Source organism: Silene latifolia, chromosome 5, assembly GCF_048544455.1.
Source record: "Silene latifolia isolate original U9 population chromosome 5, ASM4854445v1, whole genome shotgun sequence".
Lineage (NCBI taxonomy): Eukaryota > Viridiplantae > Streptophyta > Magnoliopsida > Caryophyllales > Caryophyllaceae > Silene > Silene latifolia.
The window spans coordinates 42,312,439-42,384,241 of NC_133530.1; the positions used below are offsets into that span (position 1 = coordinate 42,312,439).

The following is a 71,803-nucleotide window of genomic DNA, read 5'->3' on the forward strand; positions in this document are numbered from 1 at the left end:
CCTAAAGTAATCTTTAGGAAACTTCACCATGATAATCATCTGATGTGGGACAACTCAACTATTTATATGTAGTATATTCACCACACCTACATTATTTTTCAATGTGTGACAAATAACATACTTAGAAAAACATCATCATATATATATATATATATATATATATATATATATATATATATATATATAGAGGCCGGATCCGGTGAGGCACCTCATTATGGCGAGGCGGCCGGTCTCACCAAATTACTACCTTGGACTGATTTGCATTATACATGGATGGGCTGATTTTGTAATGTTGGACTGAAAAAACAAGGATGAAAATTAGGGGTCAACAAGAAACTTTTCATTTGGTCCAAAAGACTTTCTCTCTCTAATCTAAAAAAAAGCTCAAATACCTTATTCTCTCTAATCTAAACAAAAGGCCCAAATTCTTTCCTTCCAAAACTACTGAGTTTGTGCGCTTATACAAAATCACTCAATTTGGGCGTCGATTTCAAAGAGGCGATATCATCAAATTTGTGAGACGATTTCATCAAAATAATCAAATTCTGACAATCAAAGAGGCGAATTCATCAAATTAATCGATTTCTTAGAAGATTTCGAGGTAATTTCCAGGTAATTTCATATTATTTGATGAAAAATTGATTTTCTTAACTTCGTTCATTAATTGATGATATAATGATCAAATTTGAACAAAATCGAACTGTTTTGTAAATTTATAAGGATCAAAACTGAAGTATTTCGTTAGTTTAGGGTTTGAATTCGATCAAAACTGAGCAATTGAGCAATTTCGTCATTCGCGGTGTAAAATTTGTTGATTTTGTTTAATTACATCCAAAAAATGATCTAATGATATCTACTAATGATAGTTTGGATGAAGATATGCAATGTCCTGTTTTTATGCAAGATTAGTAGGTATTATATTACCACGTTTTTCATAGCTAGAGTACCAAATCGACCATTTGGCCTATCTTCAACAATCAATGATATTAATCCAAACTATCATATTCTCAAAGACGGTAAGTTGTATCAGTTGAAGTGTTGTACTTGCAGGCTACAATAAGCAAGTACAACAATGTAAGGAGTTTCTTATGAAAAGTTGCTGCAACAGTGATGAAAATTTTATACATAAACAAGAATGAACTAATGAAGTAATGTGGATTAGGGAGAAACATTTAATAGATCACCTATTTTGTTCTTTGCCTTATTTTGTGAATCTCAGTCCTTGTGTTGTGAATCCTAGAGCTTGTTTTGTGAACTTGTAAGATAATTTTCTAGAACTTGGTCACCATAAGTGTTAGGAATCACCTATTTTGCTCTTTACCTTATTTTTGTGAATCTCAGTCCTTGTGTTGTGAATCCTAGAGCTTGTTTTGTGAACCTGTAAGATCATTTTCTAAAACTTGGTCACCATAAGTGTTAGGAATCACCTATTTTGCTATTTGCCTTATTTTGTGAATCTCAGTTTTTGTTTTGTGAATCTCAGACATTGTTCAGTGAATCGTAAGGCTTGTTTTGTGAAACTTGCTCATCATAAGTGGTTAAAGTCGCCTATTTTGCCCTTTTCCTTATTTGGTGAATCTCAGACCTCGTTTTGTGAATCTCAGACCTTATTCTGTTAATCTCAAACCTTATTATGTGAATGTCACTTAGAGCTTAATTTGTGAACTTAGAAGCTAATATTCTTAAATTTTGTTATAAGTGATAAGAGATAACCTGTTTTGCTCTTCTCCTGATTTTGTGAATCTCGGTCCTTATGTTGTGAATCTTATAGCTTGTTTTGTGAACCTGTAAGATAATTTTCTAAAACTTGGTCATTATAGGTGTTAGGAATCACCTATTTTGTTCTTTGCCTTATTTTGTGAATCTCAGTCCTTATTTTGTGAATCTCATACCTTATTTAGTGAATCTTAAGGCTTGTTTTGTGAAACTTGATCATCATAAGTGGTTAAAATCACCTATTTTGCTCTTTTCTTTATTAGGTGAATCTCAGACTTTGTTTTGTGAATCTCAGACCTTGTTAAGTGAATCTTAGAGCTTGTTTTGTGAAACTTGGTCATCATAAGTGGTTAAAATCACGTTTTTGCTCTTTTCCTTATTTGGTGAATCTCAGACCTTATTTTGTGAATCTCATATCTTATTCAGTGAATCTTAAGGCTTGTTTTGTGAAACTTGATCATCATAATTGGTTAAAATAACCTATTTTGCTCTTTTCTTTATTAGGTGAATCTCAGACTTTGTTTTGTGAATCTCAGACCTTATTCAGTGAATCTTAGAGGTTGTTTTGTGAAACTTGGTCATCATAAGTGGTTAAAATCACGTTTTTTGCTATTTTCCTTATTTGGTGAATCTCAGACCTTATTTTGTGAATCTCATACTTTATTTAGTGAATCTTAGGGCTTGTTTTGTGAAACTTGGTCATCATAAGTGGTTAAAATCACCTTTTTTGCTCTTTTCTTTATTCGGTGAATCTCAGACTTTGTTTTGTGAATCTCAGATCTTGTTCAGTGAATCTTAGAGCTTGTTTTGTGAAACTTGGTCTTAAAATCACCTTTTTTGCTCTTTTCCTTATTTGGTGAATCTCAGACCTTATTTTGTGAATCTCATACCTTATTCAGATTTTAAATGCATATAATGTGCCTTATACGGTCATCGACGGAACTAGTTTGTCTTCAGATCAATAGAATTGGTTTTTCGCGCTTTATAATCCGTAACTATAACTATGTTATCATAATAGGATATTGTGTTATAATACCTGGCTTTTGTGTCACAGAATATTATTTGGCTCTATGGAATAACGTAACAAGTTAATAGAATAACACGGTTACTCTATGTGATAACATGACAAGTTCTTTGAATAACACTACATGCTCTTTGGAATAACATGAGAAACATATGACTCGAATACTCGGGTGAAGTGGTGACTTATAAACTTATATTGTGGCCATTACATCAACTGTAGTGTGTTGGTGGAATATTCAGTTTCTACTAAACTAGCTCATTAGCTCAATTGGTAGAGCATTTGTGCAATTGCACAAAGGATGTAGGTTCAATTCCTACATGAGCTTCTATTATCAATATATGTAACATAAGTGTTACTTTATCAAATAAACAGTGTTATTATATATACGAAACAATGTTACATTATCAAATAACTAGTGTTATTCTTAGCTAGCATCACTTTGTTCGATAATTATTGTTACCACATAGAACAACTAATGTTACTACAAAGTGTAACTAGTGCTTTATATATGTTCGTCTATGTGGGGCTCGAACCCACACCATGTGCAATAACACGTTGCTCTACCTTTTGAGCTAATAGACGACAATGGCCAAATCCGATATGAAAGTAGACAAATAACAACTTATACTCGTAGATAAGAATTTTTCAACCCAAACTAGCACTAACAAGGCTCAGTGAGTCAGTGCATGTGTAGCCCTTTTCAGGTATAGTAGAAAACCTCTACTACATTCGGGTTAGTCCAATGTTAAATTACATATGTAAATGCCTTAAAATTCCATGTTAACATCCCAAGACACCCCTATCTCCATTTATTAAGATTCCACAGTTAAGCTGAAAAGTATTGACAATATGCTATGTATCCATGAACATACCATTTAAAACATGACCATTTTACAGCAGCTTCAAAATCAGACCAGACTTGCAGGCATGATAGCTCCTAACTACGAATGAGTTGGGGTGCCCCACAGGTACCAAATGAAAGCTGCAAGTATTTGAGTTAGCTTTCACCTCCAACAAGAATCACCCCAAAATCTTGCCTGGTTTGGGAGATATGTCCAACAAATATCGTCTTGCATTCATGTCATTCAAAATATCAGATACTTGTCGTACTTCCTCTAATTTAATGCACCTTCCTAGAATAGTCATCAATAGCCTACCAATATATCGTTGATCTTAGCAATTTACATAGTACGATCCAAATGATATACAATGCCAAAAAAAGGTTGAGAATTGGGCCTGCAACAAACAAATTCTACAATAATGTAAGACACAAATCATGAAACATGCTACATTTCATATGGAGTACTATTTTAATGTGAGACTAGTTATCACCTATTTTGCTCTTTTCTTTATTAGGTGAATCTCGGACTTTGTTTTGTGAATCTCGAGACCTTGTTCGGTGAATCTTAGAGCTTGAATTTCATCAAATACTTCGAAATGGACAAAGCTAAGAATTTCATCAGGTATAACATAGTACAGAGTAATAATATCAATAGAATAGCACAATTTTAACATTACCGTAATATAACTCAAGAATGCAGAAGATTAAGTCTAAAAATTCAGCTAAAAATGCAATCAAACGCTATGAAATTCATTAGGCACATAATAAGATTGCGATCCTACAACATAATATTCAACTGATTACAAAGTTGAACGAAAAATTGAAATCAATAACTGAAACACATATACAAAAACATTTAGAGAAAAATATTCAGAAATCCGAACATAAATACAAATTCAAAACCGACAACAAAAGTATACTAACTATCATAAATAATTCACGAATTTCGACACAATTGACGAACTATAAACCAGATCAAGTTAGGGTTTCGACATTTAGCCATTTAGGAATCAATTGAAACTAATAGTTTTACACATAAATCGAAAAAAATTAATGTACAAAGGCACATAAAGGTAAATAAGAAAGAATTTAAACAAATAAAAGACTCACCAAAGATCATAGAACAAGCTTGAAGAAGATAGAAAGACGTATGATTGTAAATTTGTAATTGAGAGGAAAAAAGAGGAGAGAGAAAGTGAAATGGACAAATGAATGGATCTCACCGAGTGAAGAAGCGCGTGTTTTCTTATTGGAAAAATAAGGGGGGACACGTGGCATCATCCTGGGAGTCTATAATTATTAGATCTGACGGTTTAGAAGGTGTCCAACCGCCTCACCCTAAGAAGTGTGCCTCACATGATTCAATCTCTCTCTCTCTCTCTCTCTCTCTATATATATATATATATATATATATATATATATATATATATATATATATATATAAGTATAGAAAAATCTTACGAATATAGTATAGTATATTTTCTCATTAGTAATCGGGTTGGATGTTGAGCTAGGTGCGAAAAAGATAGTGTACTTCTTACAATGTTATTTGTCCAACATTGAATAATAATGTAGGTGTTGTTAATATATAATGCATAAATAGTCAAATTGTCCCACATTGGAAAATTAACAAAAAGTTGGGTGAACCTTTGATTATAAATAGGAGTCATTTTTAGAACTTATATATCAACCCAAAATCTTTTGAGTCTCTTAATAAGTATATGATCACTAAACAAATTCAATGTTAAGTATCAACAAAATGTAGTCTACCATATTCATCACACGTATTATCTTTTATTTTTCTTTAAAAGAGATATTTTAATTATATTGATTAGACATATAAACATTGAATTTGTTTAGTGATCATTACTATTTGAAAGGTGGGTATGTGGTTCAAATAAAATATATATTGATTTGTTGAATGTGGCACGAGTTAGCGCTTTAATTTCACACCTATCATTATAATAATCAGAACACCTTATTGATAATGTTTTATCACTTTGTTTTAATACTCCCTCTCATCCAAACCAAAGGTAACACTTGCCTTATTCGGACCATCCAAACCAAACTACCCATTCCTTTTTTGGTAAAAAGCATTAGTAAAGATCCTTCATACACCTTTATTATTTACATAAAATGCCATCAAGTTTGTGGCCCTCTTTTAATTAAGCTACTAGTGGGCCTACTTTAATTTCAATACTACCCTTACCTTTTCCCTATTTTCTTAAAACTTGTGCTCCCTCTCATGTTACCTTTGGTTTGGATGGGAGGGAGTATAATCAAAGTCATTAACCCGTACGAAGTACGGGTTTTCAAACTAGTTCCTTAGGAAATCTCACTTCTCATGACTTTGGCAACCAAACAAGTGCTAATATTGTAATTCATGGGATTTTGAAAATTTCATGAATTTAAAGGGGTAACCAAATATTTATTGCGAAGATTCAACATACATAAAGAAGATTTAATTAAATTTCAACTTTTGGCAACATTTCGTTGAATCTCCAAGCTGAAAGAATTCAACTTTTGGCAACATCTCATCGACCTTCCTTTTGTTTGAACAAGGAGTTTCATAGTCTGAAATACAAGATTTCTATACAATTCTTGACCCAATTTTCATTACAAGTCATTCAAAACCGTGATCCATTGGCAGTGCTTGCACTGCTATTTGCAAATGTAGTGATATAAATTTACAAACTTGCTTATTCTTCATTGAAATGCTAAACTTAGTATTTTTTTACGCAAATTCTTGTTTTAAACGGCCATATGTGATCATTTTATGGTTAAATGTAACCACAATTTAGAGTAATTTGTTTTTCAATAATAGTCATATTTGACTGTAAAATGATTACAAAATCTCGTCCTCAATTGTTGTTCTGATGAGTCATGACCTTTTTGTTTAAACATAAATTCAAGAGAGAATCTGACGCAGGAGCCTTGCATGATTAGGTCCCGAAACAGTTAAAATATTTTAGAGTAAACGCAAGCCATATCCAGTTATCTATCCTTTTAAGTCTATTATTATTTTAGTACAAAGATTTCACGTCTTCCTCTCACTCAAACCTTGCTTCCATTTTTCTTGTTGGATTCACGGTAAAGCTACGCAATTAGAAAATGGCTTTGTAGCTTTATTACCACTTCTAAACATTTTAGGTAAAACAACCAATTTACGTCGGTTGATGACTGAATAATTTCTTATATATTATTCCTTAGAATTGTCACGTACAAGGGGAGTACACGAATTGGCCCCTTGATTTTCACATGTAATAAGGCCCAAGTATACTTTACATGTTCATCTAGTTTAAGGAAGTATATGGGGAGACTTTTGAGAATCGTTGGAAGTAGTTCTTATGATATTATTGATGATGATTGTTGTTAGTAACACCTAAAAAAAACTGGTTGATTTAGTATACATGGTTTGTGGGATTTCACGTATGCTCGGATGTTTATCTATTGTACACCAAAAATTGTGACTGCGGGTTCCCTCGTTATCCAAAAAATAAATTCAATCCAACCCAATCTATCTACTCTAGTATTCCACTCTAATATTTTAACGTAATTTATTTTCGCAGCACATTTTTTAATTAATAGTGCTTTATGCAATTTACTTTCCAAACTTTTCATTTGTGTACCCCTAACTAAGAACACATCCAACCTAATTCTCTAATATTTTAACGTAATCGAATCTCATTTACCTTGCTAGTTAGGTCGAAGCCTCTTAAATGGAATCGTACCGATATTGCAAACAATCACAAGTCACAACCTATTCAAAACATGCAGAGCTAATGTGGACAGTGTAATACATCACTATTGTATTTGTTTCTAATCGTATACGGAGTAAACGGACAATTTCAAATATACAAGTTACTACAACCACTGAGTCCAAAATTTTTTAGACATTTGTATATTCTCACAAACCTCGTTATAAATGCTCAGAGATCGAAAATAAGAGTTAGTTTAAGTAATAAGAGCTTTTTTACTCCAACCATAAAATTAGGGGATCGATTCCCACCCGTAACATAAGTAGGCTCATTTAACCAAAATAACGAAACAAAAAAATATATGTCCAGAGATTGGATACTACTTTAACCTAAAATTAGTTAAGTGTGTGTTTGGCCAAGTTTGTAAAAGTGTTTTTGGACTCGAAAATAATTTTTGGCCAAACACATAGTTTTCTAAAAGTTAAACAAAATTTTTAAAAGATAAAAATCCATATTTTTGCCCATAGAAATAGAAGCAAATATTTATTGTTCTTGCTTTTGAAAAACACTTTTAAAAAATTAAGTTTGAAAAACAAAAACTCATTTTTGAGAATCGAGGTCAAACATGCTCTAAATTCCAAATGACTTATGAAAACAGGGCTAATTTTCTGGGTTATAAAAAAATATTCTACGTAATAAATGTGCCTAAAAATACGTAAGAAACTTGACCTAGTTTAACAAACACAAAAAATACTTCTGTGATTAGATTATGTGATTTAATCTTCATAATAATAATGGAGTTGTTATTATAGGCTTGAATGAATAGAATGATACTCTATCTAAAACACTGTAAAGAGGTGGGACATGTGTTGACAAACACTTCACGAAAGGAGCATGCTACCCCTACACTCCTTGTGTACTCCCTTCTATTTTAAATAAGTGTCCATTTGAATATTGGCACGAAAATTAAGGAATATAGTTAAAATAATGAAAATTATTTTATAGGGGTAAGAATATAAGAGTTAAATAATGAAAAGTATTGAATATGATGGGTTATAGGTAGTTGTGTTGGTAAATAAAGAAAATAGCTAGGGGTAGGAAAGTAAAAAACCATGTTCAAATATGGTAAATGGGACAGTTATGTGAATAGACGTAAATGATAAATAGAACAGTTATTTAGAATAGGAGGGAGTATATACCATCCAGTTTAATCTAGATTCGAATTAGATAGGACCATTAAAACGACAAAACTTCCCGTCACGAGTTTTAACGCTACCCCATTTTCAGGAGTCCGGATTCAAGCATGACTTATCTAATTAAGTTAAAACAACCCCTTGTCAATTCTATTAGAAGTGTGAACCAGAAAAAATTGAATGTATGAGAAGTCTCACCAAATAATTGATGTGATTGACAAGCAGCGATTATTTTAGCAATCAAACGATATACTCAACGTCACAAACATTGGTTAGAAGATTAGTGTCTTATCCAATTACATAATCTAATGCCCAACACAAAATCTCATTGAAGACGGTGATATCCGTCACAAGCTTGTGACGGATACCGTTTTTTTTCACAAAATACCCATGAAAGGTGAGTGGGGAAACACATGGAGGGTGCTCCCACCTTGTCCCCTCTCCCTTTTTGTGAGAGGTCTTCAACTTGTGACGGAATTAGCCCATTACAAGCAAGACGCTTTAAATGCCCAACACAAAGGGGTACGTATACTTAATTGATATTGGTATCATTGATTACTCTGATTATTACTAGATTAGCATCATTATGATTAGTCACTCGACTTTAAATTAGTTTTCTAGACTTTGAATCAATGTTAGAATTAAAGTTTTATTGTTACGGTACAAATTAGTATTGTCATCGAATGACATGCATTGTCATAATCTACATTATTACTCTTAAGAAGAAAGCATTTTTGAGCCACCAATCCAATTATCCAAAGTACAAAACGAACATCATCCTAAACAAAAATTTGTAATTATTATTAGGATTAGAGAATTGGAAAGATTATATGAATGTTATTACGTAAAATGAATTGTGTTTGTACAAGGCTATTACTCGAGTTTATATACTCAACTATACAATATGAATACGGGAAATAAAAGATCATACAACAGCTAGAAAATCGTCTTAAGGAAGGCAAAGAATAGTTACCATATTTACAATCTATGGAGCCGTTGGAGCCTATGTTTGAGGCTCGTATCCCCCCCCCCCCCCTCCTCTCAAGTTGACTCGTGTAAGTTTGAAACGCCCAACTTGGATGGTAAGTTGTCGAAAGGTATGCGGCCAAGAGCTTTGGTGAAAATATCGGCTAGCTGAACTTTAGTGTGGACGTAGCTCGATTTAATAATGCCTTTCACGATCTCGTCCCGAATAAAGTGACAATTCACCTCAATATGTTTAGTGCGTTCGTGAAAAACGGGATTGCGTGCTATGTGTAGAGCCGATTGACTATCGCATGAGAGCTCGATAGGGTGGTTGTGTGAAATGTCGAGTGATTGAAGGAGGCTTTTTAGCCATTTGAGTTCACATACCCTATATGCCATGGCCCGATATTCGGCCTCAACGAATGATTTAGAGACCGTTGATTGCGTCTTTGTTTTCCACGAAATAGGAGAGCCACCGAGAAAGACGATGTATGTTGAGAGAGACCGTCTACTCGTTGCACAACCCGCCCAATCTGAGTCACAATATGCATGTAAGGTCAGGTTGGTGCTAGATGGAAGGAGGAGACCTTGTCCCGGTTTGTTTTTCAAATAGTGTACCACGTGAAGGGCAGCTTGCCAATGGTCTATGCGAGGGGCATGCATGAACTGGGCGAGGATATGGACGGAATATACCAGTTAAGGACGAGTTATGGTAAAGTAGACAAGACGGCCAACGAGACGTCTATATGGCTGTGGGTCGTTTATTGGAGGGATTCGGATTCTGTGAGCTGGTGGTTGGGATCCATGTGTACGGACGCGGGCTTCGAACTAAGGAGGCCAGCTTTTGTGAGGATGTCTAAAGCATATTTGCGTTGTGAAACAAAAATCCCGCTTGAATTACGAGAAATTTTCAAACCGAGAAAGTATTTGAGGGGACTTAAGTCTTTCATGTGAAAACAGTTGCTTAGATATTCTTTGAACCTCGTGATCTTACTTGAGTTGTTGCCACAAATAACCAAGTCATCGACATAGACAAGGACGTGTATTTCGGTACCTGTCTTAGTGATGGAGAATAGCGAATGGTCGTAGAGGCATTGTGTGAAGCTATATTTGACAAGAGCGGGAGCAAGTTTAATTGACATACCAACATCGGGGAGCTTGTCGAAGACCGTAGAGAGACTTTTGGAGATGACAAACCTTGCCATCGTTGGAAGGATTGAACCAAGGTGGTGGTTTCATATAAACTTCTTTTTGGAGATCGCCATGAAGAAAGGCGTTGTGGACATCCATTTAGTGGATATCCCACTTCTTTGAGGCGGCAATAGTGAGAAGAGTACGGACGGTAACCATCTTAATTGTACAAGCAAAAGTTTCTGTGAAGTCAACCCCCTCAATTTGACGATTACCCATGACAACAAGACGACCTTTGTAACGTTCGATGGACCCATCGACAAGATATTTGATTTTGTAAACCCATTTACATCCAATGGCCTTCTTGTGAGGCGAAAGAGTCTTGAGTGTCCAAGTGTTATTTCGCTCGAGAGCATCAATTTCACTTTTCATCGCAACTCGCCATTGTGGTACCTGCATTGCTTCGTGAAACGTATTCGACTCATGATTTTTGCTCACGACTGAAGGAAATGTAGATTCATATACATGTTAACATACTCTTATATGTCTAAATAATTTGTCATAAAATTAAATACGGATTTTATGCATGCAAACAATATGATATAAGAGAAGAGAAATCATGTCCTTACATTGATTATTTCGGATTAATGGGCACAAGAGAGATCACCTTTCTCTCTTGTTCTTGAGCTTTTCCTTATGGAAGAACAAAGATCTAAGTATAAGATCTCTCCCCAAGCTTTATACCCAAGGCTTAACACTTAATCTAATTAATATTATAAGTACTAGTATAATATTAATCTTAGTAGAAAATTGAACCAAAACTTTATAAATCTCATAAAAGTTTCGGTTTTAGTAGAGAGGAAGAGGAGGATTTTTCTTCTCTCTAGAACTATTATTTTTGGATGAGTAAAAAGTGAATGAACAATACAATTACATTATTGTATATGAGGTAAAAATTAAGAGAAAAACCAAATGTTTTTCTCTTCTTAAAAACCGGACAAGGGTAGTGGGAGGAGAGCCAATGCATGGAAAAATTGTTCTTTACAATAAACCATAGGGTTGCATGGCTAGTTACTAGGGTAATCATCATGCCCTCCACTAATTATAATCAACATATAATTAGCTTAAAACTCCTCTAATTTTCGGCCCACTTGAGTTAATATGGATTCCATATTATTTTTGTCAATTGTCAATATGTCACATGTCACATGTCACATAAATTTGTTATGTATTTTTAACATATTAAAAATCAACGTATCATCAAAAATACGTCACATACAAAAATCGACTTAGTAATTTCATAATTACTTGTGCCAAAAATTTTACCATTTATAAATCACAACTGATTGTATTTATAACAATTCATTCAATTTAATTGTTACATTAAACAATTATTTCATCCGAGTAATGATACAATTCAATTACTCAGATCGTATCTTATTTAATCACATTTCAATTTGATACGTAAATTTTACTTCCAAAATCGTCCATCAATTTTCAAGTAATTTAATCAACTCGTAACGTTATACGATTAATTAAATAATCAATTAAGTGTATTGCCCTATAGGTATGACCTAGGGGGTCAACTGATCACCACCGTCACACGACAGTAATGTCAAACTCTAGTCAGCCAATCATTACCGATATATGTTGACCAGTTGACAATAAAATTACTTCCCAATTGTATTCTTTAAAATGAGATTTAATAATGATATTTAAATCACATGATCGCACTATTGTTGAGGACACATTTCCCAACAATCTCCCACTTGTCCTCGACAAGTGTGCGTTCACCAATTCTCTTGTCCTATTACTATCTCCCACTCAATGCAAGGTCTCTTTCAGTCGTACTTGCAAGTGATCATATCGAGAGTGGTTTCCTCGATCCGAGAATAACCGATTGACCGGACTTATCTATCATAGATACTTTCCGAGCGTGGCCACGCATTTCCGCCATTACTCATCGAGTGGCCCCGAGATATTGTTTTAACCCGACAAGGGGTGGACAATTCCTATCGCACTCATTCCCTTCGACTAGCCACAGCCATCATAACCCAAAATATGCCCATTTGACCCCATTTACGAAGGTCGTAGTAACACAAATCAAAGTTAATCCGAAATCGAGCCATCTTAGGTGAATAGTCTTTAGTCAAAAGAATCGACTCATTTGAATACTATAGCAGCTCTCGCCACGACCAGGCTATATAAATTTGCAGAACTCTATAAGCGGTCATAAGGCCCGACAAGGTGTTCCTAACATCTGCCTATGTGATCGACTAGTCATCTCACATGACCGTATGGCACTTGAACTTGCCATCAATCGCATCACACTCTAGTCACTTCGAGACGTCACCTCATACAAGTGACTATGGGCGAATACAATGCTAATCCGTGTTCACTTTAACGGGGTTCAATTGTCTCCACAACCCGTTTGGATGTAACAAAGTATAATAAAAGAGTTTTAAAATAAAACTCGAACGACAAATGCGATTATCACACATGAATAGTCAATGCTCGATTACTATTTCATGTTCTATAATCTAATTTGATCTTGTACGTAGTTGTTCATTTCAATTCAATTGAAATTACATGACTCATCATGTTTAGCCTTTGAGAAGGCTTTGGTTAGTAGGTTTTATCAATTTCTTGTACCTTACTCAACCTCACTACATACTCGTTTTCCTTTGTAACGTATACATTTGCATTACAAAACTTTCTGAGTACGTGTCGAGATCCAATCAAGACATAGGCCCTCTAGCCTAAGAATAGCTCCCACTGTTTTCACAGTGTGCGGGACTCATCTTTCTTGCACATCTCATGATCGCAAGTGTACTCAATTTCCGTTATAAATATCTCTCATTGTTCTTTATTGCCTAGAACGATTCTAGAAAATCTACTTCTTAATTAACATTGCCACAATGGTATCTTAACCATCCTAGTGTGTTTTGATTATGGTTTTGTCGGAAACCATGCGCAATCTCAATTGTCAATTGTCACTTGTGTAACACCCTTACACAATATTGCATCATAAACACTTTGCTTTACTTCCTTAATGCTTCTGCATGCACTTAAGGGTAATCTTTATGGCTTACTTGGCAAGGATTACTTAAATTCGATTTTGAAAACAATTCATCATACTCAAAGCATATGAAGTGTTATACATCATTTTTCATTTAATTGATCCGGCAGCGGAAGCAAATGGAATCAATCAAATATGTTCAAATTAATTGAACTAGTCATGAATCTTATCAACATAAGACTTCTTATTGACGCTAATATCATGTGGATTTATCTTCATAAATCCGGATATTCAAGATGTATTATAATACTCCAAAAAGTCTTAAATCATTCTCAATGATCAATATGTCATCCACATATCGGACTAATTAAAACTTCCGTAACTCCCACTAAACTCCATGTATAAACACAACTTCTCGACTTATCGAGAAATGTTTTATCACATGATCAAAATGTTGATTCTAACTCATTGATGTTCTACTTAAGACCCTCTCTTAAGTTTCACATTATCTTAGGATTGCAAGAATCTACTAAACTCATGATATGTATTGAATACATTCCTTCTATCGAAGAAGTGAGTTTTAGATTCACTCGCTATGTATTTCATAACCTCATAATGAAACACAATCCCTAAGAAGATCCAAATAGACTTAAGCATTTCAATTAGTGCAAAACCCTTTGCAACCAATCTTGCTTTGAAATATCTCTTTATTAGTGCAAAACCCTTTGTCACTAATCAAGCCTTTTCGTTTCGGATTTTCATGGCTCTAAGCCTTGTATTGAGTTGTGACTTAAACACTCTTATGTAAGTCATATGTTCATTACTTTCTAGAAGTAATCAACTTGAATCAACCAATTTCTTTTGTAAGTTATAAGCTCTTTACTTTCTCAAAAGTAGCATGAATTCATCATTTTTAACAAGTGACGAATTTAACCTCCTAGGTTTTGAAGAAACAATGTCTTAATCAAAACGTCTCATGTAGCCAAGAAAGACCAGTTTCTTGCGACATAACATTCTCTGTGGCATTCTTTGTGGCTCTTGAATAATTTCTCCCACTCTGTCTTCTAAAAATAAACTTGTATTTTAGAAAGACAGCTTCACGAGCCGCAAACCCGTCGTACTCGTGATAATTTGAGAGGGAAAAATGAGCATTTGTTTCTTGAGAAAACTTACAAACATGGTACCCTTACCATTTCATATCACATATGATTCGATTTAGCGGAAAAATAATCTAGACAAAATGATAAAATCCCCAAAAGGATCAAGTAACTCAAAGTAACTTGATCGAAGTCCAAACCTTATCAAATAGCGTTTGAATTCTTATCCAATCATACATTATCCCATAATGCGTGTTAAGAGAGATTAATTTGTGATACTATATCACAATTCATTTGGCTTATATCAAAGTCTTCACTTTGATAATCCCATCACGACTAAATCGTGATTACTTGAACTCTTTGAATTTCTTCAAAGATTTCTCTATTTACCTTATTAAGTGAACATATTAGTGTCAACTTAAATCGTTGGTAAAAGATAATGATCAACCTATTTTGGATCGTTGATTTACAACCTCGATCTCCTTTTCAACCAAAAGGCACGAGACATCTTGCTTTGAATACAAGATACGCATAAACCATTAACAATCTAATGGCTTCAAGAGTACTCGATAACTCTTTGCGTTCATCATTCCAGAATTTAAGGTTTAATCTTGGGTTACCAATTTGAGTCTTACATCATCTACATGATATATCATTCTAGTTTGGTTTAGAATATATTCACCTTGATAATGGGCCAGCCATACATCAAATCGTGGTGTATAGGGTCACAAAAGTGAAACCTCTTTTGTATCTTAACAAGTTTATATTCTTATTTAGAGTTAATGCACTTAATAGTCATAATTAAGTACAACTTTAAATCCAAAAACTAGATTGAGTACACAATTACTCTATCTCTCGACTTCATTGTTGCTAGTCGTCATATTCTAATCATCCTATGTATCAAACATAATGATGAAAACCACCACCGGTTTCTAATATTGACGAAGTAATACTAGCAAAAATTTATGTTTAATCAAATAAACATTTAAAGAAGAAGGTCCCATTAGATGTCCCACAACTAACTTGTTGATTCTTCAATAATTTGGGGTAGTTTCCTTTCTCGTGTCCAACATTTGAGACAATGGAAACTTTATCGGTCGGGATTGATAGGTTTAGTATCGTCATTCTCAACAACTTTACTTTTAACATTACCTTGTATCAATTCCATTATAATCTTTACTTCTTGAACCTCGTCCTCATCTTAACAGGTTAAGAGAATGCTCCCACTCATTTCAATGAGTCTTTGCTTTGAGAAGCAAAATTGAATTCATGAAGAACACTCTTCATTTGTTCGTTTTAGTCTTAAAAACTTTCATTGAGGTGGTTGCGATATTTTGGTCAATTACGAATTCTTGACAAAACTAATTACCAAAATAATTTATCGCTTCAAGGTACTTAATTCAATTAAGTATATGAATAACAATCCATTGTAAGTAGAAGTGTTAGTCAAGAATCAAAAACCTGTTTGATAATGAATAACTTTAATCTATACTCTTTACAAGAGATCCTTAGCAATGGTTCATACGAGGTCTTTAGAAGAAAATTCAAATTTTGTCTTTAGTTACGATGTTTTAATGGAGATTTGAATCAAAAACGAAATGATATCGTATATGAATTGTGGTAAAGAAATAGAACAATATAAAAACGGAATAGTGGAAAACTTAACATTTATCGTTTTATTAATACTTGTAAACAAGTATAGCATTTACATAGTGACCTCTACCCAACTATGATAAATGATTCCAAGATCCAAATTCATATTAACTTGGGCACGGGGTAGCCGATGAAACCCTTATCAATATAACTCGGTGGATTAACTCTTTAATCGATTCTACTTTTAGAACTCTCGGTCGATAAATTTACTCTAATATTTATCTATAGCCCAAAACACATCAACAAGGGCACGGGGTAGCCGATGAAACCCTTATCAATTACTTTTGTTGAGTTCAATCCAAATTTCGAATAAATGTGTCCATTATCCAAACCCACATTAACTTAGGCACGGGGTAGCCGATGAAACCCTCATCAACATGAATTCGGTGGATTAACATTTATCACCCACTTCCCCTACGTAACAAGGTTTGTACCCCGGGGTAGCCGAGTGCACTCCCTCGCGAAATAGGTTTTCATGGTTTCTACTATTTGGTAAGGCTATGTCTCAATTAGTTGTTTTAGCGAGAGGTCATGTCAATTTATTATCTATCACGTTTTAAGTGAACTAAAGCGGTGAACTACGATAATTCGAATTGACACGGTCGATAAACTTGATAAAATAACAATGCATGTTTAGTTATGGCGATTTAGCGATGCATGTGACATAAAATAAAATGCAAGCATAAAGATAAATAAATCCTAGTATGGCCTTCCTAAAATAGAAAAACTATTAATCTATTACATATTCGGAAACCAACTCCATTGGTCCCTTGAACTTCGGTTGTGACACGCATCTCGAGGTAACACCGTCTTTATGTATCGCCATTCTTGAAGTAATCCGTCTTTTGGAACTCCTAATGAATAAAATTACATAATAAATTACATAATTTCCTATTATACATTTGTAACTAAAATAAAAAAATCTATTAAATTACAAAACGGTGATACGAGATCACAATAAAAATTACAACCGAATCGATATTCCCATACATTTCGGGAAATACCAATTAAAATCTAAGGCCATACTAAGTAAAATTACATAATTCAAAATTACATAAATTAAAATTATGACAATCATAAAGAAAAATGCAGCATTATAATATGTATGAACATGCTCAATTTTTATGCTAAATCGCCTTTTAATTAGCCAATATCGTATATTACTCTTGTTTTTACTGATTTGTGATTTCAACATTTTATAATCACAAAAATACATAAACTCATATTTATGCATAAGTTAATTACCCTAACCTCTTAGGACTCAAAATATAGTCTTCACTAATAATTTGACCATAATTAACCTTTATTTACAAAATTGTTCATAAATGGACCAAAATTACAAAAATAAGCCATTAAACTTCAAATAAATCCAAAATTTCAAATAAATTCAAAATTTGAAATTTAAATTCATGAACATTCTGGAAAAATCCATGACACTCATAATGTTCAAAATCTTAGGTTAAAAATTTCGAAAAATTTCCGGAAAAACAATGTTGCGGTTTATCGATATTTAATAAAATAATCATAAAAACATGGAAAAATTATTTTCATTAACTTTTCAATTTTAGATCTGAAAAATACAATAAAATGCAACATTAGACGTTTTTCCTAAGTCATAGATTATGTTTTATTAATTTTCCACTAATAATGTCACTATTTATGCTATTTTTCTTCAAAAATTCATAAATCATGCTAAAAGACTTCTTTATAGCCAATTATTTTACACACATCTTGTAAAATTGCATGTGACAACATATAAATTTTCTATGACCAGATTCAAAATTTAACTCATATTAACCTATTTTTCTCTTAAATCCATATTTAATAATGAAAAATTCATTTTTCGAGCATAACAAGTGCAAAAAATTATGAAAAATTACAGGTTATCTCAAAATAATATATGTGATAACATATCCAAAGATCAACTTAAAATTCGAAGTATAGCTAATTTTTAGACCAAAAATGACATTTTTTACTCATAAAATCACATTTAAATGCCATTATTGTAAATTATGAACAATAAAAATCCGAAAAATTAACCAAAATATCCTAAAACACTTTAGGACCAGAAATATTAACATGCATGTAATAATTTCGTGATATATCATAATAACACAAATTTTACAAGTTTTATTTTGTTATTCATATAACTCGGAAAAACTTTTAACCAATTTGCATGCAAACAACCGTGGCTCTGATACCGATTGAAGGAAATGTAGATTCATATACATGTTAACATACTCTTATATGTCTAAATAATTTGTCATAAAATTAAATACGGATTTTATGCATGCAAACAATATGATATAAGAGAAGAGAAATCATGTCCTTACATTGATTATTTCGGATTAATGGGCACAAGAGAGATCACCTTTCTCTCTTGTTCTTGAGCTTTTCCTTATGGAAGAACAAAGATCTAAGTATAAGATCTCTCCCCAAGCTTTATACCCAAGGCTTAACACTTAATCTAATTAATATTATAAGTACTAGTATAATATTAATCTTAGTAGAAAATTGAACCAAAACTTTATAAATCTCATAAAAGTTTCGGTTTTAGTAGAGAGGAAGAGGAGGATTTTTCTTCTCTCTAGAACTATTATTTTTGGATGAGTAAAAAGTGAATGAACAATACAATTACATTATTGTATATGAGGTAAAAATTAAGAGAAAAACCAAATGTTTTTCTCTTCTTAAAAACCGGACAAGGGTAGTGGGAGGAGAGCCAATGCATGGAAAAATTGTTCTTTACAATAAACCATAGGGTTGCATGGCTAGTTACTAGGGTAATCATCATGCCCTCCACTAATTATAATCAACATATAATTAGCTTAAAACTCCTCTAATTTTCGGCCCACTTGAGTTAATATGGATTCCATATTATTTTTGTCAATTGTCAATATGTCACATGTCACATGTCACATAAATTTGTTATGTATTTTTAACATATTAAAAATCAACGTATCATCAAAAATACGTCACATACAAAAATCGACTTAGTAATTTCATAATTACTTGTGCCAAAAATTTTACCATTTATAAATCACAACTGATTGTATTTATAACAATTCATTCAATTTAATTGTTACATTAAACAATTATTTCATCCGAGTAATGATACAATTTAATTACTCAGACCGTATCTTATTTAATCACATTTCAATATGATACGTAAATTTTACTTCCAAAATCGTCCGTCAATTTTCAAGTAATTTAATCAACTCGTAACGTTATACGATTAATTAAATAATCAATTAAGTGTATTGCCCTATAGGTATGACCTAGGGGGTCAACTGATCACCACCGTCACACGACAGTAATGTCAAACTCTAGTCAGCCAATCATTACCGATATATGTTGACCAGTTGACAGTAACAAAATTACTTCCCAATTGTATTCTTTAAAATGAGATTTAATAATGATATTTAAATCACATGATCGCACTATTGTTGAGGACACATTTCCCAACAACGACGGCTAAAAAACTTTTACGATTAGTAGAAAACTTTGCATAATCAATGAAATGAGAAATGGGATATCGTGTACCTGAAGACGATGATGATGCTGTGATGAGGTGAGTCGAGGGGCCAATCAGAGGGCGAACAAAGCCTTTGAGACGTGAACTCGGAATCTTAGGTCGATGTCCTTTCCCCATAGGTAGAGGGGCAGGAGGAGTTGCTGAAATTGTTTAGAATTGTTTGTGACGATGGGTGGTTCTTCGATTATGGATTGGTGAGATGAAGGGTCGTTGGGAGGGATGGGCTACGAGGATGACTGCCCCTGATTAGGTGGTGGGGACGATATGGAGGTAGTATCCACGGGTTGGGGAGTGGTTATGACAATGTGTTCAATTGGTGTGACGGTCTCATCGAGAAAGGAAGAGATCGTTTGGGGCGTGTCGTGGATATTTAGTAATTTGTATGGAAATTCATATTCGATAAAAACCACGTCACGAGATAGGAAATAGGTACCGGTATCCAAATCATAGACTCGCCAACCCTTTTTACCAAACGGGTAACCCAAGAAGACGTATTTCCGACCCCGAGGAGCAAATTTATCTCGAGAGCGATTAATGTTTTTGTCATAGCAAAGGCACCCAAAAGTGCGTATGTGAGACATGGGTGGTGTTTTATTAAAAAGAAGTTCGTGTGGAGTTTTGCCATTGTGAATAGAAGACGGAGTGCGATTGATAAGGTAAACGGCACCAAGAACACATTCCCCCCAAAAAAAATATAGGGAGGCTAGCTTGAAAAGAAGGGCACGAGCGACATTTAAGATGTGACGATGTTTATGTTCAACGCGACCATTTTGTTGAGGTGTGTCAACAATTGATGTTTGAAAAATTATCCCATTTTCGCGAAAAAAATTCTCAAGACATGTGAACTCGATTCTATTGTCGCTTCGAAGAATTTTTATTTTCTTTTGAAATTGTCGTTCGACCGTAGTAAAAAAAATTCAATAAAGTTTGACGAGTATCATTTTTACGGCATAATAAATAGACCCATGTAGAACGTGAAAAATCATCGACGATGGTTAAAAAATATTTGGACCCGCAAGATGCATTTTCGGAGTATGGACCCCATAAATCACAATGTAAAAGATCAAAAATACCGTCAGCCAAGTTTGAGGTTACGGGAAAAGGGGCGCGAGTTTGTTTTGCGCGATTACAGATATCGCAATGCTTACCATGAAAATTAGAAATAATGTTTGTTTTATTCAAAACCGGAAGAAAACGGGAAATATTTGAGGAAGGATGCCTCAACCTACGATGACAAAGCTCGACTGTATCAATGTTGCCGGTGGTATAAGCATGTACCTCGTTGGTACGAACACCCCTCAGATAATATAGCCCCTCTCTTTGTTCACCCGCACCAATCACCGTCTTCGAGGAACGGTCTTGGATTAAACAAAGTTGTTGAGAGAATTGTATAGTTAGAGACGTGTCAAGTGATAAACTTGAAACAGAAATCAAAGTACATTGTAAATTTGCAGCAAATAAAACATTTTGTAAAATAAGACGAGAAGATAGGTGAATATCACCGCTTTGAGTAGCAATAGTCAAGTCGTCGTTGGGTAAACCAACGGATAAAGGTGTGATATTATGAATGTTAGTAAACTGGGAAAGACAACCCGACATATGATGTGACATAACCGTATCAGTAATCCAAGATAAAGAAGAGAAATTACCGTTGAGATGATCATTAGACTCGGTTTTACGAGCCTTTCACATCTGGTTTATTTCCTCAAGTTCTTGGGGATGGATTTAGAGTATTAAAATCAAGCCTGTCAAAATCAGTGAGAGGAGAGCGAGAGGTGGAAGGAGCGTTACTAGTAGGAGCCGTAGAAATGGAGACCATATGAGCACAAGGGGCGGTACTCGTGGCTGGTGTTTTGTGGCGGTTTTATTGAGTTTGGCCGCGAGGATCGGGGACGAAAGTTGCCTGACTTAAATCAGTGGCGTTTGGGTCGATGTAAATACGATTCTGTGGTCTATCACCCCACCGGCCGAGGAATTTTCTCGTTACATTATAACATGTTCGAAGATAATCGCCGTGTTTTTGACAAGCAATGCAAAAAGGAGGATTAGGATTGTTATTTTTATTGGGGTTTGAGTCACGGTTTCCACCAGCCCCTGATAATTTCGAGCCATGGTTAACTCGGATAGCGAAGGCCATAGGTTCAGGCCGAGGTTCAGTCTTAGCAGTCGAGAAGGATCTAACCCCTTCTTCTTGTAAAAGACGATTGTAAACAAGATTAAGGTTAGGAAGCGGATCCGTCCCTAATATTTGGGAGCGAGCATTATCAAAACGATCATCTAAACCAATCAAGAAATCACGTACCCGTTTTTTTCTCACGCCGAGTTTCAAAAATACTTACCCAGTCGCATTGACACGGGTTGCAGGAGCATAACATGACGGAATTGCATCATGTTCCATCAAATTGTCCCACAGACTGGTGATGCGGCCGAAATAGGCCATGAGAGACTCCGTGGGATATTGACGGCAAGCCATGATTTCCGTTTGTAAGCGATAAATGTGAGCGTCATTACCTTGACATAAACGCTCCTTCATGTTGTTCCAGACTTGTTTTGGTTCAGGTCGATATGCGATAGATCGTCGAAAATCGTGTTCGATGGAATTGAAGATCCAAGCGGTGACAAGAGCATTCGTGGAGCGTCATGACTTGAACTCTGCCGCAGATTCCGGGGTTTTAGTGATTGACCCATCAATGTAACCCAATTTATCTTTAGCAAGGAGGGCAAGACGGAAGGCGCGAGACCATTCATCATAATTATTACCATTGAAAGCAACTTGTGTGATGTTGCTTCCCGGGTTTTCGACTTGAAGAACAGATACAGTGGATGAAGATTGTGAGGAAACAATTTCGGAATTTGTCATGATGATAGAGAGGACGAAAGAAGAAGATGACAGCAGAGGAATTAAACGATAAAAGACCTAGCTTATACCATATTAGAATTAGAGAATTGGAAAGATTATATGTATTACGTAAAATGAATTGTGTTTGTACAAGGCTATTACTTGAGTTTATATACTCGGCTATACAATGTGAATACGGAAATAAAAGATCATACAACAGCTAGAAAATCGTCTTAAGGAAGGGAAAGAATAGTTGCCATATTTACAATATATGGAGCCCTTGGAGCCTATGTTTGAGGCTCGTATTAATTATCAATTTATTGCATCTAGTGAGTATTTGTGAGATGCATGTCTTGTAATAACAATTTAGTGGTGTTCACCGGTCTAAAACTGGACCGGACCAGATGAACCCTCCTTACACTCAGACCGGATAACCACTAACCTCAGGATCGGAGACTGGACCAAAATCTTTCAGGTCTGGTTTTTTCCGGGTTTGGAATGGACCGGTTCAACTTGAAAGGGTAAGTTGAGTTTTTTTTTTTTTAAAATGTGGACTAGATCGGATTGCAGCCAGCCACCATATTTTTTTGGACCCGAGGACCGGACCGATATGTATCCGGTTTGGACCAAACCGATTGGCCCGAACCACTTTTTAAACACCTTTAGATAACATTAGGTGGTGTTTGGTAAGCGGCATATTGACCAATTTTTAGCAGCATATTCAAGGTTTTTAGCATATTGAAACAGCATATTTAGGGTTAATATGCGGCTTACCCTTGGTTAGCATATTCTAAACTAGGAAAATTTACCACATTTTACAAAGAAAACTAACAATCTACTAATGGTTTGTTTGGGAACCAAGATTGTATTTTCAAATTTAGATTTGGACCAATTTGTATGTTTGGCAAATCTATTGGATTTGGATTTCCAAATCCCTCCCAAATCCAAATAAGGCTAAAATAAGTTCAGTTCAGTTCAGATCCTATAAGTTCAGTTCAGTTCAGATCCAATAAGTTCAGTTCAGATCCTATAAGTTCAGTTCAGTTCAGATCCTATAAGTTCAGTTCAGAAAAATTCATATCCTATAAATTTAGTTCAGAAAAGCTATATACGGAGTATTATTTTTAACGACCGATACAAAAACATTTGACATTAATTATTCGATACATACATTATTATTTTAAAAAAAAAAATCACTCCTCTCATTAATAATTTCAGCGTCACAATAGACTTGGGCATGTTTGATAAAAAAGCGGAATAAGGCCATGTATTAGGTACGAAACAACATAATCAAAAACATTTGGCGAGGCAATGGATCCGTTGTTGAGAGTGATAATGAAGATGAAAGTGATGAGAATTATGATAATATGGAAATAAATGGTTAGAAAAAAAAAAGATATAATATGTGATTTATTTGTTATCGTAATGTAATCGTAGTATAATGTATAAACAAACCAATGCATACAAAGCAGAAAAATGTTATTATTTTACCTTGTGTTTTAGACTATAATTTTTTTTTTATCAATGTTCTCTCTTGACAAGTAGTAGTAGTAGTAATAATAATAAGGGGCATAGGTTAGAAAAACCGTAATAATAATAATAATAAATGTATTTTCTTGTAAATCAAAGTAAAAGTAGTTGATATTGCAATTTCCAATAAAAATATCATTTATTTCTTTCCTTTTGGGGTTTCTTATCCTATGCCTAGTGGGCATAGGTTAGAAAAACCGTAGTAATAATAATAATAATAATAATAATAATAATAATAATAATAATAATAATAATTATGCCGGGCCGGGTTGTCGCTGATGCTGCTCAGCGAAAGTGTGCTAAGTATGGGGATTTGTGCGCGGTAGCGGGTTATGGTTTCCTTCCTTTCTCCTTCTCTTCACTTGGGGAGCTGGGTTCGGATCTTCGTTGCCTTGCTCAGCGGATCCGAAATTCTCGGTATCTCGAGGATCTTTGGGGCTCGGGTAGCCGCTTACATTTTTACTCGTATTAGCTTTACTATTGCTAAGGGTGTGGAGCCCGTTGTCTCTCGCTCCCACCAATTTCATGTAAACCTTTTATTTTTATTATAATGAAAGCTGCGCGCATTTATAATAATAAAAAAAAAAAAAATAAAAAAAAAAATAATAATAATAATAATAATAATAGTTAAGTTAAATAAAATAAAATAAAATTAAGCTCAGTTCGGCTTCTATAAGTTCAGTTCAGAAAAGTTCAGATCCTATAAGTTCGATTCGATTCGATCCTATAAGTTGATTCGATCCTATAAGTTCGATTCGATTCGATCCTATAAGTTCGATTCGATCTTATAAGTTGATTCGATTCAATTCGGATCCAATAAGTTGATTCGATTCAAATCGATTCGTTTGATCCAAAAAAAAAATGTCAAAAGTAATAACAATTACTCCGTAACAAATGGTGTTTATTAACTGAATTTTGAGTCCAACAACATCAAAATTTCACTATGAGTCACAGAAATAAAAACTATCCATTGATTCTGTCGTGAAAGCAAAGGCAGAGTAATCTGATCAATATTACGGCGAATTGAAGTGGGTCCAACAAAAATATCATTTTCCACTCATTTGATGTCATTTCCACTCTTTATATCACTATATAAATCATCATTCTCTTCTGCTTCCTTGAATTTTATCCCAACTAATATCTAATCTAATCTAATCTAATCATAGATTTAGCATTTAAACTTTGAAGATAACCCATTTCCCCAGGTAAACAATATGTAAATAGTTAGCAGCATACTATTACTCCTACTATATATAAATACTGTTTTATAGGAGTACTAATAGAATAATACTTTCAGTAAACTCTGATAAAAACATTGTTCATCTTATCTAGTATCTATTTTAAATTTGTACAATTCACTAATCATTTCTGGGATTATTTCTACTTTCTTTTTCCTGCTTTCATGATGGCGGGTTAATGTTGTAATATGTGTATGTATTGTTTGCATGAATTTTTCTTTTTGACTATATACATTAATTAATACATGCTACAATTAATGTTGATGTCTTGAGACACCAGTGCCCGGAATCATTATTTGTAGTTACGGGTCGACCTATTAATCCAATCAGGTAAACTAGAAAAAAATCGGAAATTTTAACAAAAGATTTTAATTTATTTTAATTTTTTCCATTGTTCGGGGGAGACCGTCCCTACTAGTCCCCTTAGTTTGTGCTACTGTGAGAAACCCCACTTGGATTGTTTTCTGTTTCTCTCCTATTTTAAGCAATTTTACAGAACAATATTATTAGTGGGCAATTTTGGTACATGGGTTTTGTACAATTTTCCAAATTTGTATGCCTTAGTAATAGATATCAGTGATCAGTCACATTTTCATTTTGTATGTATGGTTTGTAATTAACAGCTGAATTATGTACGGTTTTGTAATTATTGAAGATGATCCGTTTACAGCTGATTGTTGTTCCTCTTGAAATTCATTCTTGTTCTATCTGCCTAGGATTTGGAACTTAGTATAACAAGGAAAGGGGAGGGAATCATTTGTGGTTGTAGTTAATGGGTGACAAGTAGACAATAGCAGTGCAATTGGATGATCAAATTACCTATAGAAATGCTTCTCAATATAGAAATGTAAACAAATGAATGAGACACACCTAAAATTAAATAGGTAAATATTTGACCGGGACGGAGGGAGTATTGTTTACATGTGAGACAAGCCATATCCTATGTTTCTCTCATTCGATTATAGGATTAATCGTTGGGTTTCTTTCATAAGTAAAAAAAGTCTCATTTAAGTTGTTGCGGTATTGGTAGCACTTTGCAGCTTCTGCAAAATTGTCTTTAGTTTGGAGCTGCTTTGTCGATAGTTTGTTCAGTATTTTCTTTTGAATTATTTTTGCAGCTACTGAATACAGGCAGAAGATTAATGTTCTGAGGCAAAAATGGTTTCATTGAAGCCTGCATATTGTTTCCTACTATGCCTATTGTTAGGAGCATGGACTGTGTGTCATTCTTATGATATTGAAAAAATTAAGCAGAACCAAACTGCAGTACTCTTCGTCAACACGTCAGCAGCAATCAGGACTATTCCTGATACATTGTTTGGAATATTTTTCGAGGTTTTTGTCTTTTAAACGGTATTTGGTTCATTTGAGCTTTTTAAGGAATTTTGAAGGATTGAGATTCTTGATGAATATAATTTAAATGTAGGAGATCAATCACGCGGGATCTGGTGGACTTTGGGCTGAACTGGTTAGCAACACAGGTGCATTTCTACTCCTTAGTCTTAATCAGTTTAAAAATGAGCGCATATATATTCCGGACATATGAATCATAGAATGCTGAAAAATGGAGAATCTTGAGTTTTTCTTTTTTGTTTCTCATCTGAAGTCATTCTTTCGATGATATTTTGCTTATGTTGTATGTGCTTTGATGCTGTGTGTAATGTTTTGAAAACTTGGTAGCTTTACTTAAACTGTATTTGACTTAAGTAGGATAATTTTGTTTCTAACTGAGTACGCTCACATTTTCGACTTACCATATATTAAAGCAATGGTTTCCTTCGGAATTATTGCTGGTGTATCTAACTTAGCAAAATTGTGGTTATAGGATTTGAAGCTGGTGGTCAGCATACTCCATCAAACATCAAACCTTGGTCAAAAATTGGAGATGATACAACTGTAGTTGTTTCAACTGACCTTTCCTCGTGTTTTGAACGTAACAAAGTGGCACTTCGGATGGATGTTTTATGTGATAAAGATGGTGCCAACGTTTGTCCCAGTGGCGGTGTAGGAATTTATAACCCTGGATATTGGGGGATGGTAAGAATTAACACTTTCGTACTTTTTCAGAAAAGACTGAAGTATAAGACTATGAAAGAGTTTTAAGTCTTGTAGTAAACAGAAAAATCTACTGTAACGCGTATTTGTACTAAGATATTGGAAAAATGCATGTTATTTATCTGACGCATATAGGGTATTTGGGCAGATAACATCTAGTTTCGCAATAATGCTTATGCAAACCACATTATCTAAATCTCGCCCCTAATGGTCTGAGTTAGTCTGTCAAATTATACTGGATGGTCTGGATCTGTGTTTTAAGTAGCATCTCTGAAATTTTGTTGACTTTGTATGAAATTGCAGAACATTGAGGGAGGGAAGAAGTATAAAGTAGTATTCTATGTTCGGTCACTAGACTCAATTGATGTTACCGTGTCATTAACAAGCTCTAATGGACTGGAAGTGCTCGCTAGCAGCAATCTGGTGTAAGATTCCTGTATTTTCTTTGAGTATTGAGCATAGATTATATGTAAGGAGTTATTTATGCTAGCATTATGATGCTTAATACTCTGTTTTTGTTGCAGTGCTGATGCAAGTACTGTCACGAATTGGACAAAGATGGAGGTCGTGTTAGAAGCTAAAAGTTCAAATACAAATTCAAGGCTTCAACTGACAACAAGCAAGAAAGGAGTATTGTGGTTTGACCAAGTTTCAGCAATGCCAACAGATACCTATAAGGTATGTTGGTTGGTCGCACATATTCTCTCATTGATATTTAGTAGACGCTGAAAAACATATGTTTACAAATGGATTAATTATTTCTTCATGACTTGCAATTAAGTTCACAATAAAACATTCTAAAAGGAGGTGCAATCTAAACGTGGCATATGAACTTATGAAGTAATACATTCACTTCTCACAGTTCTCAGTTTCCATTGTCTTAAAAATTCATGATTTAATATAGGGGCATGGATTCCGCAAGGACCTCTTTGAAAAGCTTGTTGGTTTGGAACCTCGATTCATCAGATTCCCAGGTGACATTTTATACTGGCGTCGGTTGTAGAGTGCTATATTTTGAGAAGCAAAAAAAGTTTTATTCAACTTTTTAGCTATATCCGTGCAATCTTATATCTTTACCCTATTTGTTTCACCAAGTATCTTTGTATTGTCCAATGCATCAGGTGGTTGTTTTGTTGAAGGCGAATGGCTGAGAAATGCTTTTCGCTGGAAAGAAACAGTTGGACCATGGGAGAATAGACCTGGACATTTTGGTGATGTTTGGAATTACTGGACTGACGATGGAATTGGTTATTTTGAATTCCTCCAAGTGAGGACAATTTTTTGTAGTTTTCTTTTGTTTAACTTTTTCTTATTGTTCACAAGTTCATAGAGCATATATTCACATTTTATTGAGGGGGGTTACTAATGCACGTGGTTCTGCAGTTGGCTGAAGACCTGGGTGCGGCTCCAATATGGGTAATTAATAACGGTAAGAATAGTATGGAGTACTATTTTAACATTGGTTTTCTTCTCTTATGCTTATTTTTCTTATCTGATGGATGTGTTCATGCTGATTTCTTGGCTACTATAGGAATCAGTCATCAAGATGAAGTCGAAACAGCCAATATTTTACCTTTTGTCCAAGTATGTCATCAATGTTCCCTTCATTGCTTGTTTATAAGACAGTATATTGTATATTGCATTCTGAATTACAGTCACCTTTCTGCGTGTAAATTTTCACAAATCACTTGCATCAGAAAAATTTCTACGTAACCTAATGTACATAGTTGTCTCACTGAAGAGACACCTATTCTCGGCTGTTCTTCAAACTTCCTTTCAATTCCATCTCCTCTCAGGACATTATTGAATGTTGGGACAGTTTATTCTTTGCACTAGTCTCACCATTTAAATTTCTTGTACCATGAATTCAGGAAATGCTCGACAGCATTGAGTTTGCTAGAGGTGATCCTTCTTCTCAATGGGGGTCTCTTCGAGCTGCAATGGGGCACCCGGAACCCTTTGATCTAAAATATATTGCTATTGGTAATGAAGATTGTGGGAAACAATATTATCGAGGTATGGTTTGCATGTTTATACAAATAAGATTTCTAACATGACCTCTTCATGTAAGATCTGCACTGTAACACTTAATGGAGTGAAATAACACATTTACTAATTCTTCCGATACTTTGCCAGCAAATTACCTCAAGTTTTACGATGCTTTGAAGAAAGCCTATCCAGACATCCAAGCTATCTCAAATTGTGATGCTTCATCGACTCCTTTGGATCATCCAGCTGATCTCTATGACTTTCATGTAAACATCTAAACACTCTTCTTGTTTATTGAATGTCAGCCTGTGTCTTGGTATCTTGCTAAAAAGTACAGTACCTGATAAAGGCCTTATCTTTTCTATGATGTTTTTTTTTTTCTGCCAGATATATACTTCTGCCAATGATATGTTCGCTAAGACTCATAAGTTTGACAATGCCCGACGTAGTGGCCCAAAGGTATGCTATTGATTCGCACTCAAATGTTTAACCTGTCCAGACTGCAATTCTTCTTACCGTTTATGTGCTGTTACAAACAGGCTTTTGTGAGTGAATACGCTGTAACTGAAAAAAAAGATGTTGGAACAGGAAGTCTTCTAGCTGCGATCGCTGAAGCTGCTTTCCTTATTGGCATAGAAAAGAATAGGTTTACAGTGAATTAGTTTATCCCATGCACAAAATCCTTATTTTGCATTTCTAACTATCAGCAGTTCAGACATGCTTAAATGCTTAAGGTGTTCATATTTCCTCAAGTTCTACTTCTGTCATTCTGACAAATTGTTATTTATTTTCATATTGCAGTGATGTTGTTGAGATGGCAAGCTACGCTCCTCTCTTTGTAAATATTAATGACAGACGGTATTCCTCTCTCCTTTTCCTTTCTGAAGTACTCTCTGCATCCCATTTATATTGTCACTATTTGACTTAGGTGGTCAAACAATTTCACCGGCCTCTTTGTAGTACTTTTTTTTTTCCCAACATGCTTCATATCTTGATCAGTTGAAGATGACTCGTAAACTAAGAAGGCATAGAAAAACTTATAAATGGAAACTCACTTATTTGGTCTCTTTACTGATATTTGGCGTAATCCTTTGAAACTTGCGCAAAGATGGAATCCCGATGCTATTGTTTACAATGCTTCCCATGTGTATGGTACTCCAAGCTATTGGATGCAACAGTTTTTCACAAAATCTAGTGGAGCAACTCTTCTTAACACCACGATTCAAGCAACTGTCTCTTCATTAGTTGCCTCTGCAATAAGTTGGAAAAATGCAACCGACAACAAGAGTTACGTCACCATTAAGGTATATCAACATAATTTTCATGTGAAGTTTATTGTTGATAAATTTCTCCGTATGATTGAATTCCAGAAATAGCCGTGCCTATAAAATTTTGGAACATTTCAACTTTCTTACGGGGGTTTTGATTGGTGCAGATTGTGAATTTCGGAAGTAGCTATGTGGATCTGAAGCTCTCCCTTGGGTTGAATAAAGACGCTGTACAATTCGACGGATTAAAGAGGACCGTTCTAACCTCTTCAAATGTGATGGATGAAAATTCCCTTGACAATCCCATGAAGGTAATCATCAATGAAACAATCTCTATTTACCATTCTCTTAATTGACATGTTTGATCATTCTCTCATAACTTCTCAGTTTAGAAGGTTTGGTGTTCCCACACCCCCATTTCGAATGAAATAAATAGTGTCCGGTCTGTTTCCATTAAAAAAGATGAAGAGAAATGAATCTCAGAATTCCTGTTTACAGTAAACTGTCTGCAGGGTAAGTTTGTTCACAAAATTCATCTGTATTTTTTTGCTCTAAAATTGCTAATTGAATGCTAAATACTGTCATGTCATGAAAGAGCTGGCAATCGGGTACTAGGTCAATTCTGGGTCAGATTAAGGCGGATCAGGTTGTAACAGACATGCAAACAAGCAAGTAATCAAATAAATTGTATTGATATTTGATAACTTTGCTGGTGCAGGTAAGTCCATCTTCAAGTAGATTTGATTTGAGCGGAAAAGATTCGAATATCAAACTGGGGCCATATTCTTTTACTTCTTTTGATTTGGTACAACAAGAAGCAAGTCATCTCGTAATGACGGAGACAGATTCTTACCTCAAGTCTTCAATCTAAGTTCTAATGATCACATGCAACAATTACAAATTTGGTCTGGGGTTTATGGATTTTTCAGTTGAAGCCGAAAATAAAAACAATTAATGATTAATTGCCATGTATATAATTCTTTCCACTATACGTCCAATTGGACTGTCCGATTAGCTATGAAGCCATGTATATAAACTCTTCATCTAAGTATAAGAAATGTCTATTTGAATTGAATATGATGGGTTTCTTGATTTTCTGTTATTTCCCTCGTCTTCCTTGTGATTGTCAGACAAATTTGAAATTATAATACAAGTACAATGTAGTTGTTATTGTTGTCATTAAATAAGGTGTATAGTAGAGTAGTAGGGAATGCGAGCCATTCTGCGGCTGTGTGCCATACAAATCTCTTAATTGAGTTTTGTTTCACCAAATAAGAGTTTTTGTGGAGCTCTGAATGCAAATAATAATATACCAAGTATGCAATTGCATACTACAAAAATCCAACATTGAACCATTCTCCGGGGTGCAGGCTTGGAAATGGGTAATCTAGCGTAGTTGCGTGGGTGTAGAGTTGTAGAGGGTGGAAATGAGGTGAAAGGCGCCTGGTAAGGCAGGGTTTACGGTGGAACATAGAGATGAACAATGCTCATGCTCTACAAATAAGCATTATTCACCTGTCTTGCGGCGGCGGCTTGTTGTGAATCAACGCATACGACCCGACTAACCTCCATAAACTCTATGACTGACTACACAATCTGTCTCAAACTAGCCCATCACAGCTCAAAATTTAAAGTGAAAGAGAAGGTCAATAGGCACAGCCATCAAGCATTACCAATACATTTCATGTTTCAATAGACAAAATATGCATGCATCTCTATCAACATAATCCAGGTTTTGCATCTACAGGACACATTCTTCTAGCACAAATATAATTAACTCCAAATCAACAAGTCAAACAGCCGCTTAAGAAGAGGAGAACAAAAGACCTTGTCGAACAACAAATAATACCACCCACAGTTTTGAATCTTCAACTACATTTCATACATTCTTAAGCTTCTTCATTTTTGAAGGTGGCCATCTACCTTTCTTCCTCATCATTCTTTTTCGAATAAGACGCTTCCTACGAAGCCTGATCTTCTTATCGATCTTCATCTTCATCTTCTGTTCAAGCTTCAACTGCAACTTTGACTCCAACGGCAGATTCTGGATCCCGATTTTCTCTTCCTCGTCCGTTGAGTCCCCATCTCCACTTGCTGTGGCTGGTTCATCAGGATCAGCTGATGCCTTAGCAATGACAGCACCTCGAGTCTTATGAGCTACTAGTGGTGCATGGATATGAAAGTTTTGTTCAAATGTTGAGGGAAACCCAAGAGCAAGGCTCTGCAACCTGATTGCTGAGAACCCAATTCAAAAAAAGTGAGATTGCTCTTGAAGCAACAATGTTATACTCCCTCAACATAATGATCCAAGAGCCCGAATATGTCTGACCAGCCCAAAGCTGATACAAATGTCCATGACTATACAGCATTTCAAAAAATAGCAAAATGATCTGTCTAACAGGAAAACACTAATGCGGATAAACCAAATGTTAGTTTGACCCGTCACTTTTGGGGCCATACCCGTATCTAACAGAGCAGTGGCGAAGCCAGGATTCAAGCTTAGGGGGGGGTGGATGGGTAATAATGTCAGGCACAACCGAAAGAAATTCGAAAAATTTAATTAAAAACTTTGAAAATTCAACCGCGGGGGGGGCGCTCCTACTAGTCCCCCTAGCTCCACCACTGTAACAGAGTAACAGGACAGTTAAGGATACGAATCATCGAATCCATATCAGACCAACCAATCTCACACTTCTCCTAACATAGACAAAGCGAAACTTGCATGACAAAGCAGAGGACGAGACGAGTACATGAAAAGGCATATATTGTGATTTTAACCCTTGTGTGACAAATATCTCTCCATTCTACTCTCAACATTTCACACTTGTTTAATCAAAATTTTGTTATGAAGATGTGTCTGAAACCCACATCCTCATTTAAGGACATAGTTTCCATTTCTCAAAATTTGAATCTAGCAGCTCCAAGTCTCTGAGACTAAGATATGTACCTATGTCCGGCACGCATATCCGAATCCAAATAAGGTAGCATAGGATAAATCAATGCCCACAGGCACAGCATACCACGAAATCTTAAACACACAATGACACAGGTGAAACAAAGCAATCACAAGCACATTTCTCACAATTTTGAAGCTGTGAACATAAAATTACTCCTAATTATACCATTACAAAGAGTCCCAAACCCTAGAAAAGTTAAATTAAGAAACAAAGACAGATAAAACAGAAAGTGAAATTGCTTAGAAGTTGAAATTGAACTAAAGCAACAATAACCCAGAAGTGCACACCAACTGCTCGACAAAATGCCGCAACGAAACTTAAACTATGCAATGCTAAATACATGAAATGGGTATTTGAGCAATGCAGTAACTTAGTAGAAAACATGTGAAATTGAGTAACAATAATGATATAGCAGAAAGAAGAAGGCATGAAAAAAGGTGAAAGAGAGAAACTTACGGAAGGAGGAAGGGAGGGAGGTTGAAGTTGAAGGAAGGGTTGGGGAGAGAGTAAGGAATGAAGAAAGGAGCGCCATTTTCCTCTGATTCTAAACCTCTACACAGACAATCCTAGAGGTGTGTTCTTCTGGATAAGCTTTTTTCGAAAAAAGGATGTTCTTATGAACTCCCCCACATAGTCACATACTAACCCAAATGGTCAGATACATGTTTAAGAGATTAAGAGCCACAAATGGGTTACTCGGATCGGTTTGGGTTAACTCTAGGTCTTTTTTAAGTCGGGTCTACCGAGTTGTTTAGGTGTGTCTATCTAGGCTTGAATATTAAAGGATTTTATCTATATTTTGTCTTTTCGGATGTTTTCCTGTTATTTCAGGTCGGGTTACTTTGAATTGGATCATTTTCGGATTTTGAGTAAACTTCTGAACATAATATTCAGGTCAGGTTGGGTCAGGTTAGGCTGGCAAGATTTCATATTTACATTAGGGTTTTTTGTCAGAAACTACCTTATATTTAGGGGTATTTGTAAAAAGACTACCTTATATTATTTTTTTTGTTTTCAACTACCTTTGTTTTCTTTATTTTTGGTCAATAACTACCTATGCTAATAGTATAGACAAATTTGGTTAGTTTTTGGGCTTTAAACTATCTCATACGACTCTTTAATGTTTAAATCATGCCTAGACCAGATTTTGGGAAGTCATGATGTACTTACGCTTAATTTTAGTAGATGCTCGTAGTTATTATTGAAATGTGAAAAACATAAATATTGGTCATCTGAAGTTAAATCGTGGTTTTTATGCGGTTGACCATTGTTGTTTGATGTTAACAGGGTCATGTGAGATAGGTTAATGTCGCTAAATCGATTAAATCTCGTCATCTCGTGAGCTTAGGTAGTTTTTGACCAAGATAAGAGAAAACAAAGGTAGTTTAAAACAAGAAAAATAATATAAGGTAGTTTTTTTACAAATACCCCTAAATATAAGGTAGTTTTTGACAAAAAACCCACATTATAAAATAAGGTAGGTTGGTACTGTTATAAAATATGTATAGTGGATGACCATAATACCCTTACATCCCCAACCATTGTATCTATTCCCAACCATTGTAACTTTCCATCTCCTTATCCTTTAGGAACCATTGTTACCTTTCACCAAGAGGTATCTTTGTAATCTATATATATGTATCACATGTACATGGATGAATATATATACAACAACAATACGCACTTTCTCTTATATTGTTTTCTCTCTTTAATCTTCTCTTATCAAAGTAGAATTATAATACGTTATCAACACGATTCTCTATTCAAGATCAATAACACATTTGGGAGAATCATCAAATTTAGGTTTGTTGCGAACTTATAGTTTTTCGCCTTTGATTTCGATTTTCGATCCTTGCTTAACAAATCTACCAAATTAATTTGTAAGTTTTCTATCTATACTAAATTCATATTATTGTGATTATGACACAAGTTTTTACACATTCACTTGTATATATGAATTCTTTTGTTCACATAATCTTTGCATGTACATAATCATACATATAACCGTAGTTAAACTCTTCAATAATAAATAATTGATATTAAAGATAATGATAACTTGCATTATGAGACTCCATTTGCATATTACACAATTTGTTTGATAAACTTGTTGATTTTCATGTTACACATCTATATACTATATTCATTCATACATAATTAATTTAATATATTTGGTCTCTATACTTTGTATACTGATTACATAACATTGGTGTCTACTATGCACTTTGTGTATAGATTACTCAAGAAAACTTTTATTTTATTTTATTTTTGTTTTGTTTTGTTATTTTTTTTTATTTCATGATAATTTTCATGACCTAATTTAAATTATTATATTGTTAATAGTGAAAATCATGTCACCTTGCAAAACTTGAATTTGCGGCCCTTGAAATTTCGGGAAAGAATTATTTACCTTGGGTGTTAGATGCTGAAATACACCTAGATGCAAAAGGGCTTGGTGAGACGATAAAAGATGGAAATAAAACAACATGTCAAGATAAGGCTAATGCTATGATATTTCTTCGCCGTCACCTCCACGAGGGTCTTAAAAACGAATATTTAACTATTAAAGACCCACAAATCCTTTGGAGCAATCTAAAGGAAAGGTATGATCACCAGAAAACCGTCATATTGCCAAACGCTCGCTATGATTGGATGCATTTGAGATTGCAAGATTTCAAATCTGTCAGTGAATATAATTCAGCCATGTTCAAAATTACTTCTCAATTGAAGTTATGTGGCGAGAAAGTCACAGATATGGATATGTTAGAAAAAACATATTCTACTTTTCACGCTAATAATATTGTCCTGCAGACACAATATCGTGAAAAGGGCTTTAAGAAATATTCTGAATTAATATCTTGTTTGTTGGTGGCTGAGCAAAATAATGAGCTTTTGATGAAAAATCATGAATCACGCCCCATCGGTTCTACCCCATTGCCGAAAAACATTATGTCCTATAATGAAAAGGGGAATTATAGAGACCATGCCAGCAGCAGTGGTCAAGGCCGTGGCCGTGGACAATGGCGAGGCCGTGGGCGTGGACGTGGACGTAGATTTGGTGGTCGTAATGGAGGTCGTGGAGGTTATTTCAAAAAGACACATTCCCACCTGCAGTGGAACCGAAAAGATCATACGGGTGAGAAAGATAAAAGCGAAACTGTGACCAATATATGTTATCGTTGTGGTGCAAAAGGGCATTGGTCACGCGTTTGTCGCACACCCAAACACCTTGTTGATCTTTATCTTCAATCAGTAAAGCAGAAAAGAAAGAATACCGAAACAAATATGGTGATTGAAGATGGCGAAGGTGACTTTGATTCAGGCGATACAACTCACCTAGAAGTGGATGATTTCTTCCCGACCCCCGAAGGGAATTAGATAATAATTATGAACTTTTAAGACTATCAAATTATCTATATCAATTCGTGTTAGGACGTTTTACGCTTGTTTTATCATTTATATGGTGTGTTTAGAATTTAAAGGATCCTATGTATAGTTTATATGTATTATTCAATATGGTATTTTTATTTAAATCTATATTTATCATTCTTATTATATTTATGTTTGTTTTAGTGACGCATATTTTATTTCCTTGAAGAAAATGAATACCCCACGAATTCGAATGGGAATAAATGATGAAGAATTATGTATTGCTGACAGTGCAACTACCCATACAATACTTAAGAATATGAAATATTTTTCTCATTTGACGATGAAAAAGACTAGTGTGAGTACTATATCGGGTAGTACAAACATTATTGAAGGCTCCGGAAGAGCAGGTATATTATTACCTTGGGGAACTAAAATTGAAGTTGTTGATGCATTATACTCTCCTAAGTCTCAAAGAAACTTGTTAAGCTTTAAAGATATTCGCCGAAATGGATATCATATTGAGACAATAAGTGAAGGGAATAATGAATTCCTTCAAATCACGAGTATAACCCAAGGCACGAAACACGTAATAGAAAAGTTGCCTACATTCTCTACTGGTTTGTACTACACGAAAATTAATACGATTGAAGTCAATGCTATTTTAAACCAGAAGTTTAGCGATAACTCTATAATTTGGCACGACCGGTTAGGCCATCCCGGTTCAACAATGATGCGAAGGATAGTGCAAAATTCATATGGACATTCTTTGAAGAACCGGAAGTTTCTTCCTAATAATTTTCCCTGTGCTGCTTGTTCACAAGGGAAACTTATAATTCGTCCTTCACCAGTTAAGATAAATTTTGAATCAATTAGTTTTCTGGAACGTATACAAGGGGATATTTGTGGACCAATACATCCATCAAGTGGACCATTTAGATATTTTATGGTTTTAATCGATGCATCGACTAGATGGTCCCATGTATGCTTGTTATCAACTCGAAACCTGGCGTTTGCGAGATTACTTGCTCAATTAATAAAATTACGAGCACACTTTCCAGATACACCTATCAAGAATATTCGTCTTGATAATGCTGGTGAATTTACTTCTCAAACTTTTAATGATTATTGCATGTCGATTGGGATAAATGTTGAACATCCTGTAGCCCATGTTCATACACAAAACGGTCTAGCTGAATCTTTAATCAAACGACTTCAACTAATTGCTAGACCATTACTTATGAGGTCTAAACTCCCAATTTCTGCTTGGGGACATGCTATACTACATGCAGAATCACTTATTCGCATCAGACCAACAAGTTATCATAAATTCTCCCCGTCTCAATTGGTTCATGGTCAGGAACCAAATATTTCCCATCTTAGAGTTTTTGGTTGTGCGGTTTATGTACCAATAGCTCCACCACAACGCACAAAGATGGGTCCCCAAAGAAGGTTGGGAATATATGTTGGATTTGAATCTCCTTCAATAATTAAATATCTTGAGCCAACCACAGGGGATTTATTTAAGGCTCGTTTTGCAGATTGTCATTTTAACGAGTCAGTTTTCCCAAGTTTAGGGGGAGAAGACAAACAGTTGGAAAAGGAAATTAAATGGAATGAATTATCACTATCTCATCTTGATCCTCGTACTAAACAATGTGAACTTGAAGTTCAAAAGATAATTCATTTACAAAGCTTAGCTAATCAACTGCGGATGCTTTTATCGACCCAAAAAGAGTGACTAAGTCACATATTCCAATAAATGCTCCATTTCAAATTAAAATCCCAGAAGGACAAACAAGAATTGGTAATGAATCTAGTGCACGCCAGAAGCGTGGAAGACCAATTGGTTCCAAGGATAAAAATCCTCGAAAAAGAAAAGGAGCAAAGAATGAAGGTGGCCCGTTCGAGGATGTAAATTTACACAAATCTCCCGAAGAGACTATGGACATGATTGAAAATTTAGTTCCTAAGAAACTCAGTACACGAAAATGAAGAGATCTCAATAAATTATATCATGTCTGGTATTATTTGGAACCGAAATCAAATCGACGTCGACAATATTTTTGCATGCAATGTAGCGTTAGATGTTATGAAAAATGAAGAGGATCATGAACCCAAGTCTATTGATCAATGTAGACAAAGAGATGATTGGCCAAAATGGAAAGAAGCAATTGAATCAGAATTGAAATCTCTTGAAAAGAGAGAAGTTTTTGGACCAGAGTCCGTACACCGAAGGTGTAAAGCCGATGGGACACAAATGGGTCTTTGTGCGAAAGAGAAATGAAAATGGTGAAATTGTGAGATATAAAGCTCGATTAGTCGCACAAGGATTTTTACAAAGACCCGGTATTGATTATGAAGAGACATATTCTCCTGTGGTGGATGCAACTACTTTTAGATTTTTAATCAGTCTGGCAGTGAAAGAAGGTCTTGACTTACGCCTAATGGACGTAGTCACAGCTTATCTGTATGGTCCACTGGATAATGATATATATATGAAACTCCCAGGAGGTTTTCAGTTGCCAGAAGCAACCTCATCAGGTTCTAGGGAACATTTCTCCATCAAGTTGAATAGATCTCTTTATGGATTAAAACAATCTGGGCGTATGTGGTATAACCGCCTCAGTGAGTACTTGACAAAGGAAGGATACAAGAATGATCCTATTACCCCCTGCATTTTTATAAAGAAATTTGGACCAGGATTTGTTATAATAGCGGTGTATGTTGATGATTTGAATATCATTGGAACACCAAAGAAATTTCAAAGATGTGGAATATTTAAAGAAAGAGTTTGAGATGAAAGATCTCGGGAAAACCAAATTTTGTTTGGGTTTACAAATTGAGCATTTAAATAATGGAATTCTCTTACACCAAGCAACATACACGGAAAAGGTACTTAACAAATTTTTTATGGATAAAGCACATCCTTTGAGTACTCCAATGGTAGTACGATCACTTGATATTGATAAAGATCCATTTCGCCCTAGAGAAAATAATGAAGAGATTCTTGGTCCTGAAGTACCTTATTTAAGTGCAATTGGCGCACTGATGTATATTGCAAGTCATACTAGACCTGATATATCATTTTCCGTTAATTCATTAGCCAGGTTTAGTTCTTGTCCAACCCGAAGGCATTGGAATGGGATTAAACATGTACTTCGTTATCTTCAAGGTACGAAGGATATGGGTTTGTTTTTCCCTAACATGTCCAGAGAAAATCTAGTTGGTTTTGCAGATGCAGGTTATTTATCAGATCCTCATAATGCCCGATCACAAACTGGATATGTGTTTACCTGTGGTGGTACTGCCATTTCTTGGCGCTCTATGAAACAAACTATAACGGCTACTTCTTCTAATCATTCCGAGATTTTAGCAATTCACGAGGCAAGCCGTGAATGTGTATGGCTAAGATCTGTAATTCAAAGATATACGAGAAGATTGCGGTTTGTCCTTCCGAAAGAAGCACCCACGCTTTTATATGAAGACAATGCAAGATGTATTGCACAACTAAAGGAAGGTTATATCAAAGGTGACAGAACAAAGCACATATCACCAAAATTCTTCTTCACTCATGATCTTCAAAAGAGTGGCGATATTAATGTTCAACAAATTCGCTCAAGTGAAAATTTAGCCGATCTATTTACTAAAGCTCTTCCTACTACAACATTTAAGAAGTTGCTTCATCAACTTGGATTGCGTCGTTTCAAAGATCTTCAGTGATATACTTGTCAGGGGGAGTTTTTGCGTGCTGTACTCTTTTTCCTTCACCATGGTTTTTCCCATTGGGTTTTCCTGGTAAGGTTTTAACGAGGCAGCATTCCATGCGCATCACCATACATTATGTTATTTTAAGGAATGGTCATCCAAGGGGGAGTGTTATAAAATATGTATAGTGGATGACCATAATACCCTTACATCCCCAACCATTGTATCTATTCCCAACCATTGTAACTTTCCATCTCCTTATCCTTTAGGAACCATTGTTACCTTTCACCAAGAGGTATCTTTGTAATCTATATATATGTATCACATGTACATGGATGAATATATATACAACAACAATACGCACTTTCTCTTATATTGTTTTCTCTCTTTAATCTTCTCTTATCAAAGTAGAATTATAATAGGTACTTACATTTTTACTACTCCCTCTATTTTTTTATATATGATTTTCTCACATTTCGAGACACTCTCTTCTCTCTTCAATATCTCTTAAAATATAAGACTAAATATTATGATATGTATACTCATATGAAAGAGTTTTTCGTAAGGAATTTAATGGTACCATTTTTATATTTTTTGAACAAATATATTTTTGTAAATATTAAAGTCAAAGGCTTACCTCGTAAATGCAAAACGTCATATATAAAAAAGTGGAGGGAGTAGTATTATGACTTTTTAATGGTCGTACTCTTTTTACACAATTGTGGAACCGCATTGGAAGAGAGTAACGGAGTAAGGAATGTGTGAGGAATTAAACTCACATGACCCAAATAAATGTGTCACATCGAAGAAAGAAAAGATAATTGTCACCATGGAACCTCATTGGAGTTTGGACTTAGTTATGAACTAGACTCTCTCCTCAATTCCTCGTGGCTAGAGCTGGCAAAAGCTGACCCGACCTGATCCGTCCGAAACTCGACCCGATACAACCCGAAAATTGGGTGAACCGAAATCGAACTGACCCGACCCGACCCGATAACCGATAGCAACCTTATTTTTTACAACCCGAAACCGACCTGACCCGACCCGACCAGTGACCCGATATTTTCTTTACCCGATAGATGACCCGATAATAAACTAGCTTAATAATGATTTAAATAACACGAAGTTGACATTCATCTTATAATTATATTTACTTAAAAGTACAATTACTAAACCTACCCATTATTTAAATATAAAATTATCATGTAAAACTAAATATATAAAATAAATTATATGTTGATTACCTGACTCGACACTGACTCGCTAATGACCTGATCCGACTTACCACCCGTTGATGACCCGACCCGAATATGACCCGACATGAACCGACCCGACCCGACATAACCCGAACTCGTTATGACCCGACCCATTTTAACCCGACCCGTAACCAACCCGAGTGCTCGATTGCCACCTCTACGTGGGCGCGGCTTAGCTCATGTGTGAATTTAACAGAACGGTTTTGTTTGAATACGTCTTTACTATTCTATCTTAGACCATGTTTATCAGTAGTTTCTGCAGACCTACTTAGACCTAGTTCCTGATTAAAATATTAATATATACATCTTAACCTACTTATAAGACTTAGTTCCTTATTCTGTTATTTTATCAAGTCCTACTTAGACCTAGTTCCTGATTTTTTTAACATCATATATTTTTATTATATCTTTATATCGTAATTTTATTTTGATAACATTTATAAACGTATTTACAATTAATATAAATTAAGTTTTATAGAGGAAAAAAATACAAATAAAGAATTATACCCAATTTTTACAATATAAGACCGTCTTACGAAATAAATTATACCCAATTAACATCATTTAATTTTAAGATAAATAAATAACAACCCAACAGTGAATGTGTGGCTGTGTGCAACTGTGCATGTTAGGTGTCATAGAAAAAAATTATACCGCGCGTGTCTGTTTTTTTTGGACGGAATGAGTGCATTAAATAAATGAAAGAGTAGTTCAAATACATCACGGGGAGGGTCGGGGCTTAATGTCGTACAAGCCGAGATAAAGTCCGAATTACAATAATCAATTACAAATGAAGGGGCATGAGCCCAAATAAAACTTCCATTCCGAGGGCTAGTGTCTTTAAGAGCGAATTTGGCGATAGCATCCGCTACTTTGTCGGCGCTTCTCTTCTCAAAGACAATCTTCAAATGGGGTGAGGCGTCTAGTAGTTCCCTACACTCAATTAGAATGTTAGCAAAAGGTCCACAAGGAGAGATTAGGTTAGTAAGGGCATTGACCGCATTAAGACAATCCGAAGCAAATAACAAATTTACTAGTGGACTGACCCGCAACACGCAAGCCTTCTTTAATCGCAAGCACCTCACAAATAAAAGGGCATGGGGCAACCAGTCTAGTGGCCCAGCCTCTAACCCCAAGAGCCAACAGTATTTCTAGTGACACACCCAATACTAGCAAAGAAGGAAGAGGGAGAGAAGGCCACGTCAACATTGATTTTAAACCAATCAGACGGTAGAGGGGCACAGCTACGCGAGCAAGAGGCAGAGGTAGGGTGAACAAAAGAAGGGGGAAGGAGGGGTGTGATTATTGGCAGCAATCCAGGAATAGGCTTGGGAGGAGATGAGGGTACTAAGGCGTGAGGACGGGGAAGAGGGTTGAGAGTGAACATAGCATTGCATCGTTCGGTCCAAAGCCTCCAGATGATAAAGAGAAAGAGGGTGTTCCAAGAAGGGTCAGAGGAGGTGCATTTGGTATGGAGCCAAGATTGGAGGTCGAGAAAAAAGAAGGAAGTTTGGATTTTAAAGTAAGACCACACCTCATTCGCGCGGTTACAGTCACGGAGAATATGAAGGGATGATTCAGGGAGGGAGGGGTTTTCACAAAGGGTGCAACGAGGGAGGAAATAATGGATCGTGAGTGAAGGGTGAAGTTGTGTGGTAGCTTGTCCCACCAAGCCAACCAGATAAAGAGTTTAATCTTAGATTAGGTAGACAAATCCCATAACCACAAGAGGTCAACGGAGAAGGAGGGAGGACAAGGGGAGTGATCAAGTAGAGACGCATAGCAAGATCCCAAGGAGAATTTTCCTTTTGGAGCAAGGGAGGTACTAAAGAAGTCACTCCTAGGCCCTAGCCGAGGAGGGGAGAGGCAGGGCAAGGATAGTATCACGGGTAGAGTCGGGCAGAACGAAATCAAGAGCGTCCAGATTCCATTGATTGTTAAGGATGATGGAGCATAATTTTGATTTCTGAGAGAGAAAGTTTAAAGACCCAGAGACAAGGTTCCTTAAGGGTCCAAGGCTAGACCAAGTATCATTCCATAGGTTAATGGTTGAACCGTCCCTTATGGACCAGATGAGGTGGTGTTGAAGAATAGGCCAGCCCACACCCACATTTTTCTAGATATGGGAACCCGCTCTAAAAGGAGTGGGAGAGAGGGTGAGATACTTGCTTTTAATGGCCAAGGCAAAAATGGAGGTTTTGTCAAAGAGAAGTTTCCAATTAAGCTTGGTGGAGAAGGGATCATTCAAAGGGCGGGAAGCTTTGATACCAAGGCCACCAGAGGCCATAGAAAGGGTGACCAAGTCCCAGTTCGAGAGATGGAGTTTGCTCGAGGAATGGCTGGACCAAAGGAAGGTTCGTGTGATTTTGTCAATATCACAGAGAGTGGAAGTCGGGAGGCGAATATATTGCATGGAGTGAGAAGGGATGGCATTTAAGGTAGATTTAATTACGCACAGTCGGCCAGCACATGAAAGAAATCTAGTCTTTTAATTTGCAAGTTTGGATTGGATGGCATCAACGATATGCTGAAGGTCAGATCTCTTAGGTTTTTTCCAAGTAAGAGGGAAGCCGAGATAGGTTCCAAGATTGTTGATACACTTGATGCCAGGGAGACCTTAAACATGTGGATATCATCCAAGGGAGTGTGCCTGGAGAAAATCATACTGCGCGTGTCATTCATCCACATTCCTACACATTCATATTGTACAAAGTTGTTTTGTGGAGTTCCTACCTTCGTTCCAGGAGGTCTGTTTTGGAACGCTTGGAACAACTTTTCATCCACCGAGTTCCTGATTTTCATTTTATTTATTTTTTTTCTTTTAATTTGTTTTTTTGTCCTTATTCAAGACCTAGCCTTTCTTAGACCTACCCATAAACGTAGTCTTACATAAACCTATTTGCTAGTTGATACTTGCATTGGCTTTAAGTTGTGAGATGAATTAGATGATTAAACATTATACATTTATACCGGCTAAGGATACTACGTACGTATATTTCTTTACATACGAGACCGTTTCTCACAATTTTTTTTGTGTTTATATTTTAGCCAATGTTGGATTTCCATGTTTTACAATCTCCATATCAAATGAGCGGACATGTACTAGCCCAAAATAGTTGGTAATATGACATGTCTGAGTACTCCTATTACAAGGAAATCATAATCCTCCTAAATTTGAGGAAACTTTTGACCCAAGGTGATCATCATTCATCACAGACCAGGCGATAATAATTCTTTGAAAATTTACAAGATTTGTTGTTCGTGTAATCAAGACGAGAGAAAATCACAACATTATTCATACAATAATCATTTCAAAGTTCTTTTATTAGCAGGGGAGGCTGGTCATTAACCAATGATTATTAGTCTCGCATTTCTCCCCTGCTATCTGTTGGGAAATTAACGTCAATCTTCCATGATCATCGCCCATTGTTTTGTTAATATAGTCTTTCATGAATCCCTAGAACAGAAACATACGTTGTTACATATTTCCATGAAAGTTCATATTAGATGCCTATGGTGATGGTTGCAAGATAATTATTATTAGCCATGTCCGACGAGAAAAGGATGCTTAGTATGCGCAATAGCATGCCTCCTGATGGAGTTCCGACGTGGGGTTGTGGCTCTCACGTTTCGGTACGCTCTGCTAAACCAGAGAGGCTCTATAGGGTTTGGCCTGGCAACAATGTACGTATGTTCCTCTTCTATGCCACATTTATCTTCAATTATCCTTGTTATCGATTATATTCTTGTATATTTTCGTTTCAAAGAAATATCATTTCGTGTTATTTCGGTATAAACATGCATGGGTATATGAAAGGAAAAGGACTAATGAAGTTGGTTTTGTTGGATGACAGAGATTTGCATGTGGTGGAAGATTGGTACTTGGTCCTGATGCAGGATCACTGTACTTGTCTTCTTTTTTGATAGGGTGTCCTGCTATTACATTTTGCATAAGGATGTTCGTTAGGATCGAAGAACACGATCCTGTCTACAGCTATGGTGTTCTCACATCTGGTGTTATTCTCACTTTCTTGGTAAGTTCTTTTTGTTGCAATCACTGAACAAAGCAAAAACGGCTTGTTATGAAGCATTGAATAATAAATGTTGTTGTTGTTGTTATGATTGTCTTATTATGCATCCTGTCGACAATGTAGGATTTGTTGTTCCTGTTCATGACCTCTGTCCGCGATCCAGGAATAATCCCTCGGAACTTTGGGCCACCCGAAGAAGATGAAATAGACACGCCTACGCAATCCATGGAATGGGTTGCAGGAAAGGCTCCTAATATAAGGATTCCAAGAACCAAAGATGTGGTGATGAATGGTTACACTATCAAAGTCAAGTTTTGTGATACTTGTAGACTGTATCGACCTCCCCGTGCGTCACATTGCTCTATCTGCAACAACTGTGTCCAGAGATTTGATCACCATTGCCCTTGGGTGGGTCAGTGCATAGGCCTTGTAAGTTCCTTTAATTACATGATGAGTTCTTGTAAGACGGTTTTATACAAGACTTTGTGCTTCAGTTTTCTTCTTGTCCCATTTTTAACCGGAAATATTCAATGCTTTTGCAGCGGAACTACCGATTCTTCATTCTGTTCATATCATCATCAACATTTCTGTGCATATACGTTTTCACATTCTCCTTGGTCAACCTTCTCCGGAAAGAGGGGCCGTTCATGGATTCAATGTCAGACGATATTGTGTCCGTAATGCTAGTTTGTTATTGCTTTGTCATTGTCTGGTTTGTCGGTGGACTTACCGTCTTCCACTTCTATCTCATGTCAAGTAACCAGGTAATTATCTTAGTGCTCAAATGATAGTGTTTGAGTCATTTTGATATAAATAGAGCAACAATGACTGTATTGATGTTGACGGGTTTTAATTCAAGTCGGGAGTATCACGCCTTAATTGATACTCTCTCCCTCTATTCATTTCATTTCCATACTTTTGATTAATATACTTTATACTGCTCACATATGCTGAACAAACAAACATATGAAAATGAAATGAATGAAGTATAAAATAGTTGAAGAATCATGTATCCTTTAATTACATTTCTGATATAGTGTATTTTCCAAGGCAGACAACTTATGAGAACTTCCGGTACCGGTACGACAAGGACAGAAACCCACACAATTTAGGAGTAATGAACAATCTGAAACAAATATTCTGCACAAAAAGACCACCGTCAGCAGTGAATTTCAGAGAACTAGTACTTGTGGAAGATGTAATTCTGCCTGAAACCCCAAGTACTTACCATGGTGGGTACATGGGATTCAGGAAAAATATGGACATGGAAGTCGGAAATCAGAACGTAGCCAAGAATGGAAGTTTAATGGTTTCGGGGATTTTACCCAACTTGGACTATGCTGGTATTGATGAGAAATTGAGGAGGATTACTAGCCAAGATGGTGCAGTTGACCTGTTTCTCAAGAACCCAGGAAATGTAAGGTCAACTAAAGCAATGTAATGCTCATCTTTGAATTGTTTTTTGTGAGTTTGATGATAATATAGGATTATTATAGGTTATTTAGAAACAATAGAATACATTGAATTTTCAGGCTAATTTGGAGTTTTGATTTTGCTGTATCTACATTGATATGTTCCTAATCTGCCCATACCAAGATTATTCTCATCTCAAATTTGCATCTCTTTTTTATCAAATGCGTACAATACAAAGGGAAGCGTGGATTTGAACTTGTGACTTATCGTCCATAATACATCCGCCTTAGCCACAAAGATATATAATTCACCTTATTGGATAGTTTGAGACTTGGAGTACCCAGTATTATGTTCAGCAAAGCCTGTTGTTGTTTCACATGAGTCCTGAATAACTCACAGTTTGAGAGTCACACTACTCAATATCATGAGGACTGAGGAGGCATGCTACAACTCTACAAGATCAGGCTACTTTCCTGCCATGAGATTGGCTTTTGCGCCGGATACATAATTGCCATATTGAATAAAATATTTTCTTTTTTATTAAAGAACATGATAATAAAAAGGGATATTCTCTCGTGTACCCTTCAACCTTTTTATTTTCTATGATATACCCCTCTTTTCATGCAAAAAAAATTTGACCGTCAATAACTCTTGGCTACAAGTTCAAAATACGATAAACTTTTTTTCCAAATTGACCGTCTTTAAGAGGTTTTCTGTTTGAAAAAAAAATTACCGACGTCTCAACTCGTAGTCGGGAATTATGGTCGGTCAAAGTTTATTCGTTAAAAAATGTTTGACTAACCATAACTACCTGCTAAGAGTTCAAAAAGCGATGAATTTTTTTTTCAAATTGAAGGCCTTGACGAGATAATTGGTTTGGAAAAAAAAAATTACCGTTTTCTAAACTCGTAATAGAGAATTATTGTCGGTCAAAGTTTTTTTTCGAAAAACGAGGGGTACAACGTAGAAAACGAAAAAGTTCAAGGGTATACGAGAGAATATCCCGTATAAAAATAGAAATTCTTCCGTTAGTCATCCCATAAAATACTAAAAAAAAAAAAAGGGGGATTTCGCATCTATTACTCCCTCCTATTCTTAATAACCCTCCCTTTTCATGGAGGGCACGAGATTTAAGGGAGGGGAGTATTATATGGTAAAATATTGTAGTGGGGTAGGAGATTGGAGAAATGAAAGGTATTATGTGATTAAAATAAGTATTTTTGTGGGGTAACGTGATTAAAATAAGTATTTTTGTGGGGTAAGGTGATTAAAATAAGATAAAGTATGAGTATTGTGGGGTATTGTTGTAGGGTGGGTGATTAAAATAAGTATAAAAGTTTATCAAATAAGGAAATGGGGAGAGTATTGTGAATAGATGAAAAAGGAAATAGGGAGAGTTATTAAGAATAGGAGGGAGTACAACCTATAACCTGAAAGTACACCGAAAAGTTCTTAAAAAATTTCTAATAAAATGGACTGTTTCTTCAAATGCAGTCCTTTTGTCCAAGAAATATCAAGAGTACACCATATTTGTTTTAGTTGACTACTTAGTTTAGTTTATATTACTGAAAATGAGGTTGCGTCATGCATGAAATATAAGAACAACCGGACCGCGTGAAGACATGTTCAACTAGTACGTTATGTCGTTATATCTTTATATTATGGCTTCACGTTTAGTTCAATTAGTAAATTATACAACTGGTTGTATGTAGTTTATGTACAACATTTTCAATGTTGTCGAGTTTTGTTATAAAGTTGTCGAGCTTTACTAACAAAATTGTCGAGTTACAATACAAAGTTATTGAGCTTAAGAGGAATAATTATTAAACTCAATAACTTTTTAAATTAGCTCAATAACTTATAAAATAGCTCGACAACTTTGTGTAGAGAACTCGACAACTTTGAGGCGGTTGTACAATGCTAATATACAACTGGTTGTAAGATAGTATTTGTGCGTTTAGTTGGTCTGAGTGTCCGACTAACTAACTTTTTTCCTCTATTTATTTATCTCATATTAACATTGTATCTTAGCGCTTGGAATTTTTTTTCCATATAGTCAATTAGTAGTCATAAGAGCATCCGCAAACGTGAGGCTTCCCATATCTTCTCTTTCCTTTTCTTATTCATCCACCTCATTTTCCACTAACTTTTCCATTTACCCTCCCCATTTCATAATTACATTTATGCAACAATGGGGTTCCCCAATTCACACACAAAAATTTGGGAACCTCCCCAAAAGTAACACAAATTGCCTTACTTTTTTTTTGGGAGCTCCTCTAAAAACAGTGTAACCCCAAATGTTGGGGAGCTTTGTGCAACAATGAGGAGCCCCATAATAGGAGAGAGAGGACATATGGGGAGGCACCTCCCCACCTTTGCGGATGCTCTAAGGACATTACACTGGTAGGGAGATGTGAATTTGAATCTGCAATTTACTTTGTATTAATCGCTAGACTAGATTGTTTCTAAAATGAATGGTTACTAGTTTGAATGCCCGTGCGTTGCAACGGGGTAATTAACTTATTTATAATGCAAAAAAAAAAACGTTATAAGTTTTTAATGTTTACATATTATTAAAATATCTCTTTCAAAAAAACATAAAAGATTAATATATACGTGGATTAACTCTTATTTATAATCATATAATCACCTCACCTTATACTAATCTTTCGATATGAGACAATTCTACTATTTATAAGTAATATATTCACAAAAATTGGATTTTTTTTTCTGATGTGGGACAATTCTAATATTTATACGTAATATATATTTATCAAACCTGCATTATTTTTCAATGTGGGACAAATAACATACTCAGAATTACACCATTTTTTTTGCACTTGGTTCGACATCCAACCAGATCTCGAATACCGAATACAGACAATTGCTACTCATTATATCTAATAGTTATATTTAAATTTAATAATATGATCAAGTACTCTCCATTAATATTTGTACGTTGTTTTTTTCAAAAAAAATTTAACATAATTGAGATACGAAAATTTCTCGTGGTACCCCTTAATTTTGTTAGATTTTCCATGTTACCCCTACTTTTTAAAATCTGCCTATGGTACCCTTCAGGTTCCATTTTTTTGCCCATGGTACCCCCTAATGTAAAGGCTGTTAAATGGACGTTAAGTTTGATGACGTAGCAATAAAATAACAATTAAAAAATAATACCCCCTTTATTGTTTTAATGGTACGGATATCTCTCTTTTAAATGCAAATTTAATTAACTATATCATTATAATATTGAAAATTTCTCATGGTAACCTTGAACTTTAATAGATTACACTTGCTACCATGGATGTTTGTTTTCTATTTTTTTTTATCATAATTAAAATATGAGCAAATGATAAGAACATATACTCTAATGATAGAATATTTTTTAACACAATTCTAATTATATTATTTAAACATAGTATATTTACCACACCTATATTATTTTTCAATATGGAACATATAAAATCTATAGGTAGAAAATATAATGATATAAACTTTTAAGAGCTCTTCAAGACAATACTTAAGCGACTCAAAAGATTTTGGGTTGATGCCTAAATTCCAAGGATGTTCATAGAATCACCCACCTTTTGCTATATTTCGATGTGGAAAAATTCTATTTTTTATATGTAGTATATTTATCACACCTATATTATTTTTCAATGTGGGAGATATAACATACTATGAAATACACCATCTTTAATATGTGCAAATTATATGAAATCTATATATACTCTAATGATATCATTTCTTACCATGAATCTAATAATATTATTTTCATAAGTTTTTTACCGACATTATTTTGTCAAATGAAATTAAAAGTTTTTATATAAAAATTAAGAAACATCACTTGAATATAAAATAAGAATACATAGTATATACTATAATAACTAAAAAATTTTCCAAACATTAACTTAGGTTAGAAATCATTATTGTAGAGACAGTAATACAAACTCTTTTAAGAGTTATCTCTGACAATACTTAAGGGAATCAAAAGATTTTGGGTTATGACTTCTATTTATAATCATAAGATCACCATGCCTTATGGTAATCTTCCGATGTGGGACAATTCTAATATTTATACATAGTATATTCGCCACACTTACGTTACTTTTCAATGTAGGACAAATAACATACTAAGTACACCATTTTTTTTGCACCTACTTTAACATCAACCCGATTTAATAATGAGAAAATACAATACAATACAATACAATACAATACAATACAATACAATACAATACAATACAATACAATACAATATACACTCTAATGATAGCATTTTTTTTGTCACAATCTAATTATATAATTTTCATACGATACTTTTTTTGCAAATGAAATATAAAGTTTTTATATCAAAATTATAAACATCACTTTAATATAATATAGAAAATGTATATATATGGGACATTTCTATTATTTATACATAATATATTCACAACACCTACATTATTTTTCAATGTGGGACATATAACATATTAAAAAGTCTATATCTTTTATATCAAAAAATTTTGGATTAATACCAAATTTCAAGGATGTCTCCTATTTATATTTATGAAATCACCCTACCGTATACTATTATTTCCATGTGAGATACATAATTTAATTATTTAAACGTAGTATGTACATAATGCCTACATTATTTTTCAATATGAAAGATATACCATACCAAGAAATACATGTCTCTTCTTAAAAAACCACTATTGTAAACATATTATTTTTCTTTGAAGGTAAAACCACTTAGTCTCGATCATTAGATATGGATCTCTACATCGTATATATAGCGACTCATTAACGCTCTATTACTGCATTCAGAACAACCATTAATAAAATCTTTAGTTTTGTATTGTGCCAGGAAACTACCATTAGTAAGACCTTTAGTTATTTTTTGATTTTCTTGTTCATGTTCTTAACTATTTCCCGGGTAGTTCCCAACGATTTCCACTTTATTTTTTATATCATATCGTAGATAATGATAGAAAATCTTAAGAGCTCTTTAAAACAATATTTATGAGACTCAAAAAATTTTGAGTGAATACATAAGTTCTAAATATGCATCCTATTTATAATCATAGGATCACATCACCTTATACTAATCTTTCGATGTGGGACAATTCTACTATTTATATGTAGTATATTCACCACATCTACTTATTTTCCAATGTGGGACAAAACATACTAAAAAGTACACAATTTTACGTATTAAGAAGTATACCATCTTTAATATGTGCAAATAATATGAAATTTATACTCTAATGATAACATTTTTCAACACAAAGCTAATTATATTATTTTCATAATTTTTTTAACGATATTGTTTTGCCAAATGAAATGTAAAAGTTTGATATAAAAATTAGAAATATCACTTGAATATAATTTAGGAAATATACATATTATAATAACTACTCCCTCCTATTCAATATAAACTTCCCTATTTCCTTTTCCGTCTATTCACAATAACCTCCCTATTTCCTTTTTTGGTAAGTGTTTGTGTGGTCCAAATTTAATTGTATGGTGAGGTAGTGTATTTGTGTGGTCCAAATTTATTTATATGGTGGGGTAGTGTGTTTTCTTAATTTTTGTGTCAAAATGAAATGTAAGGTTTATTGTGAATAGGAGGGAGTAAAAGATATTCCACTTTATTTTTTACATCAAAAATTATACTTTCCTAAATTGATTTTTGATAATGTGGACGCTCTCAGATCGCTCGAAAAAACTATCTTTTATATATATATATATATATATATATATATATATATATATATATATATATATATATATATATAGAGGAAGGATCAACTAAGGTCCTCTATATATTTGAGTCCATAAGTTCTATTGTGAGCCATTGGATGGAGGGAGATGGATGGCCAAGATCAACCTCCAAAAATGTGTTTATGTACTAATATCACTCATTCTCTCCTCCTTCACTAATCTTTCTAATTAATCACTAATTCACTATAACTTCTTTTCCTCTCATCCACTTTTCTCACATATCACACAACTCATCTTCTCTCTAAAACCCCCAAAAAAAAAAACCCAAAAAATCCAAATAAATAAAAAACCCAAAACCCAAATAAATAAATAAAACCCAAAAAATCCAATTAAATCAAAAAACCCAAAAAATCCAATTAAATCAAAAAACCCAAATAAATCATTCATTCTTCTCTTCTTCATTCACCACCACCCACCACTATCCCACCCGACACCACCCACCGCCCACATCCACCGCCACCTCCACCACCGCCGTCGGTAATTATATAAACTCGTTTTTTTTTTTTTTTTTTCCGTTTTGCGTCTCGGTTTATTTTCGTCACTTTTTTTTTTTTTTTTTTTTTTTCGATTTTGTGTTAAATTAGTTGTTTGGGGTCGGTTTATTCTATTTCTTAATTTTTGTTAGTTTTTGTTGTTATTTATTCTTTTCAAATCTATTCTTATTATACGTTTTTTAAATAAAAATTTCGGGTTTTAAATATCGTTTTTTTTGGTGATGTACTCTTTTTCAACTAAGATCTACTAAAATATTGACTAAATTTATACAAATAAGGACTAAAGCTATACAAAAATTGACTAAAGTTATACAAAAATGAACCAAAGTTATACAAAAATAGACCAAAGTTATACAAAAAAAGACTAAAGTTATACAAAAATTGGACTAAAGTTATACAAAAAATTGGACTAAAGTTATACAAAAATTGGACTAAAGTTATATAAAAATGAACCAAAGTTATACAAAAATGAACCAAAGTTATTCAAAAATCGACCAGAGTTATACAAAAATGCACCAAAGTTGTACAAAAATTGGACTAAAGTCATACAACAATGGACTAAAGTTATACAAAAAATTGGACCAAAATTATACAAAAATGAACCAAAGTTATACAAAAATGAACCAGAGTTATACAAAAAATGCACCAGAGTTATACAAAAAATTGGACTAAAGTTATACAAAAAATGAACCAAAGTTATACAAAAATGAACCAAAGTTATACAAAAATGCACCAGAGTTATACAAAAATGCACCAGAGTTATACAAAAGTTAGTCCATTTTTGTATAACTTTGTTGCATTTTTGTATAACTCTGGTGCATTTTTGTATAACTCTGGTGCATTTTTGTATAACTCCTGTTCATTTTTGTATAACTTTGATTCATTTTTTGTATAACTTTAGTCCAATTTTTTGTATAACTCTGGTGCATTTTTGTATAACTCTGGTCCATTTTTGTATAACTTTGGTTCATTTTTGTATAACTGTGGTTCATTTTTGTATAACTTTAGTCCAATTTTTTGTATAACTTTAGTCCATTGTTGTATGACTTTAGTCCAATTTTTGTATAACTTTACTGCATTTTTGTATAACTCTGGTCGATTTTTGAATAACTCTGGTGCATTTTTGTATAACTCTGGTCCAATTTTTGTATAACTTTAGTCTTTTTTTTTTATAACTTTGGTCTATTTTTGTATAACTTCAGTCCTTTTTTGTATAACTTTAGTCCATTTTTGTATAACTTTGGTCCATTTTTGTACAACTTTGGTTCATTTACTTTGGTTCATTTTTGTATAACTTTAGTCCAATTTTTTGTATAACTTTAGTCCAATTTTTGTATAACTTTAGTCTTTTTTTGTATAACTTTGGTCATAAAATGTATAACTTTAGTCATAAAATGTATAACTTTACTCATAAAATGTATAACTTTAGTCGTAAATAGTAAAAAAATCAAACAATAAATATGAAAAATATGAAAAAAAAAAATAACAAAAACCAAAAAAACTCATAATAACAAAAACAAAAAACCAAATAACAATAATAAAACCAAAAAACCAACAACCCAACCCAACCCGAAATCTGAAATAAACCAAATAACAATAAAAAAAACCAAATTTAAATATCGTGTGTATAACTCTAATGCACGCAGTGTATAACTTTAATAGCCAAGATGTATAACTTTAGTCCAACAAATCAATTTTAACAATAACAACCAAATAAAAAAATAAAAAATAAAAACAAAGAACACAAACAAAACAAAAAACAAAGAACAAATACCAAAAACACATAAACAAAGACACAAACAAAAAAATATTAAACAAAACAACAACCCTGAAACAAAGACACAAACAAAAAAATATTAAACAAAAATATTAAACAAAAAAATATTAAACAAAACAACAAACAAAAAAATATTAAACAAAACAACAACATAAACAAAATAAACAAAACCAAAACCTGGGAATTGAGTGTTGGTGCGTGCAGTATAACAAAACAAAATAAACCACTGAAAATGAATTCCTAAAAATGAACCGACACAAAAAACAATGAAACAATTCCACCCTAAAAATTAACAACGAAAATGGAAACGAAAATGAATTCCTCTGAACCGCACGCACCCAGATCTGCTGTTAGGCGATGTGTGTGGGTGGTTGCGAGATGCGGTGGTGGTGTTTGGTGTCGTGCGGGGTCGTGTCGCGGCGTGAATGGAGGGAGTCAGCCGGGTTGTGAATGGTGGTATCTGGGGTGGGGGTAGGTGTGGGGTGGTTTCGGGTTAGAGAGGAGGGTGGCAGTCGGGTTGTCGGGTCGTTGTTGGTGTTGTTGCTGGTTGATTTCGGTGTTGTTGTTGGTTGTTGTAGCTGGTTGGTGTCGGTGGTGTTGTTGTTGGTTGTTGTTGTTGTGGTTGCGGTGGTGGGTCGGGTGTGGTGTCGGGTCGTTGTTGGTGTTGTTGCTGGTTGGTTTTGGTTTTTTTTTTTTTTTTTTTTTGTGTTTGGTTTTTTTTTAGTTTCAGTTTGGGTTTTTTTTTTGTTTAGAGAGGGTGGGAGAAAATGAGAGAGAAAGAGGGAATGTGAGAAATGAGAGAGGATGAGTGAATGAGGAAGTGAGTTGGGAGATTAGAATGGTGGTAGAGTTGTACACAATTAGGTAGAGTTATACACAATTAGGGAAGGAGATTAGGGAGGGAGATTTGTAGCCCTCCATTGAGATGTAATCTCATCCCTCCATCCCTTCCATCCAAAGGCCCTTATAAGGACTTAGGGCCTTATATGATAGGAGGACCTTATAAGAACCCTTCTCTATATATATATATATATATATATATATATATATATATATATATATAGAGAGAGAGAGAGAGAGAGAGAGAGAGAGATTTTATCCACATAAAAAAATGAGCAATTCTCTTAAGAGAGTCTCTCAATAAATTTATTGAGAAACTATGTTACAATTTTAAGAAAAAAATGTTACTAGAGGTAATTACATAGGTACGAAATTATTCTATCACGATCAATAATAACAAGGTTACGAAAAACAAACAAATGGAACGTAAGATTCTCTCAAAAACTTAGTCTCTCTCAAGTTTTGGTGAATTAGAATTGATGAAGGCAAGTGACCGGTGAAATGAATGACAAATGGATGGTTGTATCTTTTACTCGCTCCATTGAACAATTATCACCCCATTTAAGAGATTGATTTGCCATATCAAGATTTAGCCAATGTATGTTACTCGAATTGACTTACCATTTGTTGAGCCAAGAATCCTTATTACTCACAAGTCACACCAACCAACTTTTATATATCTCAAACCCTAATTAACATGCCGAACACAATAAGCCACAATCGGGAAAATAACTCGGTATAATAGACCCAAAAGACATCATACATAAAAATACTCTTGTTACATCATCTCCAAAATAACATTAACCACAAATGAGTAACCTAAATAACCTAATTCCTATCTACTTCAAGCAGACCTTACAAAATAAATCTGAACTAGAAAATCGATCGAAAATATCTGAATTGATAACCGATCGAACACTACCCGACTTAAGTAACGTGAATAGTACTTGAAACCCGATTCAATCTAAATCGATTTGAAACTTAATTGAACTAATTAATAACCGAATGATACCCGAACCTGAATATATCTAAACCGATAAAAACTAAACTGGGATTAACCTGGATTAGAAATATTTATTTTCTCATGAACTGATAGGCTTTGTCGTACACCTAATCAAAGATAAATTTCCCTAGACACAATTAATGTAGTAATAGGGGTCGAACACAAGGAGACGGGAGTTGCTAATTAGTTGTTAGGGGGTGAATTTTATCAAGGTCGGTAAATGTATGATTGCTTGGTTTGGTTGGTAAACTTGTGATAAAACAATAATAAAGGAATAGTCTAGGGAGGTCGGGTCACACATGCAACTTATGTAAATGCTCAAATTAAACATAGGAGTTGCTAATGTCACTAATTGTTTAGGCTTAAAGACAACCACCTCTCGGCCTTATTGTCAACCATAGATCGGGTCGTAGAGAACTCTCGTTATGTCAAGGTCATGTTTTAGTTTTTGTATTACAAAAGATTACAATATGTAATTAATACAAACAAAGGCACTAAAACAAAAATGAAAACAATATAAGACGGTTTATTACACCCAATCGAATCGTGTTGAACACACTTTCCTTAGAGTATTTCGACCCTATAGCCTTTGGGTATCACGAAATCTCTGTAGGATAAGACGATTCCTTTGTCTTAAGGCAAAGAGCAAAGAACAAAGAACAATAAGAGAGTTTGTTTTTCTTTATTTTGTCAAATACGAAAGTATAAGCAGAATGTTATATTCTGTTTCTACCCATTCAATCATTATATATGAGTGCATGATATACGTACGTACACACATATTTGGATAGAGGATAATGACGTTTCATGTAAACCAATGAAATCAAAGTTTAACTGCCAATTTAATGCTTGTCACGTGTGAAAACAAAGAAGCACACAACCCCTCTCGGGGCCATGACACCCCGATCGGGGACGTACCCGATTCCTTAATTGTCAAATTCCGCTTCTTAATTTTCACTAAACATGTGATATACTTTGATCCCGAGTATATAACCCCGATAGGGGACATAATATACTAGGACAACACTTTTATAGTGTCCCTTATCCATTATACACATGAACTCGATATACGATTATATGAGTATACACTCCGTATTTCCGACTCACATTATATCCATTACGAGCTCAAACTGATTTGACATAAAAAACCCGAATACACTTAAATGTAATGTGATCAAATCACCAACATTCCTCCCCCATTTAAGTGTATCCCTTGTTTCAAAATAAAACAACAAAGCAAACAATTCTAGGCATAAATGAAAGTGTCCCAAGGATTGAACTTCCACATTAGTATATTACACATTCCAAATATTCGAGAATCAAGGTGTCCCACGGATTGAACCTTTCAACCCATATTGAATACATGAAGATAACATACACATAGACTTAATAAACTCTTACAGTTACAAACTTGACGCTATTGACCGCCTTGTGTCCATATCCTTTCATGAGAGTATAGCAAGACAAGTCCAAGCCTCTTGAAGCGGCTACACTTCACACTCACATAGGTGAATCTTTCATCGTGCACCTGCAAAATAATCTTTGTCAAAGATTTCATTAAGAGGTATTAAACTTCAACCTCTTGTCATGCAGGTCATGCACATACCTTTCGGGATTATAACATGTGCCTCAATCTTCCATAATAAGCCTTCCACATTGAACTTAGCCTCTAAAATTTGTTAGAGGGAAGTTGGGTATATATCTTATCATAAATATCTAGACGGACTTTAAACCCATCCCGATTACCGACTTTATAACCAAGTCCTTAGCTAATCCCTTCGTCAAGTGATCAACCAAATTATGATGTGTCCTCACGAAATCAACGGAAATAACTCCTTGAGTAATCAACTCACGAACCACGCTATGTCTAACACCAAGGTGTATAGACTTTCCGTTGTAAACTTCACTATAGGCCTTAGCTAAAGTCGCCGAACTATCACAATTGATAGAGATAGGAGGAATAGATCTTGGCCAAACCGGAATTTCATAAACCAAATTCCTTAACCATTCCGCCTCTTTACCGGCTGCAGCTAAAGTAATGAATTCCGACTCCATGGTTGAACTTGTTATACAAGTTTGCTTCTTAGAAGCCCATGAGATAGCTCCTCCACCAAGCAATAAGACCCATCCACTAGTAGATGAATGATCTTCCATGTTGGTGATCCAACTAGTATCGGAATACCCTTCTAAGACCGAAGGAAATCTGACATAGTTCAAACCATAATCCATGGTTTGCTTCAAGTATCTCAATACACATTTTACCGCAACCCAATGTTCAAGACTAGGATTACTTGTGTATCTACTCAACTTGCCAACGGCAAAGGCGATGTTGGGTCTTGTGCTTGTCATAGCATACATCAAACACCCAATCACTTGAGAGTAATCAAGTTGTGAAATAGCTTCACCTTTATTAGGCATAAGCTTAACACTAGAATCCATTGGAGTGTTAACCGGAGAACAATTTCCATGATTGAATTTTTTTAACACTTTCTCAATGTAATGAGATTGTGTCAAAGAGAATCCCTTTTTCTCACGCTTGATCTTTATACCAAGTATCATATCTGCCTCACCCATGTCTTTCATGGCAAAACTTGATGACAAAAAGGCCTTAGTAAAGTCTACTTGACTTTGGTCGGTACCAAATATCAACATGTCATCAACATATATATAGACAAATAATGACTCCATTACCGTTGTCATCAAATTTGTTATACACACATTTATCCGACTGATTTAGTCTATACCCATTAGATAAAACAACCTCATCAAACTTGTGATGCCATTTTTTAGGAGCTTGTTTAAGTCCATACAATGATTTAATTAATTTACAAACCTTATGCTCATTACCAGGCATAATAAATCCTTCCGGTTGTTTTATATACACCTCCTCTTTAAGCTCACCATTCGAGAATGCCGTCTTGACATCCATTTGATGGATCATTAGATTATTAATTGCAGCAAGTGCAATCAACAACCTAATAGTAGTAATGCGAGCTACGGGAGCATAGGTATCGAAATAATCAATCCCTTCCTTTTGTCTAAAGCCTTGGATAACCAATCTAGCTTTAAACTTGTCGATAGAACCATCAACTTTCATCTTCTTTTTGAAGATCCACTTGCAACCTAATGGTTTACAACCACGAGGTAAATCCGCAAGCACCCAAGTGTTATTGCCCATTATGAAATCCATCTCATCATTCACCGCCTCTTTCCAAAAGGAAGAGTCATGAGACCTCATTGCCTTATCAAATGTCTTAGGGTCCTCATCAATGTGAAAACAATATGGATAATAGTTTTCACATCCATCCCTTGAACCTTCAACCAAATAGGTATGAAAATCGGGACCAAAGGATTTAGCAATCGTTTTTCTCTTACTCCTACGAATTTCAGGTGTTGCTTCTTGAGTTGTGACATTGTCACTTCCCTCAATAGCTCCACTAGAACTAGGTACTAGATCCCTTGGCTTCGGTATTGATGAGAAATGACTCTCATCAAATATCGCATCCCTTGACTCAATTACGGTGTGAACCGAAACAGAATCATTAGGTTCAATTACATAGAACCTATAAGCCTTTGAATGCGCAGCATATCCAATGAATATGCTATCGATGCCCCTTTCCCCCAAGGTTTTAATCTTGGAATCGGGTAGTCTTACAACAGCCCGACAACCCCAAACTCGAAGATAATTCAAGTTAGGTTTCTTTTTGTACCAAAGTTCATATGGAGTGTCTTTATTCCTTTTGTTAGGAATCCTATTTAATAAATATCAAGCCGTCAACATGGCTTCACCCCAAAATCCGTCACTCAAACCAGAGTAAGACAACATGGAATTAACCATTTCTTTTAGGACTCTATTTTTCCTTTCCGCTACACCATTTAATTGTGGTGTATAGGGAGGAGTTACTTCATGAATGATACCACTTCACTCAAAATACAAAGGATCATAGTATTCACCACCTCTATCGGAACGCAACCTTTTAATCAAAACCGATTGTTGTAATTCTACTTCATTTTTAAAGACCTTAAACTTATCATTTGCCTCATCTTTAGTGTGAAGTAAAAATATGTAACAAAACTGACTATAGTCATCAATGAAAGTCACTACATATTTTTTACCACCTAAAGATGGATAATTGCGAAAATCACATAAATCACTATGTATAAGTTCAAGCACATGTGAGATCCTAGACACATTACCAAATGATTGCCTTGTGATTTTTGTCAACATACAAGTATTACACTTATTAATGTTCATGTTAAATGATGGTATTAAACCATCTTTAGACATAGTTTCCAATCTTTTATAATGTACATGTCCTAATCTCACATGCCAAAGATATGAAGTATCATTCATAGAGGAAGATAAATATGGAACTTTCATTTGGAACAACATTTAACATAAACATGCCATTACAATAATAACCAAATCCAATAAATACCCCATGTTTAGATAAAACATACTTATTAGATTCATACACTTGTTTATAACCAAGTTTACTTAAACAACTACCGGATACAAGGTTCTTTCTAATTCCGGGTACATGTAATACATTATTTAATTTTACAATATTTTCGGAACTAAATTCCAACACCACCATGCCACGACCAACAATAGGAGCGGTAGACTCGTTGCCCATAAATAGAACGGATCCATCCTTCACTAGTTCATAATCCTTGAACCAATGTCGATCCTTGCAAACATGATTGGTTGCACCCGAGTCAATCCACCATGCCACTACATCATCCTGCACATAAAATGCCTCAGAAATTAATGGTACATAATTCACAACCGAATTAAAACCAATGTCTAAAATCTGACCTTGATTAGTAAGTGGACCTTAGTCATTAGACCCTTGTCCTCCTTGGCTAGTACTTGCACCCTTTTTCTTTTTGTGCTTTCCAACCTTGCAATTTTCTTTCAAATGGCCGGTCTTTCCACAAATCCAACAAGCACCTTTCGGTGTCTTGTTAGACCCATCATTGGTGTTGTTAAAAGGGCGTTTTTCCCCCTTAAATTTGTTCTTGAAACCCTCTCCCTTTTCCATCATATTGACGGAAGAGGATCCCATGACATCCTTACCTTTTCCTTTACCACCATCTTGCGCCCTTAGAGATTCCTCTATGCGCAAGTGGCTACCAAGTTGAACAAGACTCAACTCTTCCTTTTTGTGTTTAAGCATATGTTTAAAATCCTTCCAAGAGGGAGGCAATTTGTCTATTATACTAGACACCGAGATAGATTCATCCATCTCCATCTTATGTTGTGCAAATTGTCCCAAAATCCGGAGCAATTCATTATATTGTTCCATTGCCGGTCTAGAATCAACCATTTTATAATTCATGAAATTTCCAACAAGGAATTTCTTACTAGAAGCATCCTCATCCATATATTTAGACTCAAGTTGATCCCATAATTCTTTAGCGGACTCAACATTTTGATAAATGTCAAAAAGAGAGTCAGACATACCATTCAAGATGTGACCGCGACATATGTAGTCATCATTCTCCCACTTGTTTCTCTTTCGTTGAATTTCCGCAAGAGTTTCATCCCCTACAATATCCGGCATAGGAGTGCTCAACACATACACAACCTTCAATGCAGTGGGAAGAAAGTGCATCTTCTTTTTCCAACGACGAAAATCGACACCCTCGAATTTCTCCAACTTTCCAAACTTGGTAATCATGTCCTCGATTGAATCCATTTCCAAAGCAGAAATACTCCAAAAATGTTGTAGTTTTGTATTACAAAAGATTACAATATGTAATTAATACAAACAAAGGCACTAAAACAGAAATGAAAACACTATAAGACGGTTTATTACACCCAATCGAATCGTGTTGAACACACTTTTCTTAGAGTATTTCGACCTGTGGACAATGGGCCACGGGGGCGTTTGGTGAACAAGCGTTTGCATTTTTGTATGGAGTCGCCACCAATTTTTATGGGAAATTGGAACCGTTCGAATACCTCGTGTCATGTCAAGACACAAAGTAGAGACATGAACACTAAGCAATCGTTACCCTTAGCATTCTATGTCTAGAATGACTCTCGCGGATGCCAATGAACACGGGTGCTCACGGAGATCTGGAGTAAGGGGTGAGGGTACGTATTAGGAAGCTATTTTGATCGAACACCTAATCCCGCCCGCCTCGATAGCGGCCTCTACTAATGATTAGGGAAGTTATTCATACTTGATATATCGTCGGCTATATGCATGCAATGCAACATCCAACGTTTTAATCCTAACATGTGAGAATTAATACTAAGTCGGTGAAACACGTAATTAGAAAACAATTGGGTCGAAGTTGGAATTAAGGTTGATTACATGTGAAAACATACAAACAATAAAAGAAATACAATAATTATGAATTACAATAAAGAAAATTACAATAATTACATTGGAATAGGCGATTTATGTCGAAAATACCTTTAAAACGGATAATTTGAGAAAAAGGAATAAAGGAACAAAATTAACGAACAGGAATTAGCGTGATACTACTGATAATAGTTAGTTAATATGTAGGCCGATTAAACTACGTCAAGGCGTAAACGGAGTTCGGGACGAACTCGGCAGAACAAAGCGCAGCAGAGCCGCGTCCTTTGAATAGCGCGGCAGCAGACGCCGCGTCCTTCCCTTGGCTCGGCCCGCCGTGAAGCCGTAATTGCAAGCCGTTAATGTTAATTGGTGAGTTTAATGATTGATTAATGATATTTACTCAGATGAAAGTGATTAACATGTTATTTAACATATGAATGGGTCATGAAAACAGTAAAACATGAATGAGACGGAATTAAACGGATTAATACATTATGGAATAATGACAGAAGTGAAAAATATTAATGAGTCAAACAATTTAATTGAATTAACTAAGTTAAATACGATGGATTAATGACGAATATGCGATGAACACGACAAAAGACAGATGAAAACTATATCAAAGACGAATTCCGAAACCCAATATTGATGAATTGAATCTCTACAACCCTAATTGAATTCAATGGCGAAAACCCGCAAATATTGGATTATTTGGGATTTAAGTCGGATTTAATGACGAATTAAATATGTTAATGATAATGATTAAAATATACATGTGAATTATATGCTATCATGATGAAGAATTAACAATCAAACGAAACAAATAAGAGAATTTGAGACGAATAACAGAGGACGAACGAAGAAGAAATGAAGCAGAATCACAGCGGCCTCGCAAGAAGCGCAGCAAAGAAGAATCTGCGCTCCTTCAAGAGGCGCAGCGCTTGTCTGCGTCCTTTCTCGACTTGCTATTATCTCTGGAAATCCGTAAAAAGAGGTTTTAAAGCATAGCTTTAGAAATCGGTTTTAATGGTATTTTCGACATAAACCTTACATTTGATTATACAATAAATAAATACAATAAATAAAAGAGATTATACACCCTCAGACTTACATGTTGACGAAACGAGAAGGACTAAGATATCGATTAGTGATGCTCGACGCGAATGCAAAGAAAGTGCCCTCGTAAGAGGAAAACGATTAGATTAATTAAATTGATTATGGTGTAGTTGGTCAAATTGGTCGGTCATGCAACGGGGAGACTGGTACTCAGAAGGATCCGAGCTTACGTGGTCGAAAGTTCAAGCACGTAGACGCCAAAAAGTAAGAACGAAGTCTAGAATGCAAAGGGAGAAGAGAAGGGCGGACACTCGCGTGAGAAATATGAAGAGCGAAAGCTCCTATTTATACTAATCACGTGAAGGAATTAGGGTTTCGGAGACTCTTTGGAAGTGAATCTCGGAAAGATATGAAAAAGATACGAGAAACATACAGAAAAGGGCCTGGGAAGAGGCGCAGCAGCCACTGCGTCTCTTGGAAGAGGCGCAGCACCTGCTGCGTCTGTTCCCAAGGGGTTTCCTCCTGCGGAAGAAAGATTTTCGTGTTTGAGTTATGGTAGGACGGAAATAATCCGGTTTTCCTTAATATCTTATGTGAATATTACGGGAAATTGCTTACTAAAAGATAAAATTTATGAAATATGGAATAGAAATATCCGGAGCATTCCAGAACATTCTGACTCGGGATTTAACGGGTATCAGAAAATGGAGACGGTTTTAGGCCCGGACTCCGAATGTACTCTAATTACTGTCAAAACGACCGTATCGGGACGTAGATGACATCTAAGAGGTAGACATTAATATTTGAGCAATCACTTGACGATAATCTTACGAATTGTCACAAATCGTTCCGCGTACCAAACATGCGGCCCAATCATCACCGGGTGTTTGGCGGGAGGTGTAGAAACGAGGTGTCTACTTTGACTGAGGCTTGGACAAGGCGAAAGTCAAAGTATAGCCATCAGGTCAATCGAAGATTACAACCTGACGACTATGGCGACGCGAGGCAGCTCAAGGGGTCCGAGCCAAGGACCTGTCGTCGGGAACATTTTAGAGTCTGTCGACTATCGGGGAGGGTCGTTTAAAGTCCATTAGACTACGTAAGGAAGCTCGCCAGCCATAAGAAGAGACCATACCTGAGACTTCTTCCTCGAGATGTTTCCGGAGTTGCATAGGAGCTAAGGGTAAGACCTAAAAGATATATAAGGATTTATGCTAGGGTGTGGGGCCCTAAAGGAAAGCATCGACGGGAAGGAGGTCAAATATAAGTTCAACCTAAAGGGTAACCAAAATTTGGGTGTAAGAACTCTAAGAAAAGGTGATCCTAAAGGATGTGATCCTAAAGGAAAAAGGTGATCCTAAGGAATATGATCCTAGGGGTAGAAGTGTATGAACTCTAGGGAGTTTGGGAACCTAAAAGAAGCTAGGTGTATGAACCTGGGTATATGAACCTAAAAGGACGGCTGATATGAGAACTTAAAGGCTTGTGAACCTAAGAGGAATTGGGATTCTAGGGTTAAGTTTAGGAACTTACTGGGTTACTATTTCTTATTTTAAACGCGTGTGTTTAAGCTTTCTAAGGTATGGGAACTCCAAAAGGATTTATGGGTTTATGAACCTAAGGACGTTGGTGTGGGAGCTTAAAGGTTTATGAACCTAAAGGAAGCCATTTTGGGATCTAAGAATCTAGGGGGTAAGAATCCTAACTTTGGTTTATGAACCTAAGGAAGGAGGCTTGGGAACTTCTGGAGAACGCCACCTTTGGCGAACTCTATGAGGAAACAAAAATGTCAAGGGTAGCAGAACGCAAGTGGGAACTGCTGGGGAAGCTGCTTGGGTCGTCTTCAAACAAACTTCAGAATAATGTAGGGTCGATGGTGATCTCCATGTCTCGAGAGGAAGTGACTGTCGGTCATGAACTCTCGTTGGGGAACATAATCGGGATTTTATTTCCATGTCTTGAGAGAGATTGTCTATCCGCTTACTCTCGCTTGGGGAAATATAATGAAGGCGTGTCGAAACACCTGTCGGGAAATACTCGCTCGTTGTGACAAGCGAGATCTTGGTAAAGTACTGCTTCTAATACTTACCTGCATGGTTAGTAGCCACACAAGAATGCAATCTAATATATGCACGTAAGCAATTATCACATGTACCTCGAATGAGGGAATGCATAGGCTTGCAAAAGTCGTTTTTTTTTTTAAAAGTTGTTTAAAACTTGTTCGAAGAAATTTGTCATTTGTAATGCGTTATACATATTCAATGGGTTTTAGACATAGGACTTGACATGACACGGACCTTACATGGACGCGACGCGAAATGCAGACTTAGGTTGGACTGACGCGACACAGGGATGACTTAGACAGACTTCGTTTAAGTATTCGCAACCCCTAGCCAAGTGTGGGTGACAATGCGTATCAGTTCCAAAGGTATAAGAATTGCAAGAAATATGAGGACATATAAAAGCAAGGCATGAGCCATGGATCAGCTGTCTACTTGGATGTCTTCTGCCGCCGCTTGCTGTAAAAGAGACCCCTCTTGAGGTATGATGACTTGGAGAATTGATCTAAGATCTTTGTCACTGTCTGGACCGAGTAAAAGCTAGACTTAGAGGAATAAAGGAAGGGTGGCATCTTGGAAGAGAAGCCCCCAGGATGAGGAGATGACTCTGGAATTTGGTAAAAAAGAGACTGGGCGAGAAGAAGGAGCCCCCAGAAAAGAGGTGTTGGTTGTGGAAGGGATGTTAATTGAGGTTGGAAGGTTGAAAATTGGGATGGTTGATAATCGAGCTTGAAAGTTGGAAGTGAGGATGGTTGTGTCCTTGAGGACTGCCTACGTATTCACGTGAAGTGAAATCAAACCAGATCGTAGTTCTGAGGTTTGGTTAATTTTGTTTGGATGTTGTGGTTGTATCCTTCTTGGGTAAGAAAGGACTGCCTACGTATCCACCTGAGTAGGTGAAATCAAACCAGATCGTAGTTCAGGTGTGTGCCTAAGCTATGTTGTTAGGAGTTTAAAGTGCAGGGTTCAGGAGAGCATATTCCTTTGGTGACTCGAAGAACTGATTTGAGATAACTCCCTTTGATCATAGACCAAAGAGGTGTAACTAATTTTGTAAAAATTTCCTTGTCATGTGAGCACACTTAGTGGACCCTAAGGATGAATATGGGTATGACCCGTCCTAGGTATCAAAGTATTTGAAGACTCCATGTATGGGTCAAGGTGAAACTGGATTGGATATTTGGAATGTTGAGCTTGGACATAAGAGGCTTTGATGAATAAAACTCTGGAGCTTTGATTTTGTGGAGTTAAGGCTTGATGCGGTTATGGCTTGTAATGTGGCTTGGAAATGGAGTCTCTTGGCTTGATGTAGCCTGAGCACATAAAGGTAGGTTAAAATGACGTGGGATCAAGTTTCCATGTCTTGGCCCTAAAGGATGGGTATACTTGACGAGCTTGAGAGGATTCTCAAAATTCCTAACTATCTCCCCGTAACGGTCTCGAGAAGGACTTAGGGTGTGTGATGTGTGAGAGGCTAAGTGAGGGTGCTAGATGACCATCTTCATTGATGTCTTGATTCTATATAGACTTGAAATGTATTCTATATAGCATTTGATTTCAGGCTTGTTCTTGATTCAAACTCGGATTCTTGGTCTAGAATATATCTCGGCCTTTGCTCAGATTTTTGATTCCGGTTTTTGAAGATAACTTTGACCTTGGGTATTGACTTGACTTGCTTGATTGAACCTTGTTCTTATTTTGACTCTTTCGTGTCGGATATTGATCCTGGTCATTTCTCTCGATTGAGCCTTTGTCTTTGATCATGACTCGTATCGTCCTGGATTTGCTTGTATAACTTCGACCTTGGATTTAGGTCAGACTAGCACCTTTGGTGTGAAACGGGTTGGTCTTTTTTAGTAACACGGGTTGTTTATTGTGGGGAATGGGCTTGCCTTCCATCATGGATCGTTAACAAGGGAGACGGTCTGGATTCGTCCTAGAATCTCTTGAGATAGGCTCGTCCTAAACTAGGGTTATATTGTGGTTTCTATTGCCAGACATGGAATAGGTAAAGAAAGAACACGGAGTTTCAGGTCCTCTACTACTTGGAATGGAACATCATTTAAGTGTACTCACATTGACTTGGCATGTGTTGTTGTTGTCATTTTAAAAAATGTCTCAAACTAATTCTTGTTGTCACAGGAAAAGGGTAGAGGAAGAGATATGATAGAATATGCGGATTGAAAAGTGTGCTTTTATTGAAATGGATAATAAATGTATTTAACATAGATATGAGAAGACACGTAACTCATGGGACAGCCCCCAGGTTGTCACTAGGAATGAAAATGGAGAAAGATACTAGAACAAATATGAGATAGAAAGCCTAAGACTCGGACTCGGACTCGGACCCAGACTTTGACGCGATCTTAGACCTAGACTCGTAATCATCGGCCCATGCTTGAGCATTTTCTCTTCTAGCAACTGGCTTCGGCATCTAACTTTGAGTATTCACCCATTTGAGCACCTCATCTTCGTCATTGGGAACATTGAAAGGGTAATAGTCAAGAAAAGTTTCTTGATAAGTGGTATATCCATGAGGATTGCCTAACCTGCCATGTGAGTTAAGGGTCGAGAGGACAATTCCCGCTTTCGATCATATCCCGAATATCGTTTTTTAATTTGTAACATTTCTCCGTATCATGCCCTTTGCCTCTATGGTATTTACAAAGAGGCATTCTCATCCCGCAATTTGGATTTCCTTTCTGGTTCGGGTGTAGGTCCTATAGGCTTCAACATTCGTTGTTTCATGAGTCTGTGAAAGGCATCGGCGTATCTAATACCAATGTTGGTAAATTTCCTAGGAGGTGTGCCCTTATTTTCGGAAGCCTTTGTAAATGACCTTGGAGGGTTGTTAGGTTTCTTTGACGAAGGATCCATGAGGATGCCTTTATTGATTTTGGTTCCTCGATGATAAGAACTAGGAATAGATTGTCCATTTGTTGCTTTCTCCTTAGACTTTGTCAAGTTGAGGGTTTGTCTGAACACTTTTCATCTTAAGAAGTTGGGCATCAAGCTTCTTACGCATTTCAAATGAACCGATTTTCTATGTTGGAAAGTCGAGAGTTTAAGCTATCAATAGCTTCCTCTATTTTGGAGAATTTGTTGTCGAAGGCCATGGAAAGCATGAGCATTCCATTTTGGATATCTTCGTCTTCGAGGACATTGATTTCTTTGTTGTCGTAAGGATCAAGGAGATGAGAACAATCTAGAGATGATTCTTCGTCATGTTTAATGATATCAGACCCAAGAGGGTCGGTCTTCTTGGATTTCTTGGCGGAAGGTGGCACAGGAAGCTTGCGATCCTCGATCATATCCTGAATAATATGCTTTAGACAAAAGCATTCCTCCGTATCGTGTCCCCTACCTTGATGGTACTGACAATATGAATCGCCCTTCCATCTAGGGAACATCTTTTCAGGGTCTGGGGTTGGTCCAATTGGATGAAGTTTTCCCTGGGAAACCAGTCTTCGTAGAGCTACTTCATATGTGGTTCCGAGGTCAACGAATTCCCTATAAGCTCGTCCCAGCCTTCTGGGTGGAGTTTCCAAGAGGTTAACTCCCTTGTCTTCATTGGCCTTCTTAGATGGGTTAGTTGTGTTGAAGCTATGCCCTGGCCTTGGGGTATGAGAAGATGGTAAAGGTTTCATCATGCCTATTTTGTTTTCCATATTGATGACACGAGCGCTCAAGTCTTCGATGGTCGCTTGAAGCTTAATGATTGCAGCACCTAGTCCCTCGACGTCGACAGATAAACGCTCTTGAACACTTTCATTGGAAATTGCAGAATTCCTACCGAGAAGAAAATGATGCGCATTACAACTTGATTTGACACGGGATCACGCATACTAAGGCAACAAACAAAGGACATGCAATGAGACGAGATGGCTAGACTCTTGACTTGTGAATCTAGGGAATGTCGTGAGTGACTTCTCGTGTTTGGATTCACGGTGTTTGACCTTGACCTTTAGACTCGAGTGTTGACTTGGACGGAGTGACCCTAATATGATTGACCTTATTGACGGGACTGATGACACGTGTTGATTCTGGACTCGAGGTTTGCTTATAGGTGTTAGGAAGACTTGTTGTAGTTTAGACTCAAATATAAGGCCCATTGAGACTCGTGTGTTGAGCCTCGAAACGTGTGACTCGATGTGTCGAAAATACTTAGATCCTAACTGAATTGGGGTAGGGGGTCCAAAATGACGGCGTGACGCCTTAGGACTTGACTTAAATTTTGAAAAGACCCAAAATGTAAAAGAAGATGGGTTTACGACTCGACATAGTTCCGACTAGGACATAATCAGTTTGAACTTTGACTCTAACTTAGCCCAATTGAATTTACACGTTTACATGTTTGAAAATCTTTTGATTAAAACATTTTTGTTTTTTTTTTTGGACTCTTTTTTACGTTTTTTTTTTTTTGGTTTTTTTTTTTTTTTTTTTTTTTCGGACCTTTTTTCTTTTTCGGACTTTTTTTTTGACTTTTTTTTTTACACGGATTTTGAAACGGGTTTGAGGCCCGAAGTTTGACTCGATATTTAGACAGAGTTTCGGCTTTGTTTTGCGCTATTTTGAAAATATTTATATTTTTGAAAAGGATTTTATTTTACAAAATGGTTTTGTTTACAAAATGGTGATCACATATGATTCAAACATATATACATGCATTATAACGGTATGCTGAGTGCATTTAGAAAAGGTTTTGGTTTAAAGGGTGGGTTGCCATACCGAACCATCAAACCCGAAGTCTGTGGAGAGGCTCGTGCCAAACAAGAGTAAGGCCGATTCCTAGTCCATTTCCTCAAGTAGTGAAGGCCCTTGATACAAACAAGAGTAAGCATCATGGTATGGATGACGTCAATCGCTATCCATCCTTAGGCCCAAATAAGAATTAGGACCGTTTAGACGGGACGATTGGTCGAAGGGGTTGGGTTGGGCCTAGGAAGGCCGAATAAAACGGT

At 35.6% G+C, this 71,803-nt stretch overlaps 5 protein-coding genes across 8 annotated transcripts; 4 read left to right on the forward strand and 1 right to left on the reverse strand.

Moving 5' to 3' along the window:
• The first annotated feature begins 25,109 nt into the window (after positions 1-25,109).
• Positions 25,110-31,894, forward strand: LOC141657336 (alpha-L-arabinofuranosidase 1-like). 4 transcript variants are annotated; one of them, XM_074464527.1, is made up of 18 exons: positions 25,110-25,447; positions 26,612-26,815; positions 26,907-26,961; positions 27,306-27,517; positions 27,839-27,960; positions 28,060-28,213; positions 28,440-28,509; positions 28,657-28,802; positions 28,919-28,964; positions 29,067-29,119; positions 29,407-29,551; positions 29,672-29,790; positions 29,912-29,983; positions 30,064-30,170; positions 30,326-30,382; positions 30,633-30,828; positions 30,960-31,103; positions 31,511-31,894. In XM_074464527.1, exons 2-18 carry the CDS (start codon positions 26,639-26,641, stop codon positions 31,661-31,663), a joined length of 2,028 nt encoding a protein of 675 aa, XP_074320628.1. In that variant the 5' UTR covers positions 25,110-25,447; positions 26,612-26,638; the 3' UTR covers positions 31,664-31,894. The 4 variants fall into 4 exon arrangements, with proteins under 4 accessions (XP_074320628.1, XP_074320626.1, XP_074320630.1 ...); XM_074464525.1 differs by having other exon boundaries at positions 25,111-25,447; positions 26,599-26,815; XM_074464529.1 differs by lacking the exon at positions 25,110-25,447 and adding an exon at positions 25,530-25,672 and having other exon boundaries at positions 26,599-26,815.
• Positions 31,895-32,393: 499 nt separating this feature from the next.
• Positions 32,394-34,397, reverse strand: LOC141657337 (large ribosomal subunit protein cL37 alpha-like). The gene is made up of 2 exons (XM_074464530.1): positions 34,206-34,397; positions 32,394-33,027 (listed from the first exon to the last, which is right to left on the reverse strand). The coding sequence occupies exons 1-2, from the start codon at positions 34,279-34,281 to the stop codon at positions 32,672-32,674; spliced, it is 432 nt and encodes a 143-aa protein (XP_074320631.1). The 5' UTR covers positions 34,282-34,397; the 3' UTR covers positions 32,394-32,671.
• A 1,857-nt stretch (positions 34,398-36,254) lies between these two features.
• On the forward strand, positions 36,255-37,124 carry LOC141655287 (uncharacterized). The gene has a single exon (XM_074462374.1). It carries the CDS (start codon positions 36,255-36,257, stop codon positions 37,122-37,124), a length of 870 nt encoding a protein of 289 aa, XP_074318475.1.
• A 2,934-nt stretch (positions 37,125-40,058) lies between these two features.
• Positions 40,059-40,838, forward strand: LOC141655289 (secreted RxLR effector protein 161-like). Its single transcript, XM_074462375.1, has one exon. It carries the CDS (start codon positions 40,059-40,061, stop codon positions 40,836-40,838), a length of 780 nt encoding a protein of 259 aa, XP_074318476.1.
• Positions 40,839-45,255: 4,417 nt separating this feature from the next.
• LOC141656085 (putative protein S-acyltransferase 1) lies at positions 45,256-47,720 on the forward strand. The gene is made up of 5 exons (XM_074463013.1): positions 45,256-45,763; positions 45,934-46,113; positions 46,234-46,539; positions 46,653-46,874; positions 47,165-47,720. Exons 1-5 carry the CDS (start codon positions 45,626-45,628, stop codon positions 47,549-47,551), a joined length of 1,233 nt encoding a protein of 410 aa, XP_074319114.1. The 5' UTR covers positions 45,256-45,625; the 3' UTR covers positions 47,552-47,720.
• The last annotated feature ends 24,083 nt before the right edge of the window (positions 47,721-71,803 follow it).

Coding starts and splice junctions, on each gene's coding strand:
- LOC141657336 (XM_074464527.1), top strand. CDS start 26,639: ATGGTTTCATTGAAGCCTGCATATTGTTTCCTACTATGCCTATTGTTA. Junction 28,214..28,439: donor TGCCAACAGATACCTATAAG/GTATGTTGGTTG, acceptor GATTTAATATAG/GGGCATGGATTCCGCAAGGA. Junction 28,965..29,066: donor AATATGGGTAATTAATAACG/GTAAGAATAGTA, acceptor TGGCTACTATAG/GAATCAGTCATCAAGATGAA.
- LOC141657337 (XM_074464530.1), bottom strand. CDS start 34,281: ATGGCGCTCCTTTCTTCATTCCTTACTCTCTCCCCAACCCTTCCTTCA. Junction 33,028..34,205: donor CTCCCTCCCTTCCTCCTTCC/GTAAGTTTCTCT, acceptor TTGGGTTCTCAG/CAATCAGGTTGCAGAGCCTT.
- LOC141655287 (XM_074462374.1), top strand. CDS start 36,255: ATGATATTTCTTCGCCGTCACCTCCACGAGGGTCTTAAAAACGAATAT.
- LOC141655289 (XM_074462375.1), top strand. CDS start 40,059: ATGGTAGTACGATCACTTGATATTGATAAAGATCCATTTCGCCCTAGA.
- LOC141656085 (XM_074463013.1), top strand. CDS start 45,626: ATGTCCGACGAGAAAAGGATGCTTAGTATGCGCAATAGCATGCCTCCT. Junction 45,764..45,933: donor GGGTTTGGCCTGGCAACAAT/GTACGTATGTTC, acceptor GTTGGATGACAG/AGATTTGCATGTGGTGGAAG. Junction 46,875..47,164: donor ATCTCATGTCAAGTAACCAG/GTAATTATCTTA, acceptor TTTCCAAGGCAG/ACAACTTATGAGAACTTCCG.